Source organism: Pseudophryne corroboree, chromosome 5 (genome assembly GCF_028390025.1).
Source record: "Pseudophryne corroboree isolate aPseCor3 chromosome 5, aPseCor3.hap2, whole genome shotgun sequence".
Lineage (NCBI taxonomy): Eukaryota > Metazoa > Chordata > Amphibia > Anura > Myobatrachidae > Pseudophryne > Pseudophryne corroboree.
The window spans coordinates 133,041,268-133,113,356 of NC_086448.1; positions in this window are offsets into that span (position 1 = coordinate 133,041,268).

Below are 72,089 nucleotides of genomic sequence, written 5' to 3' on the forward strand. Positions count from 1 at the left end.
AAATGCACCACAGGTATGGATGGATAGTATACTTGACGACACAGAGGTAGGTACAGCAGTGGCCTACTGTACCGTACTGCTATATTATATACTGGTGGTCAGCAAACTGTGCAAAACTGAAATGCACCACAGGTATGGATGGATAGTATACTTGACGACACAGAGGTAGGTACAGCAGTGGCCTACTGTACCGTACTGCTATATATATTATATACTGGTGTCAGCAAACTGTGCAAAACTGAAATGCACCACAGGTATGGATGGATAGTATACTTGAAGACACAGAGGTAGGTACAGCAGTGGCCTTCTGTACCGTACTCCTATATATTATATACTGGTGGTCAGCAAAATTATGCACTGTACTCCTACTATATACTACAATGCTGCACAGATATGGAGTGTTTTTCAGGCAGACAACTTATACTGGTGGTCACTGGTCAGCAAATCTCTGTACTGTACTCCTCCTATATTATATACTGGTGGTCCCCAGTGCCCACAGTAAAGCAGTGTGAGCACAGATATATGCTGCACACTGAGCACAGATATGGAGTGTTTTTCAGGCAGACAAAGTATACTGGTGGTCACTGTCAACAAAACTCTGCACTGTACTCCTCCTATATAATACAGCTGCTCCCCAGTCCCCACAATTAAGCAGTGTGAGCACAGATATATGCAGCACACTGAGCACAGATAAGGAGCGTTTTTTTCAGGCAGACAACGTATACTGGTGGTCACTGTCAGCAAAACTCTGCGCTGTACTCCTCCTATATAATACAGCTGCTCCCCAGTCCCCACAATTAAGCAGTGTGAGCACAGATATATGCAGCACACTGAGCACAGATAAGGAGCGTTTTTTTCAGGCAGACAACGTATACTGGTGGTCACTGTCAGCAAAACTCTGCGCTGTACTCCTCCTATATAATACAGCTGCTCCCCAGTCCCCACAATTAAGCAGTGTGAGCACAGATATATGCAGCACACTGAGCACAGATAAGGAGCGTTTTTTTCAGGCAGAGAACGGATAAAACTGGTGGTCACTGATCAGCAAAACTCTGCACTGTACTCCTATATTATACAGCTGCTCCCCAGTCCTCCCCACAATTAAGCAATAAAGCACAATCAAGTTCAATAATAAACGGAGAGGACGCCAGCCACGTCCTCTCCCTAACATTTCCAATGCACGAGTGAAAATGGCGGCGACGCGCGGCTGCTTATATAGAATCCGAATCTCGCGAGAATCCGACAGCGGGATGATGACGTTCGGGCGCGCTCGGGTTAACCGAGCCATACGGGAGAATCCGAGTATGCCTCGTACCCGTGTAAAATGGGTGAAGTTCGGGGGGGTTCGGTTTCCGAGGAACCGAACCCGCTCATCACTAATATATATATATATATACACACATATAGGCCTGGTTGGGTGTGGCATTACAGTGTTAGTACAAATGCTAAAAGTACAGTACACAATTCAAATAGAATATAGCACTGTAATGAAGTACAGTATCAATACATTTAAATACAGATGCAACATTAAATAGGACAAGTGGAGGTATTACATACATAGCAACAATTCAGACTCCAGCTATCATTATCCTAGTACATTCTGTAAGGTCATAGATAGAATCTGATTGGGTGTAGTATGGTATTCCGGCGGCCTGGCTCTCGGCGACCAGCATACCGGCGCCGGGAGCCCGACCGCCGGCATACCGACAGTGTGGCGAGCGCAAAGGAGCCGCTTGCAGGCTCACTGCGGGCACGGTGGTGCGCGTATTTATTTTCCCTCCAGGGGGGTCGTGGACCCCATGAGGGAGAATAGCTGTCGGTATGCCGGGTGTCGGGATCCCGGCGCCGGTATACTGTGCGCCGGGATCCCGTCATTCGGCATACTGAAGACCACCCATCTGATTGGTTGCATTGAGCAACACCATCACTTGTCCTGTTTAGAAGCTCTGATTAATTCTCATCACCCTATATTACTTAACGTTTATCTCTTTCAAATCCCTCCATAGACTAACGGCATATATACTGTAAGAAAATAGCGCAAATAACTATCAGCAGCCACGCTAATAACAGCAATCATATCAGTGCAGCGGGAAGACGCAATCAGCCTATCAGCAGTACATATTTTGCACCAAAGGTCGAGCACCTGCAATTGATAAGCCTTATGATAGGTGCCTCTGCATCTCTGCTGTGATCTGTGGGGGGTGATTATAAATATTCTCAATGTGTACTCAGATAACAGTGCATGTCCTCCCCACTGTCCATTCTGACCCCTCTCTGTTGTCTGATCTGACTCTCTAAGGGGTCTATTCATTATCCCTAATGTGCCTGTTACATATGTGGAAATGCTAGTTTGTTTTTATAAAGGGCTCATTCATTATTCGGGACCAGATCAGGTCGCCTAGTATTCAGCAGTTTGCCTACAGGATCCTACATCATCTTCAAATGGTGTTGATTGCTAGAGCCCTGCTGCCTTCCAATGGAAAGGAGGTCCGGGACTGAAAAAATAAATCCAAGTGGATCCCTCATTCACCTCCTCAGTGAGTGACCAGCAGCCGTGCACATGTGTGAACTTACCTATACATGTGCACAAGGTTGGACTGGCACTGATACGTATCACTGATACATCTATAGCAGTACTCGCTGAATACCCGTGCTTCACTACGGGATAGGATGGTAAATTAGAATTATAGTTGTTTATTAATTTACGTTGGTTGGAGATCTAGTATATAGGCATATCTTGCTTCTCTGACCGACTTTGTGTAGTGGCCGGACCCCTTTTTGGTCCCCCAAGGGACCCTGCTCTTCCCAGTATACTTTTCTCAGTCTGTGGCTTCCTGCTGCCTCCATTCCCCTCCTCACATCATGTCAGTGCCCCTGTGAAATTATCAATTTATTTAGTTTCTTATATAGCGCAGCACATTATGCATCTCCTGATATTCTCTGTGCTGCTGGGGGACTCTGCTACTTCCACTATCTAACTCTCAGTGTGTGGGTTCGTGCTAACTCCATTCCCCTCCTGACATCATGTCACTGGACCTGTCACATGCAGCCCTGTCCTGCATGACATATCATACCAGTGCCGTAACTACGTGTGTGCCAGGTGTGCCTGGCACACAGTGCAGTCGCCCTGAGGGCGCAACAGCCCCCATTCCCTAAAATCAGTGGCTTGTAATGAGTCAAATTGACTCATTACAAGCCGCCTGTGCCGGAGGAGGAGAGGAGCAGCGGAGAAGGAAGAGGAGGGAGGGGGAGAAAGGAGCCACAGCAGCGCTATGTAATTGGTGGCGGTGCCGCTGCAGCAGTCCCTCTCTATCCACATAGGCTGGCCGCCGCTGCTGTGAATGCTGGGATGCGCTTCCCTCATCCCTGCATTCACAGCGGCGGCCAGCCAATGCGGAAGGAGAGGGACAGCTGCAGCGGCAGCGCCGGCAATTACAGTGTGCTGCTGCGACTCCCTCCTCCCCCTCCCTCTTCTTCCTTCTCCCCTGCCCCCGGAGCTGCCAGCACTGAGGAGCCTGACTGCCTGAGCTAGTGGAGAGATGGTATCATCTATTCTATCTATCTATCTATCTATCTATCTATCTATCTATCTATCTATCTATCTATCTATCTATCTATCTATCTACCTATCTATTTATCAGTCTAGGGGGCTATCTGCTGTAATGTGTAAAAAGGGGGACTATCTGCCATAATGTGTAAAAAGAGGACGCTGTCTGCCGTTGTGGCTGGAGAGACCCCCAGCCCACGTGGACAATGGCGGCGCGGCACTGAAGGGGTTAACCCTCAGTGACCGGCGCCATATTCAAGGACAATGGGCGCTTGGGGCCACTTTTAAACTGTGCACTGGTACATCTTTAAATGTAGTGTGGGTGCTAGGCACCGGGTATTTAAAAATATATTTAATACTGTGTTTTCACCAATGTTACATTTGATGCAATAGGCACAGTTGTAGGATTGCACATTTACATTGCATGCAAATGCCAGCACTTAGAAGGAATGTGTAAGCTGTGTTGGTTTTAAAATGCATTTACGTTTGTGGCCAAATGGCTTGGAAGCTTCTCACCTAGGAATTGAGATGCTGATGACCCTGGCACCTGGAAAGGGGTGTATGGACAAGCCATTTCTTTGAGATTGAGATGTGTCTCTGTGTAACTTTATAGACACATGCAGGTGAAAGGATTTGTTTGCTGTCTTCTCTGAATATTGTCCCTCATTCCGAGGCGTTCGCTCGGTAATTTTCTTCGCATCGCAGCGTTTTTCTACTTAGTACGCATGCGCAATGTTCGCACTGCGACTGCGCCAAGTAATTTTGCTATGAAGATAGTTTTTTTACTCACGGCTTTTTCTTCGCTCCGGCGATCGTAGTGTGATTGACAGGAAATGGGTGTTACTGGGCGGAAACACGGCGTTTTATGGGCGTGTGGATAAAAACGCTACCGTTTCCGGAAAAAACGCGGAAGTGGCTGGAGAAACGGAGGAGTGTCTGGGCGAACGCTGGGTGTGTTTATGACGTCAAACCAGGAACGACAAGCAGTGAACTGATCGCAGATGCCGAGTAAGTCTGAAGCTACTCTGAAACTGCTAAGTAGTTTGTAATCGCAATATTGCGAATACATCGTTCGCAATTTTAAGAAGCTAAGATTCACTCCCAGTAGGCGGCGGCTTAGCGTGTGTAACTCTGCTAAAATCGCCTTGCGAGCGAACAACTCGGAATGAGGGCCATTGTGTGAACTGGGTTTGCATGGAGATGTTAGAGAAGACAGGAACATGTTAATCAGATTGTGTTTTACATTTGCAAACTAGTGGGTTTCATTCAACAACAGTTTGATGTAACATTTCTTAGGCTGCATTATGTGTGATGCAGATTATGTTTAATTTACAGTATGTGAACTAGTGATGAGCGGGTTCGGTTCCTCGGAATCCGAACCCACCCGAACTTCACCTTTTTTTTACACGGGTCCGAGCGACTCGGATCCTCCCGCCTTGCTCGGTTAACCCGAGCGCGCCCGAACGTCATAATCCCGCTGTCGGATTCTCGCGAGACTCGGATTCTATATAAGGAGCCGCGCGTCGCCGCCATTTTCACACGTGCATTGAGATTGATAGGGAGAGGACGTGGCTGGCGTCCTCTCCGTAATAGAAAAGACTAAGAGTGACATTGTTATAATTGTGGGGAGGATTGGGGACGGGGAGCAGCTGTTAGGGAGTACAGTGCAGGGTTTTGATTATATCACCAGTGAGTTTAATCCTTTGTTTCTCTGCCTGAAAAAAACGCTCCGACCACCATATCTGTGCTCACTCAGTGTGCTGCACTGCTGCATGATATATCTGTGCTGAGTGCACTGCTCACACTGCCTAATTGTGGGGACTGGGGAGCAGTTATAGCAGGAGTACAGTGCACAGTTTTGCTGACAGTGACCACCAGTCCAGTATACGTTTGTCTGCCTGAAAAACACTCCTGTGTATTTTTTTTTTCTTCATACTAGTTTGTTTAGCAGTCTGCTGACAGTGTCCACCAGGTCCGTTATACAGTATATTATATAACCAGCAGTACGGTAGGCCACGGCTGTACCTACCTCTGTGTCGTCAGTGCACTCGTCGTCCATAAGTAATATAATACTATACTATCCATCCATCTACATTGTATACCTGTGGTGTTTTTTTTTTCTTTCTTCATACTAGTTTAGCAGTCTGCTGACAGTGTCCACCAGGTCCGTTATACAGTATATTATATATATATAAGCAGCAATACGGTAGGCCACGGCTGTACCTACCTCTGTGTCGTCAGTGCACTCGTCGTCCATAAGTAATATAATACTATACTATCCATCCATCTACATTGTATACCTGTGGTGTTTTTTTTTTCTTCTTCATACTAGTTTAGCAGTCTGCTGACAGTGTCCACCAGGTCCGTTATACAGTATATTATATATATATAAGCAGCAGTACGGTAGGCCACGGCTGTACCTACCTCTGTGTCGTCACTCGTCGTCCATAAGTATAAGTAATAATAGTATACTATCCACCCATCTACATTGTATACCTGTGGTGTTTTTTTTTTCTTTCTTCATACTAGTTTAGCAGTCTGCTGACAGTGTCCACCAGGTCCGTTATACAGTATATTATATAAGCAGCAGTACGGTAGGCCACGGCTGTACCTACCTCTGTGTCGTCACTCGTCGTCCATAAGTATAAGTAATAATAGTATACTATCCACCCAGCTACATTGTATACCTGTGGTGTTTTTTTTTTCTTTCTTCATACTAGTTTAGCAGTCTGCTGACAGTGTCCACCAGGTCCGTTATACAGTATATTATATATATATAAGCAGCAGTACGGTAGGCCACGGCTGTACCTACCTCTGTGTCGTCAGTGCACTCATCGTCCATAAGTATAAGTAATACTATACTATCCATCCATCTACATTGTATACCTGTGGTGTTTTTTTTTCTTTCTTAATACTAGTTTAGCAGTCTGCTGACAGTGTCCACCAGGTCCGTTATACAGTATATTATATATATATAAGCAGCAGTACGGTAGGCCACGGCTGTACCTACCTCTGTGTCATCACTCGTCGTCCATAAGTATAAGTAATAATAGTATACTATCCACCCAGCTACATTGTATACCTGTGGTGTTTTTTTTTCTTTCTTCATACTAGTTTAGCAGTCTGCTGACAGTGTCCACCAGGTCCGTTATACAGTATATTATATAAGCAGCAGTACGGTAGGCCACGGCTGTACCTACCCCTGTGTCGTCACTCGTCGTCCATAAGTATAAGTAATACTATATTATCCATCCATCTACATTGTATACCTGTGGTGTTTTTTCTTTCTTCATACTAGTTTAGCAGTCTGCTGACAGTGTCCACCAGGTCCGTTATACAGTATATTATATATATATAAGCAGCAGTACGGTAGGCCACGGCTGTACCTACCTCTGTGTCGTCACTCGTCGTCCATAAGTATAAGTAATACTATACTATCCATCCATCTACATTGTATACCTGTGGTGTTTTTTCTTTCTTCATACTAGTTTTGCAGTCTGCTGACAGTGTCCACCAGGTCCGTTATACAGTATATTATATAAGCAGCAGTACGGTAGGCCATGGCTGTACCTACCTCTGTGTCGTGACTCGTCGTCCATAAGTATAAGTAATACTATACTATCCATCCATCTACATTGTATACCTGTGGTGTTTTTTCTTTCTTCATACTAGTTTAGCAGTCTGCTGACAGTGTCCACCAGGTCCGTTATACAGTATATTATATATATATAAGCAGCAGTACGGTAGGCCACGGCTGTACCTACCTCTGTGTCGTCACTCGTCGTCCATAAGTATAAGTAATACTATACTATCCATCCATCTACATTGTATACCTGTGGTGTTTTTTCTTTCTTCATACTAGTTTAGCAGTCTGCTGACAGTGTCCACCAGGTCCGTTACACAGTATATTATATATATATAAGCAGCAGTACGGTAGGCCACGGCTGTACCTACCTCTGTGTCGTCACTCGTCGTCCATAAGTATAAGTAATACTATACTATCCATCCATCTACATTGTATACCTGTGGTGTTTTTTTTTTCTTCATACTAGTTTAGCAGTCTGCTGACAGTGTCCACCAGGTCCGTTATACAGTATATTATATATATATAAGCAGCAGTACGGTAGGCCACGGCTGTACCTACCTCTGTGTCGTCACTCGCCGTCCATAAGTATAAGTAATAATAGTATACTATCCACCCATCTACATTGTATACCTGTGTTTTTTTTCTTTCTTCATACTAGTTTAGCAGTCTGCTGACAGTGTCCACCAGGTCCGTTATACAGTATATTATATATATATAAGCAGCAGTACGGTAGGCCACGGCTGTACCTACCTCTGTGTCATCACTTGTCGTCCATAAGTATAAGTAATAATAGTATACTATCCACCCATCTACATTGTATACCTGTGGTGGCTTTTAGTTGTGCGCAATATATGGAGAACAAAAATGTGGAGGTTAAAAAAATAAGGAAAGATCAAGATCCACTTCCACCTCGTGCTGAAGCTGCTGCCACTAGTCATGGCCGAGACGATGAAATGCCATCAACGTCGTCTGCCAAGGCCGATGCCCAATGTCATAGTACAGAGCATGTAAAATCCAAAACACAAAAGATCAGTAAAAAAATGACCCAAAAATCTAAATTAAAAGCGTCTGAGGAGAAGCGTAAACTTGCCAATATGCCATTTACGACACGGAGTGGCAAGGAACGGCTGAGGCCCTGTCCTATGTTCATGGCTAGTGGTTCAGCTTCACATGAGGATGGAAGCACTCATCCTCTCGCTAGAGAAAAGACTTGCGGCAAAAGCACAGCAAAGAACTGTGCGTTCTTCGAAATCACAAATCCCAAAGGAGAGTCCAATTGTGTCGGTTGCGATGCCTGACCTTCCCAACACTGGACGGGAAGAGCTTGCGCCTTCCACCATTTGCACGCCCCCTGCAAGTGTTGAAAGGAGCACCCGCAGTCCAGTTCCTGATAGTGAAATTGAAGATGTCAGTGTTGAAGTACACCAGGATGAGGATATGGGTGTTGCTTGGGCTGGGGAGGAAATTGACAAGGAGGATTCTGATGGTGAGGTGGTTTGTTTAAGTCAGGCACCCGGGAGACACCTGTTGTCCGTGGAAGGAATATGGCCATTGACATGCCTGGTGAAAATACCAAAAAAATCAGCTCTTCAGTGTGGAAGTATTTCAACAGAAATGCGGACAACAGGTGTCAAGCCGTGTGTTGCCTTTGTCAAGCTGTAATAAGTAGGGGTAAGGACGTTAACCACCTCAGAACATCCTCCCTTATACGTCACCTGCAGCGCATTCATAATAAGTCAGTGACAAGTTCAAAAACTTTGGGCGACAGCGGAAGCAGTCCACTGACCAGTAAATCCCTTCCTCTTGTAACCAAGCTCGCGCAAACCACACCACCAACTCCCTCAGTGTCAATTTCCTCCTTACCCAGGAAAGCCAATAGTCCTGCAGGCCATGTCACTGGCAAGTCTGACGAGTCCTCTCCTGCCTGGGATTCCTCTGATGCATCCTTGAGTGTAACGCCTACTGCTGCTGGCGCTGCTGTTGCTGCTGCTGGGAGTCGATCGTCATCCCAGAGGGGAAGTCGGAAGACCACTTGTACTACTTCCAGTAAGCAATTGACTGTCCAACAGTCCTTTGCGAGGAAGATGAAATATCACAGCAGTCATCCTGTTGCAAAGCGGATAACTGAGGCCTTGACAACTATGTTGGTGTTAGACGTGCGTCCGGTATCCGCCGTTAGTTCACAGGGAACTAGACAATTTCTTGAGGTAGTGTGCCCCCGTTACCAAATACCATCTAGGTTCCACTTCTCTAGGCAGGCGATACCGAGAATGTACACGGACGTCAGAAAAAGACTCACCAGTGTCCAAAAAAATGCAGTTGTACCCAATGTCCACTTAACCACGGACATGTGGACAAGTGGAGCAGGGCAGACTCAGGACTATATGACTGTGACAGCCCACTGGGTAGATGTATTGCCTCCCGCAGCAAGAACAGCAGCGGCGGCACCAGTAGCAGCATCTCGCAAATGCCAACTCGTTCCTAGGCAGGCTACGCTTTGTATCACCGCTTTCCAGAATACGCACACAGCTGACAACCTCTTACGGCAACTGAGGAAGATCATCGCAGAATGGCTAACTTCAATTGGACTCTCCTGAGGATTTGTGGCATCGGACAACGCCAGCAATATTATGCGTGCATTACATCTGGGCAAATTCCAGCACGTCCCATGTTTTGCACATACCTTGAATTTGGTGGTGCAGAATTATTTAAAAAACGACAGGGGCGTGCAAGAGATGCTGTCGGTGGCCAGAAGAATTGCGGGCCACTTTCGGCGTACAGGCACCGCGTACAGAAGACTGGAGCACCACCAAAAAAACCTGAACCTGCCCTGCCATCATCTGAAGCAAGAGGTGGTAACGAGGTGGAATTCAACCCTCTATATGATTCAGAGGATGGAGGAGCAGCAAAAGGCCATTCAAGCCTATACATCTGCCCACGATATAGGCAAAGGAGGTGGAATGCACCTGTCTCAAGCGCAGTGGAGAATGATTTCAACGTTGTGCAAGGTTCTGCTGCCCTTTGAACTTGCCACACGTGAAGTCAGTTCAGACACTGCCAGCCTGAGTCAGTTCATTCCCCTCATCAGGCTTTTGCAGAAGAAGCTGGAGGCATTGAAGGAGGAGCTAAAACAGAGCGATTCCGCTAGGCATGTGGGACTTGTGGATGGAGCCCTTAATTCGCTTAACCAGGATTCACGTGTGGTCAATCTGTTGAAATCAGAGCACTACATTTTGGCCACCGTGCTCGATCCTAGATTTAAAACCTACGTTGGATCTCTCTTTCCGGCAGACACAAGTCTGCAGGGGTTCAAAGAACTGCTGGTGAGAAAATTGTCAAGTCAAGCGGAACGCGACCTGTCAACATCTCCTCCTTCACATTCTCCCGCAACTGGGGGTGCGAGGAAAAGGCTACGAATTCCGAGCCCACCCGCTGGCGGTGATGCAGGGCAGTCTGGAGCGACTGCTGATGCTGACATCTGGTCCGGACTGAAGGACCTGCCAACGATTACTGACATGTCATCTACTGTCACTGCATATGATTCTCTCACCATTGAAAGAATGGTGGAGGATTATATGAGTGACCGCATCCAAGTAGGCACGTCAGACAGTCCGTACGTATACTGGCAGGAAAAAGAGGCAATTTGGAGGCCCTTGCACAAACTGGCTTTATTCTACCTAAGTTGCCCTCCCTCCAGTGTGTACTCCGAAAGAGTGTTTAGTGCCGCCGCTCACCTTGTCAGCAATCGGCGTACGAGGTTACTTCCAGAAAATGTGGAGAAGATGATGTTCATTAAAATGAATTATAATCAATTCCTCCATGGAGACATTCACCAGCAGCAATTGCCTCCAGAAAGTACACGGGGATCTGAGATGGTGGATTCCAGTGGGGACGAATTAATAATCTGTGAGGAGGGGGCTGTACACAGTGAAAGGGGTGATGAATCGGACGATGATGATGAGGTGGACATCTTGCCTCCGTAGAGCCAGTTTGTGTAAGGAGAGATTGATTGCTTCTTTTTTGGTGGGGGCCCAAACCAACCAGTCATTTCAGTCACAGTCGTGTGGCAGACCCTGTCACTGAAATGATGGGTTCGTTAAAGTGTGCATGTCCTGTTTATACAACATAAGGGTGGGTGGGAGGGCCAATTCCATCTTGCACCTCTTTTTTCTTTCATTTTTATTTGCGTCATGTGCTGTTTGGGGAGAATTTTTTTGAAGGGCCATCCTGCATGACACTGCAGTGCCACTCCTAGATGGGCCAGGTGTTTGTGTCGGCCACTAGGGTCGCTTATCTTACTCACACAGCTACCTCATTGCTCCTCTTTTTTTCTTTGCGTCATGTGCTGTTTGGGGAGGGGAGTATTTTTTGGAAGGGCCATCCTGCGTGACACTGCAGTGCCACTCCTAGATGGGCCAGGTGTTTGTGTCGGCCACTAGGGTCGCTTAGCTTACTCACACAGCTACCTCATTGTGCCTCTTTTTTTCTTTGCGTCATGTGCTGTTTGGGGAGTATTTTTTTGAAGGGCCATCCTGCGTGACACTGCAGTGCCACTCCTAGATGGGCCAGGTGTTTGTGTCGGCCACTAGGGTTGCTTAGCTTACTCACACAGCTACCTCATTGCGCCTCTTTTTTTCTTTGCGTCATGTGCTGTTTGGGGAGTATTTTTTGGAAGGGCCATCCTGCCTGACACTGCAGTGCCACTCCTAGATGGGCCAGGTGTTTGTGTCGGCCACTAGGGTCGCTTAGCTTACTCACACAGCTACCTCATTGCGCCTCTTTTTTTCTTTGCGTCATGTGCTGTTTGGGGAGGGGAGTATTTTTTGGAAGGGCCATCCTGCGTGACACTGCAGTGCCACTCCTAGATGGGCCAGGTGTTTGTGTCGGCCACTTGGGTCGCTTAGCTTAGCCATCCAGCGACCTCGGTGCAAATTTTAGGACTAAAAATAATATTGTGAGGTGTGAGGTGTTCAGAATAGACTGAAAATTAGTATAAATTATGGTTATTGAGGTTAATAATACTATGGGATCAAAATGACCCCCAAATTCAATGATTTAAGCTGTTTTTTAGGGTTTTTTGAAAAACACACCCGAATCCGACAAAAAAAATTCGGTGAGGTTTTGCCAAAACGCGTTCGAACCCAAAACACGGCGGCGGAACCGAACCCAAAACCAAAACACAAACCCGAAAAATGTCCGGTGCACATCACTAATAAGAACGTTGTCTATGTGTGAGAGGGTGAATGCAATTGAAATGCAAGTTACATTTACATTTTTGAAAGAGACAGGAACATGATAATCAGATTGTGTTTGGGAAAGCACACTGGTTTGGTTATATATGAAGAGGAGCAGGAATGTGCTTTATCTAATTCTTAACTTTTGAAATGTAACTTGTATTTATTTATATTTTCTGCGATAACCTGATTGGTTGGAGAAGACAGGGAGGGCTTACCCCCCTGTGGTACTGTGTGTAGAACTGAGATAAAAAGAGGATGCCTGTGAGCCTCCAGGTTGTAATTGTACCATCTTTATTCTGCTGGAACATCTTGCTGTATGCTGTTGCCCTTAGCAATAGGGATGAGTCTTTTTTAAGGCTATTATTGAGCAAATAAACATCTGCCTCAAGAAGATTGCTTCATCTTGTGACCTACAGGGTTATGCCAAACATAGCCCCGTCCTCCGGCTGTCCAAGGAAGCACCTAACGTCTCCAAGTTCCGCCTTCCGCCAGCTACCGGTAGAGGCCTAGCAAGTGGCTAGTGGGGATTCGTCAACACCCCACAGGTGTGGTAAGGCAGTGCGTCGGCACATACAGAGCAGAACCGTGGTTCCAAATGCCACGGCAGGTTAGGAGTTTGGTGGTGGCAGCATAAACCCGCCCACAGCGCAGTGGGTGGTCAGTAACAGGCGGTTACTGACGGTAAGCGGGAATCCCCTATGTGGTCAGGCCTCGTGTGACCTGACCCTCCATTCTGTGCGCAGGAGGCGGGACGCGAAAGCGGCGAGTGCTTTTGTACAGGACCGTCCTGTCACAGCCGTAATGTGTAAAAAGGGGGATTGTCTGCCGTAATGTGTAAAAGGTGGACTCTGTCTGCCGTAATGTGTAAAAAGGGGACGCTGTCTGCCGTAATGTGTAAAAAGGGGAATCTGTCCGCCGTAATGTGTAAAAGGGGCTCTACCTGATGTAGTGGCGCTACTGTGTGGCGTAATTTGAATAATGGAGACAACTATAATATGTAATATGAATTGGTATTATTTTTGTGGCCACACCCCTTCCCCATGAAGCCACGCCCCTATATTTTTTGTATGCACCTATGGCGCGCACTGCCCCTATTTTACATAAAGGGGGGGTGCCGATGCCCTCAGGGCCGTCTTTTCATATGGGCTCATTGGGCTCTTGCCCAAGGGCCCCAGGAGTAAAAGGGCCCTAGGCTGATAGCTGAGGATCCCCTCTTTCCAGGGGTACCAGACTTTTGAAAATCGGCCCTGGGGAACCGGAGATATCCGACTTCATAACATTGGTCCCCATCCAAGCCTGTTAATTGTCCTTCCCAGCCAGATATCTCGGGTTATGTCTGACTTAGAGTTTTTCTGAGGATATACTCAAAAATCTGGTACTCTCCCCTTTTGGTAAACACTGGCAGCTTGTCTCTACTATGCCCAGAACCAGAGATATCAGCCTTCAAGCAGCTTGCCCCTGCTCCAGCTCCACACGCCTGGTATGCAGTTTTATATTTTTGTTGATGGATTGCTCTGGCTCCTGAACTCTGATCCCCAAGTCCCCATTTCCTCCTGAAAGTTGGGACTCTCTAGTTTTTTGCATCCCATTAAAGTTAAGAAATCTATTTCCAGGAACTGGAGATATCTGCAGTCAAGCAAGCTGTCCTCCCACAAGAAAATTATGAATATTAAGCCCACTCCACTTTCGACCCCTTCCCTACATATTAAACATTCCCTACCAACCTGAAAGTCATGAACCAGGGCCCCTTCATTCAGCCCAATGTCCTCTTCTACAGTTTAGTGTTCTCCTTCCTGCCCCATATGTGCAGTAAAGGAGTAATTATCAGAAATTATTTCTCCAGGTCCTACATGCTGAGCGAAAGATAGAACACCCCCTACCGATCGTGGGACATCAAAGCTGCCACTGATAGCACCCCCACCCCTACTGCTGGAGGATGGGTAGGGGCCCCAGTGCATTGCTGTGCCCAGGGGCCTACACTGCTATTAAGACGGCTCTGGATGCCCTATCTTGTACACAGCGCTAAAATGTCTAGTTACGACACTGTATCATACATCTCCTAATATACTCTGTGCTGCTGGGGACCCTGTTCCTCCTGATATGACTATCAGCATGTGGCTTCCTGCTACCTCCATTCCCCTCCTCACATCATATCACTGCCACTGTCACATGAAGCCCTGTTGCCACTGACATATCGTGCATGTCCTGATATGCGTCTGATTCCCTTCGTGGAGAGGACCTTTGCTGTGCGGTGCGCGATGACGTCATCGCGCACCGCTCAGCAAAGTTACTCTCCACGAAGGGAAACTAGACGCATAGCGTCTAGTTCCCTTCACAGGAGGCGGACGGGGACGGCAGCGGAGGCGGACGGGGGCGCCCCGGGCAAAAGTCCTGCTTGCCCGTGGCAAGATCCGCTACTGGCCCCACTTTAGTAATGCCCATAATACACATATAATGCCACAGATACTGCCACACTTGCTGGTTATACAAAAAGATCAGTATCAAACTTGTAGAAACTGTCCATTCTCTTCACTATTCAGTGTGTTTGCTGGTGTCTGTTACTCCCGTTAACTGCATGCACTTTACTTTATACTGTGGGAGCTAAATGCTCTGCCCTCCAGTCTGATGTGTCCGAAAGTCACGCTGCACTGATGTTTCATATAGAAATAGCACAACGCAACTTACTGACCATGTTACAGTGCTAGATGGCAGGGGAATTTTACAGTATGGACTGACTAGGAAATAAAGTGTGGGGAGAACACTGCCCATGTTATGTCCCTGCAGACACCTGGGGTTTGCACAGGGATAAGGGACACACACAGGATGGCAGGGTCCCCCTCCCCCATGTGCACAAGCAGTATAGGTGATGTCAGGTTTCTGTGAAGCAGTCTTCCAAAATACACGTGTTATCATAAGAAGCCATCCAGTAATAACCTTATATAGTCAGTAAAAATGTCACAGGTCCAGGAATTGCATTTACTGGGCTTCTGCTGTCTGTATGAGGTCTCACAAGTCAGGGGCATTCAAGCATGTCAGAGGAAGTTTAAGGCACAGTGTGCATTTTTTTTGACAAATGTAAACAGCAGTGTATACAAGTACTGATTGAATACATTTGGAAAGTAACAGTTAGTTTGCGGACTGTCCCTCTCAGCATGAGATGCTGCAGGGACATGCTTGGATGCCCCTAGACATGCTTGAATGCCCTAGGCAAATGCCTAGCCTGCCTATAGCTAAGGCCGGCTCTGGGGACACCCACTGCTATTGGTATAATTTTCATCCAATGGCGTAGAATTGCTGATACATCGGTACCATTGTTCCAAATCGGATCATATCGCAGAGTCTGAGTGCGTCTGTAGAAGCGTAGGCTGAGATGCTGTCCAGGAACGCCTAGCGCTCTCCAGTAGCAAGTAAGATCGCAACTTCTAATTTATGCATGCCCAGAAAACGCTTTCTGAACCACCTGCAGTTTAGCCCGACCACTCCACGTTACCACCCCCAAACGCTGTCTACCTGTCACTCACTGTGCTACTAATTCTTTGGTGCAACTGCCATCGCTTTTCACACGCTGTGCATGCGCATTATGGCTCTGGCGCATGCACAGTAAGAAAACATATTCTAATTTGCGTACAATAGCTACTTTGCGGCCACATGTGAATCAGGCAGATTTTTATTCATAGGGATAGACAGCAATGTTGACTATTCTTCATTTTTTTTTTATTATTTTTTGTTTAAATACTGCTAATCATTTGCAACTACCCACAGAATATTTTAGGAGAGCCTGCAAATAATATAGCGCTGCACTGTACCCATCACCATAGTGCAAATGAAAATGATAAGTCTAAGCCTCCAAGACTTATATACAGAGTAATTATGATTCATCTGGGTATAGAAAAAGAAGTAAATGTTGGCCAAAATAAATAAAAAGTGAATTTAAATAGACTTTTAGAAGACAACTCTAGATTCTGGATGTAGTTACACTGCCGGCAGTCGGGAACCGGCGGTCAGGATACTGACGCCGGAATCCCAACCACTGACAATGACGCCAGCCGGAATCCCGACTAACAGGGGCTATTTCCACTCATGGGTGTTCACGACATTCATGGAGTGGGAATAGAACCTGTGGCGAGTGAGCGTAGCGAGCCACTGAACCAGCAATGGGCTTTGTTGCACTTGCCCCCCTGCCGGCAGGGATCCCGGCGTCAGCACGGCGTATTTATAAGTGCAGTGCACGGGCTCCTAGAGGTCCAGGAGGGCCCACACCGCACACCCTGCACCCATTAATAGAAATACTTACCCTCCAGAGTCCTGCGGTGCAGCAGCAGCAGCAGCGCCGAAATCATTGGGAAAACGATGTGGCGCCATTTTCCCAGTGTTTTGTGCATGTGCAGTAAGTAACTCACTGGGAAAATGGCCACCGCACCATTTTCCCGGAGATCTGCGCATGCGCTGTAGACTCTGGGACAGCGCTAGGGACCCTAGTGCTGCTGGCATCCCGTACCCCAAGCGTAAGAATGTATCGCATGTAGCAGCAGTGTGTAAATCAGAACATCAGAGCTTAGTTTAAATTCGTATTCAGATCTTGGAAATGATGTCACAGCTTCCCTACTAAAACCAAATTTGTTTGATTTGCAATCTTAGAGATTTGGCAGCTTTGGCTTAAAACAAAAAGACTCTCATCAAGCTTTTCAACTCCTCAAATTATCCATATACTATATACTAAGAATTATAAGATCTCCACAAAAGATTGTATAACACACCTACAATATAAAATCTAGAGTTGTCTTCTAAAAGTCTATTTAAATTCACTTTTTATTTATTTTGGCCAACATTTACTTCTTCTTCTATTCCCAGATGAATCATAATTACTATGTATGTAAGCCTTGGAGGCTTAGACTTATCTTTTTCATTCAGTAGTAAATTCTGCAGAATGGCAATAAAATACATATACAATTTATGCTTCTTGGGATTATGCCAATGATGTTTTATATATTTATTTTATGATATAACAATACACAAAAATTGAGCGAAACAGGACTGGTAAAATTAAAGTATTACAGCACTATAAAAATATTATTGAAATCTGCTTTTTCTGAACAATGTAACCAGCAACTGTTTTGGATATGGGAGACAATACGTGTTATTTACATTTAATAATCTGAGAATATATTTTAACCAGTGCTTATTGTGATATTATTTTTATTGATACAATTATATATTGTGGCAGTCCAGTCCGGATGCCACCCCTAGTGTTTGCTGGACAGGGCATAACAGTTCAGGTGCCCCGGAGCCAAAGCCACCTGGGTTTAGGACTGGACCAAGAGGAAGCCCAGGGAGGTGTTGGGACACAGCAAGTTGTCATTCGGCCGTAGCACAGATGCTTTTGGGTCCCTGGGGTTCGATGGGAGAGAGAGTGGGCGGGCTCCCATCCATGTAGGTCCGGTCCAGGTTTTGGAGCAAGTGCTCCCAGCAATCAGGCACACCTGTGCCACACTTTTATAAAGCTTGTTAGGGCAAGGGCTCAGGGCTCCTGATGCCAACAAGTGGCCAGGCGATAGAGGGCGGGTCAGTGGGTTAGAGAAACGGCGCCTGAGACTTGTATGCATGCTGTTTGTGAACCGGTGCCTGGTTAAGGTACCTTGCAAACTTGGCGTGTTAAAGACCTGTTTACTGTGCGGTGGAAGTAAACAGACGGATTTTTCCCTACAACCGTGTCAGCGTCTTATCTGGTGGAAGGTCGCTTTCTTACAACATATATAAGTAAAATGTATTTTCTGTTATTTTTGTGTCAATAAGACAAAAAGGGAAAAATGCACAATAATATAGATAATAATGTTTTAAGTGCTTCCTTTACATATGCACTTCGCTGACTGTTCAGGGAAATTTTGCATAACTGAAGTGATTTCCAATTGACTTTTATTATCTTATTCCATATACCGAAGTCCTGGGCTTTTTTGATAAAGAAAAATATAAAAAGAAACTGTCGCCAAAGCAAATCAGTTTATGAAGAAGGGTCTTTACCAAACATGTGATGGGTAAGCATGTGCTAGAGTTATAAATGATGATAATAATAATGATGATGATAATAATAATAATAATAATAATAATAATAATAATGATAAGAAACATTTGAATTAAGTACACATAATATTGTTCTTTACATATGTGTGTAATAGAGTAAAGGGTCTATACATAAAAGGCAAAAACCAATACTGTAAATCCTGTGAAACTATGATGTTTTACCAAAAATGTTTTTATTGCAAACTAGGATCGTGAATAGTGCATCGACCAAAGAGGACCCTCAATTTGGAAATAAGTGAGCAATATATTGGTAAAAGATAGATTGTGTAGAGGAGTATGTATTTCAATAAAGTATTTTTTCATGGTGTGTTTCTTTTTTCAACTGCATTTTTTTACAGGTGTCCTACAGATTTCCGTAGTTTTCAGTAGAGATGAGCGGGTTCGGTTTCTCTGAATCCGAACCCGCCAGAACTTCATGTTTTTTTTCACGGGTCCGAGCGACTCGGATCTTCCCGCCTTGCTCGGTTAACCCGAGCGCGCCCGAACGTCATCATGACGCTGTCGGATTCTCGCGAGGCTCGGATTCTATCGCGAGACTCGGATTCTATATAAGGAGCCGCGCGTCGCCGCCATTTTCACACGTGCATTGAGATTGATAGGGAGAGGACGTGGCTGGCGTCCTCTCCGTTTAGAATTAGAATAGATTAGAGAGACACTTGATTTACTAATTTTGGGGAGCATTAGGAGTACTCAGTAGTGTACAGTGCAGAGTTTTGCTGATAGTGACCAGTGACCACCACTTTTATTTATAATCCGTTCTCTGCCTGAAAAAAGCGATACACAGCACACAGTGACTCAGTCACATACCATATCTGTGTGCACTGCTCAGGCTCAGGCCAGTGTGCTGCATCATCTATTATCTATCTATATATAATATTATATATATCTGTCTGACTGCTCAGCTCACACAGCTTATAATTGTGGGGGAGACTGGGGAGCACTACTGCAGTGCCAGTTATAGGTTATAGCAGGAGCCAGGAGTACATAATATATTATATAGTGAGTGACCACCAGACACACAGTGCAGTTTATTTAATATATCCGTTCTCTGCCTGAAAAAAGCGATACACACAGTGACTCAGTCAGTCACATACCATATCTGTGTGCACTGCTCAGGCTCAGGCCAGTGTGCTGCATCATCTATATATATTATATATCTGTCTGACTGCTCAGCTCACACAGCTTATAATTGTGGGGGAGACTGGGGAGCACTACTGCAGTGCCAGTTATAGGTTATAGCAGGAGCCAGGAGTACATAATATTATATTAAAATTAAACAGTGCACACTTTTGCTGCAGGAGTGCCACTGCCAGTGTGACTAGTGACCAGTGACCTGACCACCAGTATATAATATTAGTAGTATACTATCTCTTTATCAACCAGTCTATATTAGCAGCAGACACAGTACAGTGCGGTAGTTCACGGCTGTGGCTACCTCTGTGTCGGCACTCGGCAGCCCGTCCATAATTGTATATACCACCTAACCGTGGTTTTTTTTTCTTTCTTTATACATACATACTAGTTACGAGTATACTATCTCTTTATCAACCAGTCTATATATTAGCAGCAGACACAGTACAGTGCGGTAGTTCACGGCTGTGGCTACCTCTGTGTCGGCACTCGGCAGCCCGTCCATAATTGTATATACCACCTAACCGTGGTTTTTTTTTCTTTCTTTATACATACATACTAGTTACGAGTATACTATCTCTTTATCAACCAGTCTATATATTAGCAGCAGACACAGTACAGTGCGGTAGTTCACGGCTGTGGCTACCTCTGTGTCGGCACTCGGCAGCCCGTCCATAATTGTATATACCACCTAACCGTGGTTTTTTTTTCTTTCTTTATACATACATACTAGTTACGAGTATACTATCTCTTTATCAACCAGTCTATATTAGCAGCAGACACAGTACAGTGCGGTAGTTCACGGCTGTGGCTACCTCTGTGTCGGCACTCGGCAGCCCGTCCATAATTGTATATACCACCTAACCGTGGTTTTTTTTTCTTTCTTTATACATACATACTAGTTACGAGTATACTATCTCTTTATCAACCAGTCTATATATTAGCAGCAGACACAGTACAGTGCGGTAGTTCACGGCTGTGGCTACCTCTGTGTCGGCACTCGGCAGCCCGTCCATAATTGTATATACCACCTAACCGTGGTTTTTTTTTCTTTCTTTATACATACATACTAGTTACGAGTATACTATCTCTTTATCAACCAGTCTATATATTAGCAGCAGACACAGTACAGTGCAGTAGTTCACGGCTGTGGCTACCTCTGTGTCGGCACTCGGCAGCCCGTCCATAATTGTATATACCACCTAACCGTGGTTTTTTTTTCTTTCTTTATACATACATACTAGTTACGAGTATACTATCTCTTTATCAACCAGTCTATATATTAGCAGCAGACACAGTACAGTGCGGTAGTTCACGGCTGTGGCTACCTCTGTGTCGGCACTCGGCAGCCCGTCCATAATTGTATATACCACCTAACCGTGGTTTTTTTTTCTTTCTTTATACATACATACTAGTTACGAGTATACTATCTCTTTATCAACCAGTCTATATATTAGCAGCAGACACAGTACAGTGCGGTAGTTCACGGCTGTGGCTACCTCTGTGTCGGCACTCGGCAGCCCGTCCATAATTGTATATACCACCTAACCGTGGTTTTTTTTTCTTTCTTTATACATACATACTAGTTACGAGTATACTATCTCTTTATCAACCAGTCTATATATTAGCAGCAGACACAGTACAGTGCGGTAGTTCACGGCTGTGGCTACCTCTGTGTCGGCACTCGGCAGCCCGTCCATAATTGTATATACCACCTAACCGTGGTTTTTTTTTCTTTCTTTATACATACATACTAGTTACGAGTATACTATCCCTTTATCAACCAGTCTATATATTAGCAGCAGACACAGTACAGTGCGGTAGTTCACGGCTGTGGCTACCTCTGTGTCGGCACTCGGCAGCCCGTCCATAATTGTATATACCACCTAACCGTGGTTTTTTTTTCTTTCTTTATACATACATACTAGTTACGAGTATACTATCTCTTTATCAACCAGTCTATATTAGCAGCAGACACAGTACAGTGCGGTAGTTCACGGCTGTGGCTACCTCTGTGTCGGCACTCGGCAGCCCGTCCATAATTGTATATACCACCTAACCGTGGTTTTTTTTTCTTTCTTTATACATACATACTAGTTACGAGTATACTATCTCTTTATCAACCAGTCTATATATTAGCAGCAGACACAGTACAGTGCGGTAGTTCACGGCTGTGGCTACCTCTGTGTCGGCACTCGGCAGCCCGTCCATAATTGTATATACCACCTAACCGTGGTTATTTTTTCTTTCTTTATACATACATACTAGTTACGAGTATACTATCTCTTTATCAACCAGTCTATATATTAGCAGCAGACACAGTACAGTGCGGTAGTTCACGGCTGTGGCTACCTCTGTGTCGGCACTCGGCAGCCCGTCCATAATTGTATACTAGTATCCAATCCATCCATCTCCATTGTTTACCTGAGGTGCCTTTTAGTTGTGCCTATTAAAATATGGAGAACAAAAATGTTGAGGTTCCAAAATTAGGGAAAGATCAAGATCCACTTCCACCTCGTGCTGAAGCTGCTGCCACTAGTCATGGCCGAGACGATGAAATGCCAGCAACGTCGTCTGCCAAGGCCGATGCCCAATGGCATAGTACAGAGCATGTCAAAACCAAAACACCAAATATCAGTAAAAAAAGGACTCCAAAACCTAAAATAAAATTGTCGGAGGAGAAGCGTAAACTTGCCAATATGCCATTTACCACACGGAGTGGCAAGGAACGGCTGAGGCCCTTGCCTATGTTCATGGCTAGTGGTTCAGCTTCACATGAGGATGGAAGCACTCAGCCTCTCGCTAGAAAACTGAAAAGACTCAAGCTGGCAAAAGCACCGCAAAGAACTGTGCGTTCTTTGAAATCCCAAATCCACAAGGAGAGTCCAATTGTGTCGGTTGCGATGCCTGACCTTCCCAACACTGGACGTGAAGAGCATGCGCCTTCCACCATTTGCACGCCCCCTGCAAGTGCTGGAAGGAGCACCCGCAGTCCAGTTCCTGATAGTCAGATTGAAGATGTCAGTGTTGAAGTACACCAGGATGAGGAGGATATGGGTGTTGCTGGCGCTGGGGAGGAAATTGACCAGGAGGATTCTGATGGTGAGGTGGTTTGTTTAAGTCAGGCACCCGGGGAGACACCTGTTGTCCGTGGGAGGAATATGGCCGTTGACATGCCAGGTGAAAATACCAAAAAAATCAGCTCTTCGGTGTGGAGGTATTTCACCAGAAATGCGGACAACAGGTGTCAAGCCGTGTGTTCCCTTTGTCAAGCTGTAATAAGTAGGGGTAAGGACGTTAACCACCTCGGAACATCCTCCCTTATACGTCACCTGCAGCGCATTCATAATAAGTCAGTGACAAGTTCAAAAACTTTGGGTGACAGCGGAAGCAGTCCACTGACCAGTAAATCCCTTCCTCTTGTAACCAAGCTCACGCAAACCACCCCACCAACTCCCTCAGTGTCAATTTCCTCCTTCCCCAGGAATGCCAATAGTCCTGCAGGCCATGTCACTGGCAAGTCTGACGAGTCCTCTCCTGCCTGGGATTCCTCCGATGCATCCTTGCGTGTAACGCCTACTGCTGCTGGCGCTGCTGTTGTTGCCGCTGGGAGTCGATGGTCATCCCAGAGGGGAAGTCGTAAGCCCACTTGTACTACTTCCAGTAAGCAATTGACTGTTCAACAGTCCTTTGCGAGGAAGATGAAATATCACAGCAGTCATCCTACTGCAAAGCGGATAACTGAGTCCTTGACAACTATGTTGGTGTTAGACGTGCGTCCGGTATCCGCCGTTAGTTCACAGGGAACTAGACAATTTATTGAGGCAGTGTGCCCCCGTTACCAAATACCATCTAGGTTCCACTTCTCTAGGCAGGCGATACCGAGAATGTACACGGACGTCAGAAAAAGACTCACCAGTCTCCTAAAAAATGCAGTTGTACCCAATGTCCACTTAACCACGGACATGTGGACAAGTGGAGCAGGGCAGGGTCAGGACTATATGACTGTGACAGCCCACTGGGTAGATGTATGGACTCCCGCCGCAAGAACAGCAGCGGCGGCACCAGTAGCAGCATCTCGCAAACGCCAACTCTTTCCTAGGCAGGCTACGCTTTGTATCACCGCTTTCCAGAATACGCACACAGCTGAAAACCTCTTACGGCAACTGAGGAAGATCATCGCGGAATGGCTTACCCCAATTGGACTCTCCTGTGGATTTGTGGCATCGGACAACGCCAGCAATATTGTGTGTGCATTAAATATGGGCAAATTCCAGCACGTCCCATGTTTTGCACATACCTTGAATTTGGTGGTGCAGAATTTTTTAAAAAACGACAGGGGCGTGCAAGAGATGCTGTCGGTGGCCAGAAAAATTGCGGGACACTTTCGGCGTACAGGCACCACGTACAGAAGACTGGAGCACCACCAAAAACTACTGAACCTGCCCTGCCATCATCTGAAGCAAGAAGTGGTAACGAGGTGGAATTCAACCCTATATATGCTTCAGAGGTTGGAGGAGCAGCAAAAGGCCATTCAAGCCTATACAATTGAGCACGATATAGTAGGTGGAATGCACCTGTCTCAAGTGCAGTGGAGAATGATTTCAACGTTGTGCAAGGTTCTGATGCCCTTTGAACTTGCCACACGTGAAGTCAGTTCAGACACTGCCAGCCTGAGTCAGGTCATTCCCCTCATCAGGCTTTTGCAGAAGAAGCTGGAGGCATTGAAGAAGGAGCTAAAAGGGAGCGATTCCGCTAGGCATGTGGGACTTGTGGATGCAGCCCTTAATTCGCTTAACAAGGATTCACGGGTGGTCAATCTGTTGAAATCAGAGCACTACATTTTGGCCACCGTGCTCGATCCTAGATTTAAAGCCTACCTTGGATCTCTCTTTCCGGCAGACACAGGTCTGCTGGGGTTGAAAGACCTGCTGGTGACAAAATTGTCAAGTCAAGCGGAACGCGACCTGTCAACATCTCCTCCTTCACATTCTCCCGCAACTGGGGGTGCGAGGAAAAGGCTCAGAATTCCGAGCCCACCCGCTGGCGGTGATGCAGGGCAGTCTGGAGCGACTGCTGATGCTGACATCTGGTCCGGACTGAAGGACCTGACAACGATTACGGACATGTCGTCTACTGTCACTGCATATGATTCTCTCAACATTGATAGAATGGTGGAGGATTATATGAGTGACCGCATCCAAGTAGGCACGTCACACAGTCCGTACTTATACTGGCAGGAAAAAGAGGCAATTTGGAGGCCCTTGCACAAACTGGCTTTATTCTACCTAAGTTGCCCTCCCACAAGTGTGTACTCCGAAAGAGTGTTTAGTGCCGCCGCTCACCTTGTCAGCAATCGGCGTACGAGGTTACATCCAGAAAATGTGGAGAAGATGATGTTCATTAAAATGAATTATAATCAATTCCTCCGCGGAGACATTGACCAGCAGCAATTGCCTCCACAAAGTACACAGGGAGCTGAGATGGTGGATTCCAGTGGGGACGAATTGATAATCTGTGAGGAGGGGGATGTACACGGTGATATATCGGAGGGTGAAGATGAGGTGGACATCTTGCCTCTGTAGAGCCAGTTTGTGCAAGGAGAGATTAATTGCTTCTTTTTTGGGGGGGGTCCAAACCAACCCGTCATATCAGTCACAGTCGTGTGGCAGACCCTGTCACTGAAATGATGGGTTGGTTAAAGTGTGCATGTCCTGTTTTGTTTATACAACATAAGGGTGGGTGGGAGGGCCCAAGGACAATTCCATCTTGCACCTCTTTTTTCTTTTCTTTTTCTTTGCATCATGTGCTGATTGGGGAGGGTTTTTTTGGAAGGGACATCCTGCGTGACACTGCAGTGCCACTCCTAGATGGGCCCGGTGTTTGTGTCGGCCACTAGGGTCGCTAATCTTACTCACACAGTCAGCTACCTCATTGCGCCTCTTTTTTTCTTTGCGTCATGTGCTGTTTGGGGAGGGTTTTTTGGAAGGGACATCCTGCGTGACACTGCAGTGCCACTCCTAGATGGGCCCGGTGTTTGTGTCGGCCACTAGGGTCGCTAATCTTACTCACACAGCTACCTCATTGCGCCTCTTTTTTTCTTTGCGTCATGTGCTGTTTGGGGAGGGTTTTTTGGAAGGGACATCCTGCGTGACACTGCAGTGCCACTCCTAGATGGGCCCGGTGTTTGTGTCGGCCACTAGGGTCGCTAATCTTACTCACACAGCTACCTCATTGCGCCTCTTTTTTTCTTTGCGTCGTGCTGTTTGGGGAGGGTTTTTTGGAAGGGACATCCTGCGTGACACTGCAGTGCCACTCCTAGATGGGCCCGGTGTTTGTGTCGGCCACTAGGGTCGCTTATCTTGCTCACACAGCGACCTCGGTGCAAATTTTAGGACTAAAAATAATATTGTGAGGTGTGAGGTATTCAGAATAGACTGAAAATGAGTGTAAATTATGGTTTTTGAGGTTAATAATACTTTGGGATCAAAATGACCCCCAAATTCTATGATTTAAGCTGTTTTTTAGTGTTTTTTGAAAAAAACACCCGAATCCGACAAAAAAAATTCGGTGAGGTTTTGCCAAAACGCGTTCGAACCCAAAACACGGCCGCGGAACCGAACCCAAAACCAAAACACAAAACCCGAAAAATTTCAGGCGCTCATCTCTAGTTTTCAGATGCCAGGACATGTCTGCATTTGTGGTTCTCCAATGATTAAAGAACTCTTATTGACTGTACACAAAGGCTGCTATGAAACCTCCCACCAGACCTTGTTCCTGTCAGTGCTCCTCAAGGATCAGTCATTAGCCCCTTGTCTTCTCTTTCTATACTATGATTGTCAGCTCCATCTACCCCCATTACTACCTGTATGGTGACACTCGTGTATTTCTCTTCCCATGTTCTCCCCATCTGATTTCTCCCATGTCACCAACTGTCGTGTATCCCTCATGGATTGTCCAGCACTTCCTCAAACTTTACAACTCTAATATACAGTAGATGTCATTGTTTTTCCTTAATGCCAATGTCCCCTCCCTCTTCATCACTTTCTGTTAGCAACATCTACCTCTCCTCTGTTCCTTGAATATTCTGTCTGGTATCATCCTCGACTTTGTCCTTTCTTTCTTCACCACATTCCTCTTAATTCTACTACCGCTACCTCCATCTTCAGACTCAACCTTTCTTTCTTCACCACATTCCTCTCAATTCTGCTACTGCTACCTCCATCTTCAGACTCAACCCTTTCTCATCTTCAAAGCCATTAAATTATCATTTGTGTCCTTATCATTTCTCACCTTGATTATTGTAACCTACTTCACTCTGGATTACTTAACACCTTCCTGACCCCTCTTCAGTCCACGGTCAACACTTCTGCTGGCCTCATTTCCTTCTTCGCTGCTCCATCTCTGCTCTGACAGTCACCACACTAACTTCATATCCATACTAACTGAATCAAGTTTAAACTCCTCTCACATACAAAGCCCTCAACCACTTCTCTCTTTCCCACATCGCCTACCTAATTTCTACACAATTGACCACAGCTTTAAAAATATAATAGATGCAAATTGAACAGGCTTTATACTGTATATCATGGCCCTGCTTCTGCTATTTTATCACAGGTGAACAAAGACCTGTTTTATTTGAATAAAAAAAAATAATAATTATAAAAACATATTAAAAGATAAATGATAAGAAAACTTAGGATGTCATAAAAGCATGTTGTGCATTTGTCTATTTTAGCCCTTGGTAATCTGTGCACATACGCTCTAATTGTCTGCACAGAGGTGGTAGTGTAGTTCCAGTCACACCAGAAATGATATGCAGCATAAACATTCTGTTTCCTCTTGTGATTGGACCCGGGTGCTTACAGAGGCTATTATGTGCGGGTAGAGTAGATAAGACCCTCAGTTCCTAAGGCTAAACTCAACGGAAGTAAATGACTCCAGTGTGACATTAGCTGTGGACAATGGTTCAAATTTGAAAGCATTTTATAGCTGTATAGTAAACTCTAATACCCTTGTTATATTCAATGACAGTGTTTGTTACACTAGTAATAGAGGAAGAAGAAAATCAGATGCTTCATCCCAGTAATCATTTAGGATATTACAGTCTGTCCTTAGATCAGCTGACCGTAAATGGATATGACAAAATGTTTTTAAAAATGTGGGTACAAATTCTATTTTAAGATGGGATTCCAAAACGTTAGTCAAGAACACTGAGCAATGACTGGTGTTGTGATTTAAGGAGTGCATCTAAAATATGCAAAAACATTAATTTCTAGAAATAAATAAAAAGTAGTGTTAATTATGGAAATGCAAATGGGATATATTCTTGAACAATAAGAGTCAGCCACATACAGAAGTTATGTAGGAGCACCTGTTGGCCATGGAAAGTATTTTGCTCACAGACTTGGGATCAGATGTAGGATAATTTCCGAATTAAAAGAATATGTAAATTTGGCTGAACCATAGAAATATCTCAGCTGTTGCCCAATGGCGGATCCAGGGAGGGGTGCATTCAGAATGAATGTCCTTTTTAATAGAGATGAGCGGGTTCGGTTTCTCTGAATCCGAACCCGCCAGAACTTCATGTTTTTTTTCACGGGTCCGAGCGACTCGGATCTTCCCGCCTTGCTCGGTTAACCCGAGCGCGCCCGAACGTCATCATGACGCTGTCGGATTCTCGCGAGGCTCGGATTCTATCGCGAGACTCGGATTCTATATAAGGAGCCGCGCGTCGCCGCCATTTTCACACGTGCATTGAGATTGATAGGGAGAGGACGTGGCTGGCGTCCTCTCCGTTTAGAATTAGAATAGATTAGAGAGACACTTGATTTACTAATTTTGGGGAGCATTAGGAGTACTCAGTAGTGTACAGTGCAGAGTTTTGCTGATAGTGACCAGTGACCACCACTTTTATTTATAATCCGTTCTCTGCCTGAAAAAAGCGATACACAGCACACAGTGACTCAGTCACATACCATATCTGTGTGCACTGCTCAGGCTCAGGCCAGTGTGCTGCATCATCTATATATATTATATATCTGTCTGACTGCTCAGCTCACACAGCTTATAATTGTGGGGGAGACTGGGGAGCACTACTGCAGTGCCAGTTATAGGTTATAGCAGGAGCCAGGAGTACATAATATTATATTAAAATTAAACAGTGCACACTTTTGCTGCAGGAGTGCCACTGCCAGTGTGACTAGTGACCAGTGACCTGACCACCAGTATATAATATTAGTAGTATACTATCTCTTTATCAACCAGTCTATATTAGCAGCAGACACAGTACAGTGCGGTAGTTCACGGCTGTGGCTACCTCTGTGTCGGCACTCGGCAGCCCGTCCATAATTGTATATACCAGTGACCTAACCGTGGTTTTTTTTTCTTTCTTTATACATACATACTAGTTACGAGTATACTATCTCTTTATCAACCAGTCTATATATTAGCAGCAGACACAGTACAGTGCGGTAGTTCACGGCTGTGGCTACCTCTGTGTCGGCACTCGGCAGCCCGTCCATAATTGTATATACCACCTAACCGTGGTTTTTTTTCTTTCTTTATACATACATACTAGTTACGAGTATACTATCTCTTTATCAACCAGTCTATATATTAGCAGCAGACACAGTACAGTGCGGTAGTTCACGGCTGTGGCTACCTCTGTGTCGGCACTCGGCAGCCCGTCCATAATTGTATATACCACCTAACCGTGGTTTTTTTTTCTTTCTTTATACATACATACTAGTTACGAGTATACTATCTCTTTATCAACCAGTCTATATATTAGCAGCAGACACAGTACAGTGCGGTAGTTCACGGCTGTGGCTACCTCTGTGTCGGCACTCGGCAGCCCGTCCATAATTGTATATACCACCTAACCGTGGTTTTTTTTTCTTTCTTTATACATACATACTAGTTACGAGTATACTATCTCTTTATCAACCAGTCTATATATTAGCAGCAGACACAGTACAGTGCGGTAGTTCACGGCTGTGGCTACCTCTGTGTCGGCACTCGGCAGCCCGTCCATAATTGTATATACCAGTGACCTAACCGTGTGTTTTTTTTCTTTCTTTATACATACATACTAGTTACGAGTATACTATCTCTTTATCAACCAGTCTATATATTAGCAGCAGACACAGTACAGTGCGGTAGTTCACGGCTGTGGCTACCTCTGTGTCGGCACTCGGCAGCCCGTCCATAATTGTATATACCACCTAACCGTGGTTTTTTTTTCTTTCTTTATACATACATACTAGTTACGAGTATACTATCTCTTTATCAACCAGTCTATATATTAGCAGCAGACACAGTACAGTGCGGTAGTTCACGGCTGTGGCTACCTCTGTGTCGGCACTCGGCAGCCCGTCCATAATTGTATATACCAGTGACCTAACCGTGGTTTTTTTTTCTTTCTTTATACATACATACTAGTTACGAGTATACTATCTCTTTATCAACCAGTCTATATATTAGCAGCAGACACAGTACAGTGCGGTAGTTCACGGCTGTGGCTACCTCTGTGTCGGCACTCGGCAGCCCGTCCATAATTGTATATACCAGTGACCTAACCGTGGTTTTTTTTTCTTTCTTTATACATACATACTAGTTACGAGTATACTATCTCTTTATCAACCAGTCTATATATTAGCAGCAGACACAGTACAGTGCGGTAGTTCACGGCTGTGGCTACCTCTGTGTCGGCACTCGGCAGCCCGTCCATAATTGTATATACCACCTAACCGTGGTTTTTTTTTCTTTCTTTATACATACATACTAGTTACGAGTATACTATCTCTTTATCAACCAGTCTATATATTAGCAGCAGACACAGTACAGTGCGGTAGTTCACGGCTGTGGCTACCTCTGTGTCGGCACTCGGCAGCCCGTCCATAATTGTATATACCACCTAACCGTGGTTTTTTTTTCTTTCTTTATACATACATACTAGTTACGAGTATACTATCTCTTTATCAACCAGTCTATATATTAGCAGCAGACACAGTACAGTGCGGTAGTTCACGGCTGTGGCTACCTCTGTGTCGGCACTCGGCAGCCCGTCCATAATTGTATATACCAGTGACCTAACCGTGGTTTTTTTTTCTTTCTTTATACATACATACTAGTTACGAGTATACTATCTCTTTATCAACCAGTCTATATATTAGCAGCAGACACAGTACAGTGCGGTAGTTCACGGCTGTGGCTACCTCTGTGTCGGCACTCGGCAGCCCGTCCATAATTGTATATACCACCTAACCGTGTTTTTTTTTTTCTTTCTTTATACATACATACTAGTTACGAGTATACTATCTCTTTATCAACCAGTCTATATATTAGCAGCAGACACAGTACAGTGCGGCAGTTCACGGCTGTGGCTACCTCTGTGTCGGCACTCGGCAGCCCGTCCATAATTGTATATACCAGTGACCTAACCGTGGTTTTTTTTTCTTTCTTTATACATACATACTAGTTACGAGTATACTATCTCTTTATCAACCAGTCTATATATTAGCAGCAGACACAGTACAGTGCGGTAGTTCACGGCTGTGGCTACCTCTGTGTCGGCACTCGGCAGCCCGTCCATAATTGTATATACCACCTAACCGTGGTTTTTTTTTCTTTCTTTATACATACATACTAGTTACGAGTATACTATCTCTTTATCAACCAGTCTATATATTAGCAGCAGACACAGTACAGTGCGGTAGTTCACGGCTGTGGCTACCTCTGTGTCGGCACTCGGCAGCCCGTCCATAATTGTATATACCACCTAACCGTGGTTTTTTTTTCTTTCTTTATACATACATACTAGTTACGAGTATACTATCTCTTTATCAACCAGTCTATATATTAGCAGCAGACACAGTACAGTGCGGTAGTTCACGGCTGTGGCTACCTCTGTGTCGGCACTCGGCAGCCCGTCCATAATTGTATACTAGTATCCAATCCATCCATCTCCATTGTTTACCTGAGGTGCCTTTTAGTTGTGCCTATTAAAATATGGAGAACAAAAATGTTGAGGTTCCAAAATTAGGGAAAGATCAAGATCCACTTCCACCTCGTGCTGAAGCTGCTGCCACTAGTCATGGCCGAGACGATGAAATGCCAGCAACGTCGTCTGCCAAGGCCGATGCCCAATGGCATAGTACAGAGCATGTCAAAACCAAAACACCAAATATCAGTAAAAAAAGGACTCCAAAACCTAAAATAAAATTGTCGGAGGAGAAGCGTAAACTTGCCAATATGCCATTTACCACACGGAGTGGCAAGGAACGGCTGAGGCCCTGGCCTATGTTCATGGCTAGTGGTTCAGCTTCACATGAGGATGGAAGCACTCAGCCTCTCGCTAGAAAACTGAAAAGACTCAAGCTGGCAAAAGCACCGCAAAGAACTGTGCGTTCTTTGAAATCCCAAATCCACAAGGAGAGTCCAATTGTGTCGGTTGCGATGCCTGACCTTCCCAACACTGGACGTGAAGAGCATGCGCCTTCCACCATTTGCACGCCCCCTGCAAGTGCTGGAAGGAGCACCCGCAGTCCAGTTCCTGATAGTCAGATTGAAGATGTCAGTGTTGAAGTACACCAGGATGAGGAGGATATGGGTGTTGCTGGCGCTGGGGAGGAAATTGACCAGGAGGATTCTGATGGTGAGGTGGTTTGTTTAAGTCAGGCACCCGGGGAGACACCTGTTGTCCGTGGGAGGAATATGGCCGTTGACATGCCAGGTGAAAATACCAAAAAAATCAGCTCTTCGGTGTGGAGGTATTTCACCAGAAATGCGGACAACAGGTGTCAAGCCGTGTGTTCCCTTTGTCAAGCTGTAATAAGTAGGGGTAAGGACGTTAACCACCTCGGAACATCCTCCCTTATACGTCACCTGCAGCGCATTCATAATAAGTCAGTGACAAGTTCAAAAACTTTGGGTGACAGCGGAAGCAGTCCACTGACCAGTAAATCCCTTCCTCTTGTAACCAAGCTCACGCAAACCACCCCACCAACTCCCTCAGTGTCAATTTCCTCCTTCCCCAGGAATGCCAATAGTCCTGCAGGCCATGTCACTGGCAAGTCTGACGAGTCCTCTCCTGCCTGGGATTCCTCCGATGCATCCTTGCGTGTAACGCCTACTGCTGCTGGCGCTGCTGTTGTTGCCGCTGGGAGTCGATGGTCATCCCAGAGGGGAAGTCGTAAGCCCACTTGTACTACTTCCAGTAAGCAATTGACTGTTCAACAGTCCTTTGCGAGGAAGATGAAATATCACAGCAGTCATCCTACTGCAAAGCGGATAACTGAGTCCTTGACAACTATGTTGGTGTTAGACGTGCGTCCGGTATCCGCCGTTAGTTCACAGGGAACTAGACAATTTATTGAGGCAGTGTGCCCCCGTTACCAAATACCATCTAGGTTCCACTTCTCTAGGCAGGCGATACCGAGAATGTACACGGACGTCAGAAAAAGACTCACCAGTCTCCTAAAAAATGCAGTTGTACCCAATGTCCACTTAACCATGGACATGTGGACAAGTGGAGCAGGGCAGGGTCAGGACTATATGACTGTGACAGCCCACTGGGTAGATGTATGGACTCCCGCCGCAAGAACAGCAGCGGCGGCACCAGTAGCAGCATCTCGCAAACGCCAACTCTTTCCTAGGCAGGCTACGCTTTGTATCACCGCTTTCCAGAATACGCACACAGCTGAAAACCTCTTACGGCAACTGAGGAAGATCATCGCGGAATGGCTTACCCCAATTGGACTCTCCTGTGGATTTGTGGCATCGGACAACGCCAGCAATATTGTGTGTGCATTAAATATGGGCAAATTCCAGCACGTCCCATGTTTTGCACATACCTTGAATTTGGTGGTGCAGAATTTTTAAAAAAACGACAGGGGCGTGCAAGAGATGCTGTCGGTGGCCAGAAAAATTGCGGGACACTTTCGGCGTACAGGCACCACGTACAGAAGACTGGAGCACCACCAAAAACTACTGAACCTGCCCTGCCATCATCTGAAGCAAGAAGTGGTAACGAGGTGGAATTCAACCCTCTATATGCTTCAGAGGTTGGAGGAGCAGCAAAAGGCCATTCAAGCCTATACAATTGAGCACGATATAGGAGATGGAATGCACCTGTCTCAAGTGCAGTGGAGAATGATTTCAACGTTGTGCAAGGTTCTGATGCCCTTTGAACTTGCCACACGTGAAGTCAGTTCAGACACTGCCAGCCTGAGTCAGGTCATTCCCCTCATCAGGCTTTTGCAGAAGAAGCTGGAGGCATTGAAGAAGGAGCTAAAAGGGAGCGATTCCGCTAGGCATGTGGGACTTGTGGATGCAGCCCTTAATTCGCTTAACAAGGATTCACGGGTGGTCAATCTGTTGAAATCAGAGCACTACATTTTGGCCACCGTGCTCGATCCTAGATTTAAAGCCTACCTTGGATCTCTCTTTCCGGCAGTCACAGGTCTGCTGGGGTTGAAAGACCTGCTGGTGACAAAATTGTCAAGTCAAGCGGAACGCGACCTGTCAACATCTCCTCCTTCACATTCTCCCGCAACTGGGGGTGCGAGGAAAAGGCTCAGAATTCCGAGCCCACCCGCTGGCGGTGATGCAGGGCAGTCTGGAGCGACTGCTGATGCTGACATCTGGTCCGGACTGAAGGACCTGACAACGATTACGGACATGTCGTCTACTGTCACTGCATATGATTCTCTCAACATTGATAGAATGGTGGAGGATTATATGAGTGACCGCATCCAAGTAGGCACGTCACACAGTCCGTACTTATACTGGCAGGAAAAAGAGGCAATTTGGAGGCCCTTGCACAAACTGGCTTTATTCTACCTAAGTTGCCCTCCCACAAGTGTGTACTCCGAAAGAGTGTTTAGTGCCGCCGCTCACCTTGTCAGCAATCGGCGTACGAGGTTACATCCAGAAAATGTGGAGAAGATGATGTTCATTAAAATGAATTATAATCAATTCCTCCGCGGAGACATTGACCAGCAGCAATTGCCTCCACAAAGTACACAGGGAGCTGAGATGGTGGATTCCAGTGGGGACGAATTGATAATCTGTGAGGAGGGGGATGTACACGGTGATATATCGGAGGGTGAAGATGAGGTGGACATCTTGCCTCTGTAGAGCCAGTTTGTGCAAGGAGAGATTAATTGCTTCTTTTTTGGGGGGGGTCCAAACCAACCCGTCATATCAGTCACAGTCGTGTGGCAGACCCTGTCACTGAAATGATGGGTTGGTTAAAGTGTGCATGTCCTGTTTTGTTTATACAACATAAGGGTGGGTGGGAGGGCCCAAGGACAATTCCATCTTGCACCTCTTTTTTCTTTTCTTTTTCTTTGCATCATGTGCTGATTGGGGAGGGTTTTTTTGGAAGGGACATCCTGCGTGACACTGCAGTGCCACTCCTAGATGGGCCCGGTGTTTGTGACGGCCACTAGGGTCGCTAATCTTACTCACACAGTCAGCTACCTCATTGCGCCTCTTTTTTTCTTTGCGTCATGTGCTGTTTGGGGAGGTTTTTTTGGAAGGGACATCCTGCGTGACACTGCAGTGCCACTCCTAGATGGGCCCGGTGTTTGTGTCGGCCACTAGGGTCGCTAATCTTACTCACACAGCTACCTCATTGCGCCTCTTTTTTTCTTTGCGTCATGTGCTGTTTGGGGAGGGTTTTTTGGAAGGGCCATCCTGCGTGACACTGCAGTGCCACTCCTAGATGGGCCCGGTGTTTGTGTCGGCCACTAGGGTCGCTAATCTTACTCACACAGCTACCTCATTGCGCCTCTTTTTTTCTTTGCGTCATGTGCTGTTTGGGGAGGGTTTTTTGGAAGGGACATCCTGCGTGACACTGCAGTGCCACTCCTAGATGGGCCCGGTGTTTGTGTCGGCCACTAGGGTCGCTTATCTTACTCACACAGCGACCTCGGTGCAAATTTTAGGACTAAAAATAATATTGTGAGGTGTGAGGTATTCAGAATAGACTGAAAATGAGTGTAAATTATGGTTTTTGAGGTTAATAATACTTTGGGATCAAAATGACCCCCAAATTCTATGATTTAAGCTGTTTTTTAGTGTTTTTGGAAAAAAACACCCGAATCCAAAACACACCCGAATCCGACAAAAAAAATTCGGTGAGGTTTTGCCAAAACGCGTTCGAACCCAAAACACGGCCGCGGAACCGAACCCAAAACCAAAACACAAAACCCGAAAAATTTCAGGCGCTCATCTCTACTTTTTAACGCACACACCTTTTTCTGGAGAATAGTGCAGCCCATGCAATGAACCCTGGAGGCCGCGCCAGGTCCCATAGGGCTGCATACAAAATTCTGCAGCTCCATAGCTGCACTTACTTATACCGCAAGGGAAGTTGCGGCTAATAGGATTGACCCTGTAGAGTAGTGTTTCTCAATCTTGGTCCCCAAGGCACACTAAGGCTGGGTACACACTAGGATGACGGATCGGTCCTGCTGATCTGCTGACCTAACTGACAATTGGTAAGTGCACACTTACCAATCATCGTTCTGATGTGTTGTGCCTGACGTACCAACTGGGAGGGCATTTAGATGTGCCCTTCCAGTCGTGATATCAGTTACTGGCATTCCCTGCAGTAAGTGTACATGCAGCACATTGCACCAATATATCTGCAGATATATCGACCAACTGCCAGCACGCCCCACAATATACTGTATCAGCAATTCAATTAAATGGCCGATACATTGGACAGTTTGTACCCAGCTTAACAGACCTGGTTTTAAGGATTGCCATATTTGAGCAAAGGTGACTTAATAATTAGTACCTCAGTTATCTTGATTTAACCATCTGGGTTCAAGCATGGATATTCTGGAATCCTGGACTGTTAGTGTGCCTTGAGGATCAAGGTTGGGAAACACTGCAGTATGAAAAGTAGCATACAGATAGCTATTCAAAGAAAGGTAACAATAAACAGCAATCAGACATTACTGTGAACATTACTGCATTTATGGCTTATAATGGTTTATTTCCAGTTACCCGTGTACAAGGTATCAGCAACATCCTACAACTTTTTCTGAAACTCTCTGTTTATTTTATTGTTATTAATATTGTCACCTCCGTTTTACACCCTGATGTATAAATCACAAATCAGTCTCCTATGTGGTTCTGTTGCCAAAAACTCGCCCTATAAGTTCATTATTTCGCAAATATTTTTTATATGGTTTGGGTTGGACAGTGAATGAAGCCTGTGGCTGGCACAGAACATGGTAACTGTGCTCACTATTCTGTGCCCGTGGCTGGACACAATGCAGAGATGACGCCAGAAAGCAGACTGTGAGAATAATGCTTTGGAAGATTAATAAAGTAAAGCCCAAATATTTCTATCCTGCTTCCAAATGTATTTGTGTTTTATTAAACCAATGTACCTAATTCTAGTAGAACATTGTCTGGATATAGATATGAGCATAACCCATATTTATTCCAAGCACATGATCAAAGTCATCCAAACATGTATAAAGCGCATTGCAAACTATCAAGCAGAAGAAACAGTAAGTGAAATATATTTGTTTCATACAGTGCTTAAAGTGGTCCTAGAGAGGTGGTGGAACTCACCCCTCTCCCGACAGCAACCAAGTAATAAAGGTATTGCGCACGCCTACGGCGCGTGCCGCAAAAAAGGAGCGTGGTCTCCAAAAGAATGGGGCGTGGTCACACAATAGTAATAATGCCCACAGTAGTAGCACCCCATAATACACATAATGCCCACCACAGTAGCGCCTCTTATACAGTGCCCACAGTAGTAGTGCTCATTATGCACTGTCCACTGTACTCGTAGTGCCCACAGTGGTAGTGCCCCTTATATAGACCCCATAGTATTGGTGCCCCTTATGCAATGTTCGCAATAGTAGTGCCCATTATGTCCCCAGGAGTGATGCCCCTTATGAAATGCCCCCTTTACAATGCCCTCATTAGTAGGGCCCCCAGTAGTGATGCCCTTAATGGTAATGCCCCTATGTAGTATTGCCCCCAGTAGTAATGCCCCCAGTCGTTTAGTGCCCTAGTAGTTATGCCCCCAGTGGTAATGCCCCTGCAGTTATGACCCCAGTAGTTTACCCTCCCTTTAGTTTAGCCTCCCAGTGGTAATGCCCCCAGTAGTTTGCCTGCTTGTAGTGTAGCCGCCAGTAGTAATGCCCCCCTGTAGTTTGCCCCATTGTAGTTTAGCCCCTGTATTTATGCCTCCAGTAGTTTAGCCCCCCTTGTAGTTTAGCCATCAGTAGTAATGCCCCCAGTAGTTTGGCCCCTTTAGGTATGCCACCAGTAGTTTAGCCCCCCTGTAGTTTGGCCCCCAAGTAGTAATGCCCCTGTAGTTACGCTGCCAGTAGTAATGCCCTCCTGTAGTTTGCCCCCAGTAGTTATCCCCTTTGTAGTTTGCCCCAGTAGCTTGCCCCTTGAAGCTTGCCCCCAGTAGCTTGCCCCATTGTAGCTTACCCCAGTAGTTTGCCCCCTTGTAGTTGGCCCCCAGTAATAATGTCCCCCAGTAGTTTGCCCCCGTAGATGCCCCCCCAGTAATAATGTCCCCCAGTAGTTTGCCCCCAGTAGCTGCCCCTAATAGATGACCCCCCAGTAGTAATGCCCCCTGTAGATGCCCACCCAGTAATAATGCCCCCAGTAGTTTGCCCCCAGTAGTAATTTTCCCCCCAGTAGTAATGTCCCTTGTTGATGCCCCCTAGTAGTAATGTCCCCCCGTAGTTTGCCCCCAGTAGATGCCCCCGCTGCACTAAGGAAGAAAAAATACACCATACTCACCGAGCCCCGTTCCCGCTTCCAGACCACTACAGTACTCCTCTCTGGGCGTCCGCTCCTCAGCACTATGAGAGAGACGTCATGACTGACGTCTCTTCCATAGCGCACTCCGCTCAGTGACAGCGCCGGAAGCCGGAGCTTAGTACTGAGCTCCTGCCTCCGGCTTTCGGTCCATGTTTTTTGTCGGGAACGCGGCCAAATATGACAGGTTTTGACCTTGGTTCAGACAACGTCAATCCGACTTTAACAAAAGTCAGATTTGGCCATTCATTGAATACTCAGATGTCGGATCCTTTCCGTCGGAAAGGATCCGACATCAATTGAATATACCCCATAGAGTAAATGAAAAATACAAAGAATATATTATAAATATCTTCTTTGTATTATTCTAAACATTTTTATAGTCAAAACTCTGAAAAGTCTATGACTGGTGAAACAGTGCCTCCCCTGCCTATCTTTTCTGCACATCAATACTCACCAAATTCTACCAGTATATACTGCTGCACCTGTGTATAATGCCCACATGAACCCTTGGGCTCCTAACTTGTGTGTAAATCTGGCTCTGGTACCTCCTGAGCCATTTACCTCACTGCACATCCCTGCCAGAGAATACAGACTATTGCAAACGAGTCTCTTTGGATGTATTATCATTGCTGACACTGAGCTAAGCTACAACTGCTGTCCGTTGGATAAGAATTAACCTTGCATTGCAGTGCTGTCTAACATTTAGTGCATTCCATAAAACTAATTGAAATAATAATCCCTGTGCAAGGGATACATTATAAATTATCTATTATGTTTTATGTTATGATGTAGCAATTTTATTACACCAGCTTATTTAATATAATTTAATGTCTGTGTATGTCTAATAAATGTTGCAAGTCTTCGCATTTCCTTTTTTGTTGATCTATTGGAGGGTTTCCAGGGTTCCCTCCATCGGAAGTAGCAGTTAATCACACTAATTCATTTAAATTGTGTTAAGATTAGTGACTCATTGTTCTCTGATTTTTTTTCTTTTATTTTGCCATGTCCAGGAACAATGTGCAAAAACAATATATTAAACCACGATTAAAAACCCATACAGAATAATAGGCCTATCTGATATATCAAGTTGCAGGGGAAAGATGGACAAACTGTACTGTTCTGCGCAGTCCCATGTCAGGATTGGAAGTGACATCAACTGTGGGCATGGTAGTGCTTTCACTTAAACAAGAAGGACATCTTGTGTCATGTATACAGTGTTTAATAAACACTGTATACATGGCCTCACAACATCTTTGTCCATGAACTCTGTCAGCCCTAATTTGACTCGTCTTTAAAACTTTTGAGGTGTATGTGGAGAATGAGTCTCACTCGCCCTTAGCACCAAATAGCTTAAATGACAAAGTCATTTAAAAGGCCAATCTATATACAGTATATAAATGCAAAAGACTCACTCAGTCACTCACTCACTCACTCACTCACTCACTCACTCACTCACTCACTCACTCACTAATTCTTTTACTTCCCAATATGTTAGGAAGCTGAAATGTAACATAGGTATTCTTCATGTGGTAAATAGGTAAACTATGTAATTCGAGTTTTAAAATAACCCCCCCTAAGGGGATGAAAAGGGGGTTGACATAATAACGTCATCACCGATACGCGTCTGGCGTTGCGTGAACGATAACACCCAAATGGACCATCAGATCAAAATCTGGATTGCACCTCCAGTGTGTAGAACTTAATAAACTACAAAAATGGTCCTGTCATTTTTTACCATATCTGCTACGGGTGCTCCTCGAGTAACGCCAAGAACCATATATTAATATTTACTTACATTAAGATGCTCAAATTTACATCTCTATAGATCTACCAAATTATTAACACTCATTTATATGTACATCCGTGAAAATCAGAAACTCCCGTGTGAAAAACGGGTAGAACAGCTAGTAATAGATAAATATGGAGCAAGTGTAAAGGGTTCTATTCTTGACATAGATACAAGGGTAAGACAACTGTAACCATGAAATGTAAATAATATATAATAAGAAAGTACTGTAGTACAGAAAAAAAATAATGCGTGAAAAACAGCTCAATGAAATTAGCATTCAATTATGACAAGTGGTGAAAACATGCAATTGAGCAAATCAGTAATAACATTGACGTTGCTGCAGGAGGGGTGGGTTAGGGGTAGTATTAGGTGAAAATACCAGAATGTATCAGGATTATGCCGTCGGGAAACCGCTATCACTCATCTGACTGTTAGGTTTGTGTACCCAACCCATTATAACTAGGTAAAGCTTTTCATAGTTAGGCTAATGGCAATATTATGTTAAACATCTCACTTGTTTATTGACAACAAGCTTTGGACTTCAAGTGAGCAGCACTCACAGGTGAGCCCACAGGCACATATCTGATTAGTGTCACTTATAGGAGACATGGATAACATGGAAAGACTAGACCAAATTAGAGTTGTGCGCGGACCCCCGTGTTTTGGTTTTGGATTTAATTAATCATCGTGTTTTGGTTGTGATTTGTTTTTTGGTTGATTATTGTTGATAAAAATCAATAAAAACAACAAAAAAACATGTAATTTTTGCAATCCAAAACCTGAAATTTGGATTTAAAATTTGGATTACGTAGATCCGAACCGGGTCTTGGTTAAGAACAGATCTCTTTGGGAGATTTGAATGGGGTTTTGGTTCAGATCCAAAAAATTGGGATTTCTGGAGAACCGAACCGCACATCTCTAATCAATATTACAGAGGCATTGAAGCCTGTAAGACTGTTAACTGTAAAGGATTCTATGCCTCTGTAATATTGACACCTCTTTGGACTACATTATATGTCACAGATTGAGGGACATTGGGACAGATGTATTAAACCTGGAGAAGTGATAAAGCAGTGATAAGTGCAAGGTGATAATGCAACAGCCTGTCAGCCCCTAACTGGCTTTTTTCAAATCCGCAATGACTGGCTGGTGCGCTTATCACTTCTTTATCATTTCTTTATCCCTTCTCCAGGTTAATACATCTGCCCCCATTGTTCCTAATTTCTGCGACGTACTCTACATACAGTATATTACATTAACTTATTTACCTGTTGTTTTAGTGGTAATGTAGCCAGGAGGATGCTGAGCATTAGCGTGCTTGGTATATAGTATTCTCTACCAGGGGTTGAAGTGAGCCGGAACAGTGTGGAACTGCGTTCAGTCAGTTCCACTTGGAGACGGAACTCAGTTCCGCCTCCTCCGGCTCTCCTCACCCGATGTGTGCCCGGCGCCGCAGAGAGATGCCAGGAGCCTGCTGAGAATGTATTACCAGCGGGCACCTGGCTCTCTCTCCACAGCGGAAGCTGGCGGCCAGAGCTCACTACTGAGCTCCAGCTTCCGGTTCCCGGCTCTGTCAGTGTGCGCTATGAGAGAGACGTCAGGACGTCTCTCCCATAGTGCAGAGGAAGGACTGCAGCGGTCGGACACGGTACCGGGGCTTAGTGAGTATAGTGGGTTTAAAAATAAAAAAAAACATGTGTGAGTGCTTCTACTGGGGGCAAGCTACTGGGGGCAAACTACAAGGGGGCAAGCTACCGGGGGCAAGTTACTGGTGGGAAAACTACAAGGTGGAAGAATGGGACAAGCTACTGGGGGCAAACTACAAGGGGGCAAACTAAACATAGAAACATAGAATTTGACGGCAGATAAGAACCACTTGGCCCATCTAGTCTGCCCCTTTTTTTTATCCTTTTGGCAATCTCAACCCTTTTTGAACCTTAATTCTTTGTAAGGATATTCGTATGCCTATCCCAAACATGTTTAAATTGCTCTACAGTCTTACCCTCTACCACCCCTGATGGGAGGCTATTCCACTTATCCACTACCCTTTCTGTGAAGTAATTTTTCCTTAAATTTCCCCTGAACCGCCCCCCCTTTGAAGAATGTTTCCCTCCTGAACTTTGTTAAGACCCTTGATATATTTGAAAGTTTCTATCATGTCCCCCCTTTCCCTTCTCTCCTCCAAACTATACATGTTAAGATCTTTTAGCCTTTCCAGGTAAGTTTTGTGATGTAGGCCATGCACCATTTTAGTTGCCCTTCTTTGTACACTCTCTAATGTATTTATATCCTTCTGGAGATATGGTCTCCAGAACTGGACACAGTATTCCAGATGGGGCCGCACCAATGACCTCTACAGTGGCATTATCACTTCTTTTTCCTGCTACTGATTCCTCTCCCTATGCAACCAAGCTTCTGACTTGACTTTCTCATTGCTTTGTTGCATTGCTTTCCTGCCTTCAAGTCACTTGAAATAGTGACTCCTAAATCCCTTTCCTCCTCAGTAGTTTCCATTATAGTACCCTTGATACTATATTTAGCCTTTGGGTTTTTGAGACCCAAGTACATGATTTTGCATTTTTTAGCATTAAACTGTAGTTGCCACGTTCTTGACCATTTCTCAAGCCTACCTAAGTCATCAATCATTTGTTTTACCCCTCCCAGTGTGTCTACCCTGTTACATATCTTTGTATCATCTGCAAAAAGGCATACCTTCCCTTCAATACCATCTGCAATGTCACCAACAAAGATATTAAAGAGAACTGGACCAAGTACAGATCCCTGGGGTACTCCACTGGTAACATTTCCCTCCATAGATTGCACTCCATTAACTACAACTGTCTGTTTCCTATCCTGGTCCCATTGATTTATCCACTTTTAATTTTGAAAGTTCTACAGGGGCACATTACTACTGGGGGCATAACTACAGGGGTGCATTACTACTGGTGGCATAACTACAGGGGCATTACTTCTGGGGGCATTACTACTTGGGGCAAACTACTGGGGGCATAACTACAGGGGCTAAACTACAAGGGGGGAAACTACAGGGGGGCATTACTACTGGGGGCTAAACTACTGGGTTCATAACTACAGTAGCCAAACTACTGGAGGCATTACTACTTGGGGCAAACCTACATGGGGATAACTACAAGGGGGCAAACTACATGGGGCTAAACTACAGGGGCTAACTACAAGGGGGCAAGCTACTAGGGGCAAACTACAGGGGTGCATTACTGGGGCATAACTGCAGGGGCGCATTACTTTTGGGGGCATAACTACAGGGTCTAAACTACTGGGGGCATTACTACTTGGGGGCTAAACTACAGGAGGGCTAAACTGCAAGGGGGCAAACTAGAGGGGGCATTACTACTGGGGTCATTACTACTGGGGGCATAACTACAGGGGCTAAACTACTGGGGACATTACTACTTGGGGCAAAATACATGGGGCTAAACTACTGGGGGCATTACTAGTGGGGGCTAAACTACTGGGGGCATAACTGCAGGGGCTAAACTGCAGGGGGCATTACCACTGGGGGCTAAACTAAAGTGGGGGTAAACTACTGGGGTCATAACCGCAGGGGCTTTACCATTGGGGGAAAAACTACTGGGGGCATAACTACTGAGGGGCTTAATGACTGGGGGCATTACTACTGGTGACATTACTACTGGGGGCATTACTGATAGGGGCACTACTAATGTGGGCATTGTAAAGGGGGCACTTCATAAGGGGCATCACTCCTGGGTACATAAGGGGCTCTACTACTAGGGGCATTGCATAAGGGGCACCACTACTATGGACTCTATATAAGGGGCACTACCACTGTGGACACTACCAGTATAGTGGACATTGCATAAGGAGCACTACTACTGTAGGCATTGTATAAGGGGCGCTACTGCTGTGGGCATTGTGTATTATGGGGTGCTACTACTGTGGGCATTATTACTATTGTGTGGCCACGCCCCTTTCTTTTTGAGACAATGCCCCTTTTTGGGGGGCAATTTCTTTATTGTATGGGTGCCGGGGAGAGGGGGGGGGTGAGTTCCACCACCTTTCTAGGACGACTTTTTGCACTGCTCTCTACAATCATTATTTGGAAAGAACCCTATATTAGAATATATGAGTCAGAGGTTACATCACAAATATCTATGGTTCACAGAATATGATTTAAATACTTACAGTAATTGCCTTTAAGTATATTTTAAATATGTTAAATGTTTCTATCCCATGTGAGCAACACAACTCTGGAAACCAGGGGCATAGCTAAGACATATGGGGCCCCATAGCAAATTTTTCTCCACCTCCCCTTCCCGCTCACAGCCCTGCTGCATCAGGCTCCCCGCAAACCCACCCCACCACCACCGCCGGACACTGTGCGGGCGGGCACTAACCTCCTGTGATCCGCGGCTTCTCCTCTGTCAGCAGTGTGCTGCTGCAGGCACATCTGCTGTCAATGTCCCGGCATTCTGGCTCCCTGTCTCTCCATGCTCACTGATGCTGGGAGAAGCCAGACTAAGCAATGCCATGTTTCCTCCCCGCATCAGTGAGAACGGGAAGTCAGAGCCATTCGTAACACTGACAGCAGATGTGCCTGCAGCAGCACACTACTGATAGAGGAGAAGCAGCGGGGCACAGGTCTGTAGTAAGTGTGTGGCTAGTAGGTAGTATATTATGCAGGTGCAGGGGGAGTGGAGGGCCGGGCCCTGGATGTGGCCAGGGCCCCGTAGCAACCGCACTCCCTGCACCAACTATACCTACGCCTATGCTGGAAACATTTAGCAGCTTGGATATTTTATTTGGTTCACCCAGGGCAGGAATAACAGATGGACCTAAAGCTCTGGGCCTGCACGTAAAACACAGGCCCATTACTATGGCAACTTGATGATGACCAGCTGAATAACTGGCCCCATGGTCCCCCACAAGTTATAAGTATTAAAATTGAATTTAAAGTTTTCTCACAAATAATAAATGTTTTCTATTTTATGTATGTAGGGAGACAGTGGGGCATATAGTGTAAGGGGATGTACACGCCCACATGGCTCTGGCCACACCCACACAGCACTTGTCACACCTCCTCCCCTTCTCAGTATAGCCCTTAAACATTTCAGTCCCAGGCCCATGTGGCACTTAGGGGTCTATTTACTAAGCCTTGGATGGGGATAAAGTGGATGGAGATAAAGTACCAGCCAATCAGTTCCTAACTGTCATTTTTCAAATACATCCTGTGGCATGGCAGTTAGGAGCTGATTGGCTGGTACTTTATCTCCGTTGATTTTATCTCCATTCAAGGCTTAGTAAATACACCGGTGAAGCTGGCCCTAGGTTCACTTAATTACTCACACTGTGGAATAAGTGCCTGATTTGTTGGTGCCTTTGTGTGCATATACGGGTTGGGTATGCAATGCCAGGATCCAGACTTTTAAATGCCTGACAAGGGGGGTTCGGGCCCTCCCAGGAAGCCACGCTCCATTTTTCATAGGCCACACCCCCTTTTGGGCGGTGTCCCTCCTTCCACTACACAAAAGTTGGGCGGTATGGGACTGTAAGGGGGTGGGATACCAGCGTCGGTATTGTGACCGGCAGTCTCCTGGAGCACATACTGTACGTCCTTTTACAAGATGAGTAAAAGTTGGAAATATTACAGCAGAGACTACATTTAGCTCTACTAGCAAGAATCATAGCAGCCCATTTTATCATAAGAGACAATAGATTAAAGGGCAATTTTATCACAAACTGATTTTATGTCACACTCCCAAATTTGCACAAACTGAGAGTTTACTGAAATATTGCACTTGTCTCTCTGTCTCTCTGTCTCTCTCTCTCTCTCTATATATATATATATATATATATATATTAGAGATGAGCGCCTGAAATTTTTCGGGTTTTGTGTTTTGGTTTTGGGTTCGGTTCCGCGGCCGTGTTTTGGGTTCGAACGCGTTTTGGCAAAACCTCACCGAATTTTTTTTGTCGGATTCGGGTGTGTTTTGGATTCGGGTGTTTTTTTCAAAAAACACTAAAAAACAGCTTAAATCATAGAATTTGGGGGTCATTTTGATCCCAAAGTATTATTAACCTCAAAAACCATAATTTACACTCATTTTCAGTCTATTCTGAATACCTCACACCTCACAATATTATTTTTAGTCCTAAAATTTGCACCGAGGTCGCTGTGTGAGTAAGATAAGCGACCCTAGTGGCCGACACAAACACCGGGCCCATCTAGGAGTGGCACTGCAGTGTCACGCAGGATGTCCCTTCCAAAAAACCCTCCCCAAACAGCACATGACGCAAAGAAAAAAAGAGGCGCAATGAGGTAGCTGTGTGAGTAAGATTAGCGACCCTAGTGGCCGACACAAACACCGGGCCCATCTAGGAGTGGCACTGCAGTGTCACGCAGGATGGCCCTTCCAAAAAACCCTCCCCAAACAGCACATGACGCAAAGAAAAGAAGAGGCGCAATGAGGTAGCTGTGTGAGTAAGATTAGCGACCCTAGTGGCCGACACAAACACCGGGCCCATCTAGGAGTGGCACTGCAGTGTCACGCAGGATGTCCCTTCCAAAAAACCCTCCCCAAACAGCACATGACGCAAAGAAAAAAAGAGGCGCAATGAGGTAGCTGTGTGAGTAAGATTAGCGACCCTAGTGGCCGACACAAACACCGGGCCCATCTAGGAGTGGCACTGCAGTGTCACGCAGGATGTCCCTTCCAAAAAACCCTCCCCAAACAGCACATGACGCAAAGAAAAAAAGAGGCGCAATGAGGTAGCTGACTGTGTGAGTAAGATTAGCGACCCTAGTGGCCGACACAAACACCGGGCCCATTTAGGAGTGGCACTGCAGTGTCACGCAGGATGTCCCTTCCAAAAAACCCTCCCCAATCAGCACATAATGCAAAGAAAAAGAAAAGAAAAAAGAGGTGCAAGATGGAATTGTCCTTGGGCCCTCCCACCCACCCTTATGTTGTATAAACAAAACAGGACATGCACACTTTAACCAACCCATCATTTCAGTGACAGGGTCTGCCACACGACTGTGACTGATATGACGGGTTGGTTTGGACCCCCCCCAAAAAAGAAGCAATTAATCTCTCCTTGCACAAACTGGCTCTACAGAGGCAAGATGTCCACCTCATCATCACCCTCCGATATATCACCGTGTACATCCCCCTCCTCACAGATTATCAATTCGTCCCCACTGGAATCCACCATCTCAGCTCCCTGTGTACTTTGTGGAGGCAATTGCTGCTGGTCAATGTCTCCGCGGAGGAATTGATTATAATTCATTTTAATGAACATCATCTTCTCCACATTTTCTGGATGTAACCTCGTACGCCGATTGCTGACAAGGTGAGCGGCGGCACTAAACACTCTTTCGGAGTACACACTTGTGGGAGGGCAACTTAGGTAGAATAAAGCCAGTTTGTGCAAGGGCCTCCAAATTGCCTCTTTTTCCTGCCAGTATAAGTACGGACTGTGTGACGTGCCTACTTGGATGCGGTCACTCATATAATCCTCCACCATTCTATCAATGTTGAGAGAATCATATGCAGTGACAGTAGACGACATGTCCGTAATCGTTGTCAGGTCCTTCAGTCCGGACCAGATGTCAGCATCAGCAGTCGCTCCAGACTGCCCTGCATCACCGCCAGCGGGTGGGCTCGGAATTCTGAGCCTTTTCCTCGCACCCCCAGTTGCGGGAGAATGTGAAGGAGGAGATGTTGACAGGTCGCGTTCCGCTTGACTTGACAATTTTGTCACCAGCAGGTCTTTCAACCCCAGCAGACTTGTGTCTGCCGGAAAGAGAGATCCAAGGTAGGCTTTAAATCTAGGATCGAGCACGGTGGCCAAAATGTAGTGCTCTGATTTCAACAGATTGACCACCCGTGAATCCTTGTTAAGCGAATTAAGGGCTCCATCCACAAGTCCCACATGCCTAGCGGAATCGCTCCGTGTTAGCCCCTCCTTCAATGTCTCCAGCTTCTTCTGCAAAAGCCTGATGAGGGGAATGACCTGACTCAGGCTGGCAGTGTCTGAACTGACTTCACGTGTGGCAAGTTCAAAGGGCATCAGAACCTTGCACAACGTTGAAATCATTCTCCACTGCGCTTGAGACAGGTGCATTCCACCTACTATATCGTGCTCAATTGTATAGGCTTGAATGGCCTTTTGCTGCTCCTCCAACCTCTGAAGCATATAGAGGGTTGAATTCCACCTCGTTACCACTTCTTGCTTCAGATGATGGCAGGGCAGGTTCAGTAGTTTTTGGTGGTGCTCCAGTCTTCTGTACGTGGTGCCTGTACGCCGAAAGTGTCCCGCAATTCTTCTGGCCACCGACAGCATCTCTTGCACGCCCCTGTCGTTTTTTAAAAAATTCTGCACCACCAAATTCAAGGTATGTGCAAAACATGGGACGTGCTGGAATTTGCCCATATTTAATGCACACACAATATTGCTGGCGTTGTCCGATGCCACAAATCCACAGGAGAGTCCAATTGGGGTAAGCCATTCCGCGATGATCTTCCTCAGTTGCCGTAAGAGGTTTTCAGCTGTGTGCGTATTCTGGAAACCGGTGATACAAAGCGTAGCCTGCCTAGGAAAGAGTTGGCGTTTGCGAGATGCTGCTACTGGTGCCGCCGCTGCTGTTCTTGCGGCGGGAGTCCATACATCTACCCAGTGGGCTGTCACAGTCATATAGTCCTGACCCTGCCCTGCTCCACTTGTCCACATGTCCGTGGTTAAGTGGACATTGGGTACAGCTGCATTTTTTAGGACACTGGTGACTCTTTTTCTGAGGTCTGTGTACATTTTCGGTATCGCCTGCCTAGAGAAATGGAACCTAGATGGTATTTGGTACCGGGGACACAGTACCTCCAACAAGTCTCTAGTTGGCTCTGCAGTAATGATGGATACCGGAACCACGTTTCTCACCACCCAGGATGCCAAGGCCTCAGTTATCCGCTTTGCAGTAGGATGACTGCTGTGATATTTCATCTTCCTCGCAAAGGACTGTTGAACAGTCAATTGCTTACTGGAAGTAGTACAAGTGGGCTTACGACTTCCCCTCTGGGATGACCATCGACTCCCAGCGGCAACAACAGCAGCGCCAGCAGCAGTAGGCGTTACACGCAAGGATGCATCGGAGGAATCCCAGGCAGGAGAGGACTCGTCAGAATTGCCAGTGACATGGCCTGCAGGACTATTGGCATTCCTGGGGAAGGAGGAAATTGACACTGAGGGAGTTGGTGGGGTGGTTTGCGTGAGCTTGGTTACAAGAGGAAGGGATTTACTGGTCAGTGGACTGCTTCCGCTGTCACCCAAAGTTTTTGAACTTGTCACTGACTTATTATGAATGCGCTGCAGGTGACGTATAAGGGAGGATGTTCCGAGGTGGTTAACGTCCTTACCCCTACTTATTACAGCTTGACAAAGGGAACACACGGCTTGACACCTGTTGTCCGCATTTCTGGTGAAATACCTCCACACCGAAGAGCTGATTTTTTTGGTATTTTCACCTGGCATGTCAACGGCCATATTCCTCCCACGGACAACAGGTGTCTCCCCGGGTGCCTGACTTAAACAAACCACCTCACCATCAGAATCCTCCTGGTCAATTTCCTCCCCAGCGCCAGCAACACCCATATCCTCCTCATCCTGGTGTACTTCAACACTGACATCTTCAATCTGACTATCAGGAACTGGACTGCGGGTGCTCCTTCCAGCACTTGCAGGGGGCGTGCAAATGGTGGAAGGCGCATGCTCTTCACGTCCAGTGTTGGGAAGGTCAGGCATCGCAACCGACACAATTGGACTCTCCTTGTGGATTTGGGATTTCGAAGAATGCACAGTTCTTTGCTGTGCTGCTTTTGCCAGCTTGAGTCTTTTCATTTTTCTAGCGAGAGGCTGAGTGCTTCCATCCTCATGTGAAGCTGAACCACTAGCCATGAACATAGGCCAGGGCCTCAGCCGTTCCTTGCCACTCCGTGTCGTAAATGGCATATTGGCAAGTTTACGCTTCTCCTCCGACAATTTTATTTTAGGTTTTGGAGTCCTTTTTTTTCTGATATTTGGTGTTTTGGATTTGACATGCTCTGTACTATGACATTGGGCATCGGCCTTGGCAGACGACGTTGCTGGCATTTCATCGTCTCGGCCATGACTAGTGGCAGCAGCTTCAGCATGAGGTGGAAGTGGATCTTGATCTTTCCCTAATTTTGGAACCTCAACATTTTTGTTCTCCATATTTTAATAGGCACAACTAAAAGGCACCTCAGGTAAACAATGGAGATGGATACTAGTATACAATTATGGACTGCCTGCCGAGTGCAGACACAGAGGTAGCCACAGCCGTGAACTACCGTACTGTACTGTGTCTGCTGCTAATATAGACTGGTTGATAAAGAGATGTCTATGTAACTATGTATGTATAAAGAAGAAAGAAAAAAAAACCACGGTTAGGTGGTATACAATTATGGACGGACTGCCTGCCGAGTGCAGACACAGAGGTAGCCACAGCCGTGAACTACCGTACTGTACTGTGTCTGCTGCTAATAATATAGACTGGTTGATAAAGAGATGTCGTAGTAGTATGTATGTATAAAGAAGAAAGAAAAAAAAACCACGGTTAGGTGGTATACAATTATGGACGGACTGCCTGCCGAGTGCAGACACAGAGGTAGCCACAGCCGTGAACTACCGTACTGTACTGTGTCTGCTGCTAATATAGACTGGTTGATAAAGAGATGTCTATGTAACTATGTATGTATAAAGAAGAAAGAAAAAAAAACCACGGTTAGGTGGTATACAATTATGGACGGACTGCCTGCCGAGTGCAGACACAGAGGTAGCCACAGCCGTGAACTACCGTACTGTACTGTGTCTGCTGCTAATATAGACTGGTTGATAAAGAGATGTCTATGTAACTATGTATGTATAAAGAAGAAAGAAAAAAAAACCACGGTTAGGTGGTATACAATTATGGACGGACTGCCTGCCGAGTGCAGACACAGAGGTAGCCACAGCCGTGAACTACCGTACTGTACTGTGTCTGCTGCTAATATAGACTGGTTGATAAAGAGATGTCTATGTAACTATGTATGTATAAAGAAGAAAGAAAAAAAAACCACGGTTAGGTGGTATACAATTATGGACGGACTGCCTGCCGAGTGCAGACACAGAGGTAGCCACAGCCGTGAACTACCGTACTGTACTGTGTCTGCTGCTAATATAGACTGGTTGATAAAGAGATGTCTATGTAACTATGTATGTATAAAGAAGAAAGAAAAAAAAACCACGGTTAGGTGGTATACAATTATGGACGGACTGCCTGCCGAGTGCAGACACAGAGGTAGCCACAGCCGTGAACTACCGTACTGTACTGTGTCTGCTGCTAATATAGACTGGTTGATAAAGAGATGTCTATGTAACTATGTATGTATAAAGAAGAAAGAAAAAAAAACCACGGTTAGGTGGTATACAATTATGGACGGACTGCCTGCCGAGTGCAGACATAGAGGTAGCCACAGCCGTGAACTACCGTACTGTACTGTGTCTGCTGCTAATATAGACTGGTTGATAAAGAGATGTCTATGTAACTATGTATGTATAAAGAAGAAAGAAAAAAAAAACCACGGTTAGGTGGTATACAATTATGGACGGACTGCCTGCCGAGTGCAGACACAGAGGTAGCCACAGCCGTGAACTACCGTACTGTACTGTGTCTGCTGCTAATATAGACTGGTTGATAAAGAGATGTCGTAGTAGTATGTATGTATAAAGAAGAAAAAAAAACCACGGTTAGGTGGTATACAATTATGGACGGACTGCCTGCTGAGTGCAGACACAGAGGTAGCCACAGCCGTGAACTACCGTACTGTGTCTGCTGCGACTGGATGATAAATGATATAAAAAATATATATATATCACTACTGCAGCCGGACAGGTATATATTATATATTATATAATGACGGACCTGCTGGACACTGTCTGTCAGCAGAATGAGTTTTATTTTTATAGAATAAAAAAACAACACACAAGTGAAGTCACACGACGAGTGTTTAACTTTTTCAGGCAATCACAATATAAGTATACTACTAACTATACTGGTGGTCAGTGTGGTCAGGTCACTGGTCAGTCACACTGGCAGTGGCACTCCTGCAGCAAAAGTGTGCACTGTTTAATTTTAATATAATATTATGTACTCCTGGCTCCTGCTATAACCTATAACTGGCACTGCAGTGCTCCCCAGTCTCCCCCACAATTATAAGCTGTGTGAGCTGAGCAGTCAGACAGATATATAATATATATAGATGATGCAGCACACTGGGCTGAGCCTGAGCAGTGCACACAGATATGGTATGTGACTGAGTCACTGTGTGTATCGCTTTTTTCAGGCAGAGAACGGATATATTAAATAAACTGCACTGTCTGGTGGTCACTCACTATATAATATTATGTACTCCTGGCTCCTGCTATAACCTATAACTGGCACTGCAGTGCTCCCCAGTCTCCCCCACAATTATAAGCTGTGTGAGCTGAGCAGTCAGACAGATATATAATATATATAGATGATGCAGCACACTGGGCTGAGCCTGAGCAGTGCACACAGATATGGTATGTGACTGAGTCACTGTGTGTATCGCTTTTTTCAGGCAGAGAACGGATATATTAAATAAACTGCACTGTCTGGTGGTCACTCACTAGTAAACTCTCTGCACTCTCTACACTTCTACAGTACTCCTCCTAGTCCTAAGCTCCAGTAAATCTCTCTCTCTTATAATCTAAATGGAGAGGACGCCAGCCACGTCCTCTCCCTATCAATCTCAATGCACGTGTGAAAATGGCGGCGACGCGCGGCTCCTTATATAGAATCCGAGTCTCGCGATAGAATCCGAGCCTCGCGAGAATCCGACAGCGTCATGATGACGTTCGGGCGCGCTCGGGTTAACCGAGCAAGGCGGGAAGATCCGAGTCGCTCGGATCCGTGTAAAAAAAGCTGAAGTTCGGGCGGGTTCGGATTCCGAGGAACCGAACCCGCTCATCTCTAATATATATATTTTTTTTTTTATTATTAAATGGCAATTGAAAATTTTTTCCTCTCACAATTCCTTTTACATACAAAATAAATAATATGGATTCAATCACTTTGCCTGGCAGATTTAGACCTGTTATCTACAACGGCTAGAAGAGGTAACACATGTTAAATTACATTGCAGGGTGTTTTATTTCCGCTGTTTTCAATGAAGTGATGTTATAAATATACATTCCTTACGTTCCATCAGAAAAATGCCAAATCATGTATTTCTTGTACAGAAATTGAAGGAGAACAGTCATTTCACTTAGTCTGATGCCCCAGGCATGCTATTCCCTGCAATACTGTCCCAGTCCATTGTATGGCCAGATCGTCCCATGGTCGTTGTCTTCAGACTATAGCAGATGTGTTCCACACCTCAGGCAACCTTTCAAAGTGAGAGTGCATTTGTGTGAAACTGACTGATGTGAAAACTCAACAGCTTCCACTATTCTCCAGTCAATAGCGATCAAAAGTAGAAGTAATGTGGGGGTTTTGGTAAGATACATCCACAGGACATTCCATTTCACTTTATTTCTTCACTCTGTAATAACATGTCTAAAAGGAACACTTGACAGAAATGGTAGATGACAATACAATGTAAACCTCTGGCAATTTTACGCAAGATTCTCTGCCCTAGTGACCCAAATTTTCTTGTTTGCAAACAAGCTGTAGGAAAACTTTTTGACACTGAATTGTTCAATTATTGTAACAACTGTAGCATAAGTGCACGTTAGACGATTTTTAACTTACGTATGAGCTAGATGTTTTATTCTACTATTGACGTTAAGATTTCTCTTATCTTTTAGGCAAATTTCTAAATATTTTCAATGTTTCCTCGTTGTTCATTTTATAATGTATAGCTCAGACTCTCACACAGTGGGGCTGATCTGGAGTCAGGATATAGAGAGGAGACAGATCTCCAGTGGTATGCCAGTCCCACTCTCCCGGCGCTTATATATATATAAAAATAACTATTCTATATATAAATATAACCAGTGTAGGCAAACAGCAGCGTATGTTTTGAGACTTGGTTAGAGTCTCTAGCATAAACTAAACAGAAAAGATCTATAAAACATCGCGCTTTAAAGGTATAATGTAAATTATCAATGTGACAATAAAAATTAATTTTAAGAAAATGGCTGTGAAGTAGTCAGAAATGAGGTTGGGAGACTGTTTATGAATAATAAGAAAAGTACATTTTATTTATACCAAATCATCCACCATGTGGAGAATAAAATAAACATAAATATAGTTTTAAGAAAGCATCAATTTAGTTAATATATTCCAAAATGCATGGTTGGCTGTTATACCAACTCTATTTTGAAAGCTGTGTTATAATTAGATCAATACTAAAATGTCCTTTTAGGAAACAATATATGTCAGTAATTGCACTCCTTTGCACGTTCCACACAAATAGACTGATGGCTTTCAGTGCCGGCGTCCTGGCTAGGTTTATAATTCAGAGTGAACTGAAGACCGCTGCCTGTAATTCTCACAAATGTGTATAGGTCGTCCCTCCTTTCCCGGTGGTGAGGCTATCACCGCCCCGGGCGTGATGTGCGTGTGTCCGTATAACGGATGAAATCAAGGGACTCACCCGTCTCTCCGCTGTAATGCTCACTGCCTTCTCCCCTCTCCCGGTGGTGAGGCCGTCACCGCCCCGGGTGATGTATCGGAGGGTTCGTAGTTGTTACCCGCTGGGATTCCGCCGTCTGCACTTGCAGCGTGATGGTGTTAGCTGACAGGCTGACAGGCGGGTTATTACCAACGGTAATGCTGGAAGGAGCCCTTTGATGGTAATAGGCAGCGGGGCCTCTGCAAGCTATTTTCCAGAGCCAAATGAGTTCTAACATGGTGGACCGGTGCACTGCTGATTATTCAATGGTGTCAACGCGTTTCGTCCCACAATGCCTTAGGACTTCCTCAGGAATACCATTTAGTTAGAGTGGTCCTCTTTTATACCTAGCAGTGATCTCTAATTAATTACAGCTGTTCACAGCAGATTGGTTTTTTCTCTCACAAGTCTTTAGACTCCTATATAGTTGAATTTGAGATGCTTCTAAGATATTACCATTAATAAATATACATATATACATAAATAAACTAAAATAAAATCAACTATATAAAATAACATAAATTACTTTTAGCAAAAAGGTCTCCCAACCTTAGAATTCTTTTTTATATAGTGTTTAAAAGGATTACTTGTACCTTTGATATATATCTCAGCTGAACTTAATTCAATTAATCAGATGTAAGAGCCTGATAGAGGCATCCAAAGTTCTCTTTTATATAAAGAAAAATTATAAAGGAAAAATATCAGAGAGGGAAAGAGGAAAAATGGGGAAATATATATATATATATAAAAAATAAAAAATAACACACATGTATATATGTAAAAATAAAAGTAAAAATAAATGCACACACATGCACAAGTATGGAGTCAGCAATATGCCAGTTGGCGTAGTCGACAGTACATTGCTGGAATTTGCACTACACATGGGCGCGGAATAAATGTGTCCATGTAGATTTGGATGATTCTGCAACAGTGGTCAAATGTAGGCTATAACACTGACATAACTAGGGGTGTGTGAGCACTTCCCCTGCACATCGTTGCTACCCCACAACTCTTGATTGTGACTACTATTTCAGTGGCAGGTCCTCGTGGTGCGTCCAGGCACTCACAATGCTATGCAGAATGCTCCGTGGGGTGCCACACTGCCCCAGTACTGCCAGCCCTGTCCCATATAAGCAATGTCATGACCAGTGCCGTTTCTAGTGGCGGGCGAGCCGTGCAACCGCACGGGGCGCCCGCCGCGGCACTTTGTGACTCCTTATCTCCTCTCCTCCCTCTCCCCGAGTGCTCCTGCTCGGGGGGCGGAGTTTTGCGGAATGACGCGTTTGCATCGTGACGTCACTACGCAAACGCGTCATTCCGCGAAGCCCCGCCCCCCGAGCAGGAGCACTCGGGGAGAGGGAGGAGAGGAGATAAGCCTGGAAGGAGGAGGCGGCCAGCGCAAGGGACGTGAGTCGGCGGGACCCGAAGAGCGGGAAGATGTAAGTATTATATCTCTCTCTCTCTCTCTCCCCCTTCCCCCCCCCCACTTGACACCTGCCTGCCGCACTGTGTAAAATGGGGGCACCTGCCTGCGTACTGTGTAAAATGGGGATATCTGCCTGCCGCACTGTGTAAAATGGGGGCACCTGCCTGCCGCACTGTGTAAAATGGGGGCACCTGCCTGCGTACTGTGTAAAATGGGGATATCTGCCTGCCGTACTGTGTAAAATGGGGGCACCTGCCTGCCGCACTGTGTAAAATGGGGGCACCTACCTGCGTACTGTGTAAAATGGGGATATCTGCCTGCCGTACTGTGTAAAATGGGGATACCTGCCTGCCGCACTGTGTAAAATGGGGATACCTGCCTGCCGCACTGTGTAAAATGGGGGCACCTGCCTGCGTACTGTGTAAAATGGGGATATCTGCCTGCCGTACTGTGTAAAATGGGGATACCTGCCTGCCGCACTGTGTAAAATGGGGGCACCTGCCTGCGTACTGTGTAAAATGGGGATAACTGCCTGCCGTACTGTGTAAAATGGGGATACCTGCCTGCCGCACTGTGTAAAATGGAGGCACCTGCCTGCGTACTGTGTAAAATGGGGACACCTGCCTGCCGTACTGTGTAAAATGGGGATATCTGCCTGCCGTACTGTGTAAAATGGGGGCACGTGCCTGCCGCGCTGTGTAAAATGGGGATACCTGCCTGCCGCACTGTTTAAAATGGGGGCACCTGCCTGCGTACTGTGTAAAATGGGGATATCTGCCTGCCGCACTGTGTAAAATGGGGGCACCTCCCTGCCGCACTGTGTAAAATGGGCGCACCTGACTGCGTACTGTGTAAAATGGGGATATCTGCCTGCCGTACTGTGTAAAATGGGGGCACCTGCCTGCCGCACTGTGTAAAATGGGGGCACCTACCTGCGTACTGTGTAAAATGGGGATATCTGCCTGCCGTACTGTGTAAAATGGGGATACCTGCCTGCCGCACTATGTAAAATGGGGATACCTGCCTGCCGCACTGTGTAAAATGGGGGCACCTGCCTGCGTACTGTGTAAAATGGGGTTATCTGCCTGCCGCACTGTGTAAAATGGGGGCACCTGCCTGCGTACTGTGTAAAATGGGGATATCTGCCTGCCGTACTGTGTAAAATGGGGATACCTGCCTGCCGCACTGTGTAAAATGGGGATACCTGCCTGCCGCACTGTGTAAAATGGGGGCACCTGCCTGCGTACTGTGTAAAATGGGGATACCTGCCTGCCGCACTGTGTAAAATGGGGGCACCTGCCTGCGTACTGTGTAAAATGGGGATATCTGCCTGCCGTACTGTGTAAAATGGAGACACCTGCCTGCCGTACTGTGTAAAATGGGGATATCTGCCTGCCGTACTGTGTAAAATGGGGGCACGTGCCTGCCGCGCTGTGTAAAATGGGGATACCTGCCTGCCGCACTGTGTAAAATGGGGGCACCTGCCTGCGTACTGTGTAAAATGGGGATATCTGCCTGCCGTACTGTGTAAAATGGGGATACCTTCCTGCCGCACTGTGTAAAATGGGGGCACATGCCTGCCGCGCTGTGTAAAATGGGGATACCTGCCTGCCGTACTGTGTAAAATGGGGATACCTGCCTGCCACACTGTGTAAAATGGGGACACCTGCCTGCGTACTGTGTAAAATGGGGATATCTGCCTACCGTACTGTGTAAAATGGGGACACCTGCCTGCCGCACTTTGTAAAATGGGGACACCTGCCTGTCGCGCTGTGTAATATGGGGACACTTGCCTGCTGTAATGTGTAAAAAGGGGACTTTTTTTTATTTTTATTCCCTGTGGTGGGTGTGATGATATCAGACGAGGCCGCGCCCACTTTAATGAGACCACACCCATTTTAATCAGGCCACACACCCTTGTCGGGAGCGCGCGCATGCTTTTTCTTTTTATGGCTATATGGGGGGGCACTCAATTTTTTTTCATAGCAATGGGGGGGGCACATTTTGAAATCTCGCACTGGGAGCCAAATTGTCTAGAAACGGCCCTGGTCATGACATCATGCACTAAGGGAACGGGGGTGGCACGGGGTGCTCCAGAGTCCAGTCATGGAATATTCATGCAGCTAAGCACACAAGCAGATCGGAATAACAAAGCATATTGCCATTGTATATGCCTGGGAAAACCATTTATTTGTGAGTAGGCAGGTGCAATAGCTAATGATGATGATGATGATAGTGGAGTGCTTATTATTGGCTGTGTGAATGCACAATTGATGCTGGTGTTTACGTCATCACTCAGAATTGCTTATCCTTTTAAGAACATGTTTACTCTATTTTGATTTCCTGCGTACTTGAGACAGGTAGTTGTTTCTCCTGTATTACAGTAAAAAAAACTTATTGTAGTTTAATTAATGTCTAAAATTGAATATATATGTTGCATATAAAAGGAATGGTTTACAACACAGCATACAAAAAGTGAGACATAAATGTCTATGACGAGTGTGATTTACACCAATGGAATGCTACAAATGAGCAGAAATATGCTATTTTTGAAGGTTGTTTTTTTTAAGGATTATCTTACATCCATTGTGGGACCAACTAAGAACAAGTCACTGATGTAGGGTTGATGTAGAGTGATGTATCCATTGCGGGACCAATTAAGAACAAGTCACTGATGTATGCGACTGATGTAGAGTTGAACATAAGATAGTCCTGCTATTCACCCATTTGCAGTGTTGTACACAAACGCACATCATCAATCCATATGTTTGATTTCATAGCAGTCAGGGGTGTAACTACGGGGGTGCAGGCAGCACCGGGTGACACGATCGACAGTGACGTGTGGTGAGGTCAATGGCTGGGGAAACACTGGCTAGTATCAGAGCCAGTTTTACACACACACACATATATGAACCCGATGGTTCATGTGGGCATTATACAAAGGTTCAGCAGTATACCACCAACTAATAACATGAAAACAGTGTATTAGAAAAAGTTGTAGGTAAAAAATAAGACTGCCACAAAAGGTTGGTAGAGAGCACTATAAAGTTTTTAAAACCCACTACACTGCACTAACCCTTTGACCTCTAGGTTCTTACTCATGGTCCAAACATTGAAATCTCACACTTGCCCTACAAAGCAAATTCTATTTTTAAGCATGCCAGCCCTGTGCTCAATAGCACATACCCCCAAATTTTTATCCATCTTGATCATCAGTTTCTCCTTCATGTTGGCTGCTCCTGGCTGGGTTCTGGGGAACTTCGTGGATAGGTCACCTGACACTGCAGCACGCCACACACCTCCTCAGTGAGGCAGATCTGATAGCTCCTCCCCTTGTGTTGGGTTTTGCAGAATTATTGGCCAGAGTGCAGCCCCACCCCCAGCTCCAGGCAGTGTCTGACTATCACACAGCAGTGTGCTTTTAATTTTTAACAATTGCACCCCTGAATTTTTATAGCATACATGGCCAGGGTAATGCTATTTGAACAGCAGCACCCCAATATTTTACAGCATACAGGAGCAGTGTGCTTTTAATTTTTTACAACTGCACCCCTGAATTTTTATAACATACAGGACCAGCAGCACCCCTATATTTTACAGCATACAGGAGGACAGTGCCCCTGCACCCTGTACAACACAGTGACAGCCAGGACAGTAACACCCATGTACAGCTGCAGCACCCGGCCGTAACAGCACATGAAACACCAGTGACATCCAGGACAGCCAGGACAGCACCCCTAACACAGCACAGGTACACCACAGTGACTGCAACAGCGCCCCTACAGAGCACACACTAACCCCACCGGACGACACCACCCACAGAGAGAGACAGAGGTCTGTCTCCCTAGCTCTCCAAGGCCAGTATTTACTAAAAATCCGAGTTTGGCCGATTTGTGTTTTTTATTCTAAGTCCCAATCCGGGAATTCACTAAGCACCAATCTCGGCAGTGTCTGGTCTATTCGTAATGGTTTGAATGACAACGTTTCGAAATATGAATGAATAGACCATCGGTCAAACGCGGCTGTTATTTCATAGAATACGGGAATTCACTATTCATTCGTATTTGGGTGTTAGTTTCTGAGTGCTCAAGTGCGGGTCTGTTTTTTTTCGATTCGTTTAAAAAAGCAGCAAAAAAATAGACCAGCTTTTTCCAGTCGAGTTTGGATAACCATGCATGGATCAGTGAGATCTGTGCATGGTTATCTATGGGAAAGGGTCTGTTTAGTGTAAAATCTGGAAAAAAAATTGCGTGGGGTCCCCCCTCCTAAGCATAACCAGCCTCGGGCTCTTTGAGCCGGTCCTGGTTGAAAAAATATGGGGGGAAAAATGACAGGGGTTCCCCCATATTTAATCAACCAGCACCGGGCTCTGCGCCTGGTCCTGGTTCCAAAAATACGGGGGACAGAAAGTGTAGGGGTCCCCCGTATTTTTTAAACCAGCACCGGGCTCCACTAGCTGGGAAGATAATGCCACAGCCGGGGGACACTTTGATATCGGTCCCTGTGGCCGTGCCATTAAAACCCCAACTAGTCACCCCTGGCCGGGGTACCCTGGAGGAGTGGGGACCCCTTCAATCAAGGGGTCCCCCCCTCCAGCCACCCAAGGGCCAGGGGTGAAGCCCGAGGCTGTCCCCCCCATCCAAGGGCGGCGGATGGAGGGCTGATAGCCTTGTTTACAAAATGTGAATATTGTTTTTAGTAGCAGTACTACAAGTCCCAGCAAGCCTCCCCGCAAGCTGGTACTTGGAGAACCACAAGTACCAGCATGCGGTGGAAAACCGGGCCCGCTGGTACCTGTAGTACTACTACTAAAAAAATACCCCAATAAAAACAGGACACACACACCGTGAAAGTACAACTTTATTACATACATGCACACCAACATACACACATACTTACCTATGTTCCCACGAAGCTCGGTCCTCTTCTCCATGTAGAATCCTAGAGGTACCTGTGTAAAAAATTATACTCACATAATCCAGGGTACTTTCTGTTCTTTGTATAATCCACGTACTTGGCAAAATAATAAAACGGAAACCCGACCACGCACTGAAAGGGGCCCCATGTTTACACAAGGGACCCCTTTCCCCCGACTGCCAGGACCCCCCCTGACTCGTGTCAAAGGGGGTCCCTTCAGCCAATCAGGGAGCGCCACGTCGTGGCACTCTCCTGATTGGCTGTGTGCTCCTGTAGTGTCTGTCAGGCAGCACACAGCACAGAAACAATGTAGCGCCTATGCGCTCCATTGTAGCCAATGGTGGGAACTTTGTGGTCAGCGGTTGACCGAAAGTAACCTCACCGCTGACCGCAAAGTTCCCACGCATAGGCGCTACATTGTATCTGTGCCGTGTGCTGCCTGACAGGCACTACAGGAGCACACAGCCAATCAGGAGAGTGCCACGACGTGTAAACATGGGGCCCCTTTCAGTGCGTGGTCGGGTTTCCATTTTATTATTTTGCCAAGTACGTGGATTATACAAAGAACAGAAGGTACCCTGGATTATGTGAGTATAATTTTTTACACAGGTACCCCTAGGATTCTACATGGAGAAGAGAACCAAGCCTCGTGGGAACATAGGTAAGTATGTGTGTATGTTGGTGTGCATGTATGTAATAAAGTTGTACTTTCACGGTGTGTGTGTGTGTCCTGTTTTTATTGGGGTATTTTTTTAGTAGTAGTACTACAGGTACCAGTGGGCCCGGTTTTCCACCGCATGCTGGTACTTGTGGTTCTCCAAGTACCAGCTTGCGGGGGAGGCTTGTTGGGACTTGTAGTACTGCTACTAAAAACAATATTCACATTTTGTAGACAAGGCTATCAGCCCCCCATCTGCCGCCCTTGGATGGGGGGGACAGCCTCGGGCTTCACCCCTGGCCCTTGGGTGGCTGGAGGGGGGGACCCCTTGATTGAAGGGGTCCCCACTCCTCCAGGGTACCCCGGCCAGGGGTGACTAGTTGGGGTTTTAATGGCAGGGACCGATATCAAAGTGTCCCCCGGCTGTGGCATTATCTCCCCAGCTAGTGGAGCCCGGTGCTGGTTTAAAAAATACGGGGGACCCCTACGCTTTTTGTCCCCCGTATTTTTGGAACCAGGACCATGCGCAGAGCCCGGTGCTGGTTGATTAAATATGGGGGAACCCCTGTCATTTCCCCCCCATATTTTTTCAACCAGGACCGGCTCAAAGAGCCCGAGGCTGGTTATGCTTAGAAGGGGGGACCCCACGCAATTTTTTCTGACTTTTTTAAGACTTTAATGAACTTTTTAAGGTACACAATGAAGCCCTGCACGGATCTCACAGATCCGGCCGGGATTCCTTGTGTTTTGTCAGGCAGTGTTTTACTCATCACTCCCGTAAAACACTGCCTGATATTACAAATCACATCGACATCGGAAAAAACGAATGTGCAAAACTCAGCAGCTTAGTGAATGACCGTATCAGGATTCAAAAAGTTGCAGTAAAATGCACCCGATACCATTCGAGATCAAACACCCTTCAAAACGGCAAAAACACGAATATTAGTAAATAAACCCCCAAGTCCGGAGTGAAAATGGTGGCGATGCGCGGCTGTTTATATGGGATCCAAAACCCGCGAGAATCCGACAGCGGGTTTCCGAGTCTGCTGGAATGTCCCGAGCTGGACTCGGATCTGGGCTCGGAACGGGATGTTCAGGGGGGGGTTCGGTTCTCAGTGAACCGAACCCGCTCACCTCTACTTTTTCTCTACTTGTCCTATTTAGAAGGTTTGATACATCATCCCCATAGAACAGTGGCTCCCAAACTGTGTGCCGTGGCACCCTGGGGTGCCCTTGGGTACTTGCAGGCGTGCTCTGGGTTGGTAATCAAGTACCAATTCAAATTATTTATGGTCAATTTAATAGGCAAAACTAGAGCTGGTGGCTGTCATTTATAAAAAATGTGGACAAACAGAAGTGAATCCTTTCCCTCACAACATAACACAATTTACTAACTTTAATATTTTTTTTCCAAACTTTTGGCCTAGGGTTGCCATGAAAAAAATCCTGATACTCTAGGGTAGGGCCAAATAGCAAAACTGTAGCAGGGCATGCTGGTATGTGTAGTTCAAAAACAGCTGGGCGGCCGCAGGTTCCGCATCCCTGCTCTAGGGTGCCATGACTCAAAAAAGTTTGGGAAACACTGCAACAGAAGGATGTCATCATACATGGGATTGTCAAAGAATTCTACTAATTTTTATATTAGAGATTAGATAAGGGGAAATAGAATGAAAAAAAAATACTATTAGTTCCAGATGATTGGAAAACAATAGATAAATGACAGCTGGTGCGAGACCTGAGAAGCTGAAATCAGTAGGGGGGATTAATGAAAACACATTTAAAAAGAAAAAAAAAATTGGACATCAAAGTTGAATAAATTATAAGCAGCAAGCTAGCATAGTTTTATACCAGAAAGGTCTTGCCAAACAAATGTAGTTTTGTTTACAGTGAAAGTAACTATGGAATCTATTTACTAAGCCCTGGATGGAGATAAAGTGTATGGAGACAAAGTACCAGCCAATCAGCTCCTAACTGCCATGTCACAGGCTGGGTTTGAAAAATGACAGTTAGGAGCCGATTGGCTGGTACTTTATCTCCGTCCACTTTATCTCCATCCAAAGCTTATACCCCTTTTTCACTAGCTCTTAGAAACATGGGTAAATGTGCGGGGGCGCGCATTTGCCCGTGTTTTGCCCTAGTGGAAAAGGGTTCCCCGGCAAATTCCCGGATCAAGTGATCCGGGAATCCTACCCGGGTAGCCAGCCGGGTTGAACACGTGTTCAACCCAGCTAGCTGTCTAGTGTTAACGGGTGCCGTGTCAAGGTGACACGGCTCCCGTTCACAGTGTATGGGAGGGAGGCGCTGGGAGATCATGTGATCTCCCAGCGCCACCCCTGCCGCGTCAGTAGCAGCGTCACCAACCCGGCAATATGCCTTGTTGGTGAGCGCTGTTCAAAAGGGGCTGTAGCACGGGTCGCAGCCGTGTCAGGCGACACGGCTGCGACCCATGCTTTAGTGGAAAAGGGGTATTAGTAAATAGACCCCTATATAGTTTGTTTCACTGTAGGCTAGGCAAGTATATAAGGTATTGGATGGATTATCAGAGTTGTATCTAGACTTTTTGGTGCCCTGTGCCAGAGACAGAATTGGCTCTCTGCCCCCCATTTTTCCAATAGGTGCATAAGACACATGCCTCGTGGGGAAGGGGCATGACAAGATTGATCCCAGAGAAAGGCCATGCTATGATGATAGATAGATAGATAGATAGATAGATAGATAGATAGATAGATAGATAGATAGATAGATAGATATAGATATATATAGACAGATATATATATAGATATAGATAGATAGATAGATAGATAGATAGATAGATAGATAGATAGATATAGATATATATAGACAGATATATATAGATATATATACACATAGATAAATAGATAGATAGATAGATAGATAGATAGATAGATAGATAGATAGATAGATAGATAGATAGATAGATATAGATATATATATAGACAGATAGATATAGATATATATACACATAGATAGATAGATAGATAGATAGATAGATAGATAGATAGATAGATAGATAGATAGATAGATCTATATAATCTATCAATCTATATATAAATATATATATATAGAGAAAAGATGTGTGTAGACTGGTGCGCTTCTTCTGGAGTCGACCGCACGGTTAAAACTTTTTCCGTGTATATAAAGTCGGTGGTATAATAGCCTCAAAAATGGATAGTAGCAAAGTTTCATAGGTTTATGTAAGTCCTAGCAAAGTCTCGTGAGCTTCAAATCAGTTATATTAGGCACCTTCCGCTCTTCAGGGCGGCAGCTCAGTTCCTCAGTATACCAGAGGTATATGGCATGGATTCTGTAGCAAAAAAGAGGAGAAGAACAAGCGCCTATGGTGCAGTAAGTTTTGTATGTGTTGGACAACACTGTAGCGATATATATAAATGCGTACCAGATAATTTCTTTAAACCACGTCAAAATAGATAGATGTCAATCAGGATATTTCTTGCAAGCAACACCATCTAGAAGTCAAAGAAGACGAAATCGCCACATGGCGCAGTATTGCAGGGTAAAAGATAATTTTCCCCAAAATAATTAATCTGCGTACCAGATAATTTCTTTAAACCACGTCAAAATAGATAGATGTCAGTCAGGATATTTCTTACTAGCAACACCATCAGATTTAGATGTATAATCAGCATGAACATCTATTAATTGTGTGTCCAGAGATATCCCATTCAGTCCAGTACACGGGGAAGTTGTAAAATCAGTCGAAGGACTGGAAAATTTATTTAAATTAAATGGCTATAAAACATCAATCAAATATAAATAAGTTTTAAAAGTGAAATAAAGTAATGCTTAGCTTAGTGGCAGTTTGATAATCTGCTCAGGTCTCAACGCGTTTCGCCAAACAAGGCTTCATCAGGAGATAGGAGTACAGTGCAAAATGATGCTTTTTTTATAGCTAGCTGAGCTAATTTGATCATCAACTTCCGGTTTGCGGCATTTCCGGAACCGGAAGTGACGTCAATTCCGTCGAAAGTGAAAGTAAAAACAATTACAAATCATTACTAATACAATATAATCAAGATCTAGCCATCTTGCATACAAGACAAATGGTAGGTAGGGACATCGACATTGTTTACATGCAGTAATTTTGGTGAAACTACATATACGTGTTTATTCTTGGACCCGGAAGTGACGTCACTTCCTGTTGGCGATAGTTTAATTGTAGTGAGGACACCTTGATGAAATAGTGGATGCCCGGATACTGGTGATATAATTACACATAGACAGCCTGTGCTGGGCATATATATATCTATGGTACACCAGGACCGGAATTAGGGTGGACGGCTGGTGCTTTGCGCCGTTCGTGTATGTGATTACATGCGGTTCACAGGGCCGGAACCGGAAGTCGCGTCACTTCCTGTTCTCGGAGGAGATGATTATTATCTTTTAGCTCTTAGAAGATGATAAATATTAGAGGACACTACTTGATGTAGGTCTTACAACGGAAACTGGTTTATGGCATACACTTATTTGATTAGAGCGAATTAACATTAGAAAACCGGAAATCACGGCATACATGCCGTGAACGTCATTTCCGGTCCATAAAAACAGCAGCCAGAGATTCCAATACTGTTTAGTAACATTGATAAATACAAACTAATACTATAGAATGGCGAATGGGACAGCAATCAATAAATATACAAAACATATATAAATATTTATAACCAAATAAAAATACATGAGTAAACAATAAAAAATATAAAAAATATAAAAAATAAAAAGACAAACAATAATAATAAATACATATGTCACACTAGGTTAATAACATAAAACTGGATATATATGGAAGTATTATTAATATATCTAAGCACCTGATTAGGCACTGATTTAACAGTGATTCACATTATCTTTCTGATGCATAATCGAGTTGTATGATTAAAAAATATATGTATATTGGTGCCGTCTTGATATATGTGATGCATATAAATGAGAAAATAGGAAGATAAAAAATATATTTTTATAAAAAAGGTGCAATTTCGTATCCTTCATTGTGGCCATGTGGGGACATGGTGTTCAGGGTAAAGATCCAGTACATTTCTCGTTGGGATAGTTTCCTTAGTAGATCTCCGCCTCTAGTGCCCAACTTGACATGCTCAATCGCCTTGAAGGTAAATGAATCAAGTTTCGAGTTGTGGACTTCCGTGAAGTGTCTGGAAAGGGGGTGGCTTTCAACCTTGTTTTTTATATTGCGGACATGTTCTTGCATGCGGAGTTTGAGTGCTCTCTTAGTCTTCCCTACGTATTTCCGCTGGCAACCACATTCGATAACATAAATTACTGATGTAGTGTTGCAATTTATGAAATCCTTTATTTTGAATTCCTTCTTGTTGTTTGTGTCTGTAAATGTTCTCCTGCTTGGGTGTACATATTTGCACATAATGCAATGACCACATTTATACATTCCTTTGCATTTGGGGAACCCTGTCGTTATACCTCGTGATTCCTTAAGTAAACTTGGTGCTAATATTTCCTTCAAATTATTAGATTTCCTGAATAAGACCACTGGTTTTTCTGGTAGTATTTCGTTCAATATCGGATCCATCTTGAGGATGTGCCAATGTTTAGAGAAGATTCTTTTAATTTTACGCTCTTCGCAATTGATTTTGGTGATGAATGGTGCTATTAACTTTTTATTAGGTTCTTTAGTTTTTGGTTGTAGGAGGGATTCTCTGTCAAGTTTTTCACCGCGATCCATCGCTTCCTTTACAATATGTTCGGGATAGCCTCTTTCCCTGAATCTGTCCGCATAAATGTTAGATTGTTCATGGAAAGTTTCGATGTTGGAACAATTTCTTCTAATTCTGTACATTTGGGAATAAGGAATATTGTTTTTCCACTGTAAAGTATGTCCACTGTTGTAGTGCAAGTAGCTGTTGGTGTCTACTGTTTTAACAAAATTTTTTGTAATGATTGTTTCATTGTTATTTGTAAGTATTAGATCTAGGAATTCTGCTTTTTCTTTGCTCGATGTGCTGGTGAAGGAGAGATTGAAATCGTTCTTTTGGATTCCTTCCATAAATAGATTGAAGCTTTCTTGAGTACCTTCCCAAATTAGAATGATGTCATCTATGTATCTTTTATAAAACCGTATATTGCTGACAAACCAAGGATTATCATAGATGTTGATCTGTTCCCACATTCCCATCAGGATATTTGCGTAACTGGGCGCGAAAACTGTACCCATTGCGGTACCGCGCACCTGTAGGTAAAATGTATCTCTGAATTTAAAGTAGTTGTGTGTTAGAATGAATTCAATCAACATACATAAGAAGTCACAATGTTGCTGCGAATTGTTCGGGTCCGAAACTAATTTCGCACGACAGGCTTCTATTCCCTTCTCGTGAATAATGCTTGTATATAGGGACTGCACGTCGATGGTTGTCCACAAATATGTGTCTTTCCATTTAAAGTCTTTTAATAGACTCAGGACACTGGTCGTATCCTTGAGATAGGAGGGTAGAGTTTGTACATATGGTTTTAGGAACAGATCTACGTACTCGGAAATGTGTGCCGTTATGGAGTCTATACCTGCAATGATAGGTCTTCCTGGTGGAGTATCTAATCTTTTATGTATTTTTGGTAAGTGGTACATGATGGGTATCACCGGATTACTGTTCATGAGATATTGATACTCGTCCTTGGTAATTAAATTCTTGTGTAAGGCTGGTACTAGTGTCAATCTTAGTTCATTGATGAATCCCTCTGTTGGATCTTTAGGTTGTGGTTTATATGATGCCGTGTCTCCAAGCAATCTTAATGCTTCCTTGATATAGTCCTCTTTGTTTTGGATCACTAGACCTCCACCTTTATCTGCTGGTCTTAGGATAATTGTGTCAATACTTTTCAATTCCTTGAGTGCATGCTTTTCTGAGTTATTTAAATTGCATTTCTTCACTTTAAAATCACCAGTCTCAATTAAATCCTTTTTTACCAGGTCATAGAAGATATTAATATGAGGTCCCTTTGATTCTAATGGATAAAATTTTGAAGGAGGTTTTAGCCCTGATTTAGATGTATTAAAGTTGGTCAAAATTGCTGTGTCTTTCCTTGCAAAATGTCTTTTCAAAGTCAGATTTCTTATATACTTATTCAAATCTATAAACATTGAAAATTTATCCGGTTTCTGTGTCGGTGCAAATGTTATCCCCTTGCTAAGTAGCGAAATTTGGGGTTGTGTCAATTTATGATTTGATAAGTTGAAAATGCCTCTGTCTTGTGGATTCACTAGTGGTAATATCTTTTTCTGGGATTTTCTTCTTCGCCCTCCTCGTTTTCCCCTTCTCGTAGTCTTCTTTTTAATGGTGATGCTGTTTGGGTAACTTCTTTTATTCTTGTGTGGAGATCCTTGTCCCTGTATGGTCTTTGTGGTCTTTGTTCTAAAAAACGTTCTCCTACGTCCGCTTGTATGCTTGTAGAGGGTTGTTCCAGTGTAGAGTATCGATTTTCCGTTCTTATTGTGTCATCCCTTTGCCTAGGTGGTTGTTTGTGGATTGATGGTGAGTCGGTTCTATGTTTTAGCCGACTTCGTGAGCTGTCTCTTCCATGGGAGGGTATTCGTCCTCTACTCCTGTCCTGGGGTCGGAGTCGGGCCCAATTCTTGATGTTATTTGTTTCATAGTCTTTCTTGTCTCTCAGGAATTTATGTTCTTTGTTTTTGATCACATCTTCTTCCACTTTTTCCAGTTTTTTGTTCAGGACTTTTTCGTTTATTTTGAACTCCTCACTATCTTTAAATTTAGTGAGTGCCAAATCTTTGATTTTGAGGTTATCTTCTATAGTTGAAAGTTCTTTCTTCTTCTCTTTTACAATTAATTTCATAAGATTAATAGAACAATCATGCAGGATTTTATCCCATTCGCCCATAAATTCTGTCCTATCTGAACCAAATGTAGGATTCTTCATCAATCTAAGACCTCTCGGTACTCTGTTCACTTTGAGATAATGCTCTAAGCCTTTTATGTCCCACCATGTTCTAATTTCTTTAATCAGTGATTTTTCAATGTCCCAAAAAAGGGAGTCAATATTCTCATTTATTATTATGTTACCCCGTGATTTTTCCTCATTGAAGACATGTTGGCATAGCTCTGATCTTTTTTTGCTCAGGCCACACAGACGTAACATTTTAATAACACAGAAGAAAGATAGTTTACTGTAATATTCAAGGTCGAGAATTAGAGAGCAGCTCCAGTCTACGTTACCAAATAATAGACAGAGAAAAGATGTGTGTAGACTGGTGCGCTTCTTCTGGAGTCGACCGCACGGTTAAAACTTTTTCCGTGTATATAAAGTCGGTGGTATAATAGCCTCAAAAATGGATAGTAGCAAAGTTTCATAGGTTTATGTAAGTCCTAGCAAAGTCTCGTGAGCTTCAAATCAGTTATATTAGGCACCTTCCGCTCTTCAGGGCGGCAGCTCAGTTCCTCAGTATACCAGAGGTATATGGCATGGATTCTGTAGCAAAAAAGAGGAGAAGAACAAGCGCCTATGGTGCAGTAAGTTTTGTATGTGTTGGACAACACTGTAGCGATATATATAAATGCGTACCAGATAATTTCTTTAAACCACGTCAAAATAGATAGATGTCAATCAGGATATTTCTTGCAAGCAACACCATCTAGAAGTCAAAGAAGACGAAATCGCCACATGGCGCAGTATTGCAGGGTAAAAGATAATTTTCCCCAAAATAATTAATCTGCGTACCAGATAATTTCTTTAAACCACGTCAAAATAGATAGATGTCAGTCAGGATATTTCTTACTAGCAACACCATCAGATTTAGATGTATAATCAGCATGAACATCTATTAATTGTGTGTCCAGAGATATCCCATTCAGTCCAGTACACGGGGAAGTTGTAAAATCAGTCGAAGGACTGGAAAATTTATTTAAATTAAATGGCTATAAAACATCAATCAAATATAAATAAGTTTTAAAAGTGAAATAAAGTAATGCTTAGCTTAGTGGCAGTTTGATAATCTGCTCAGGTCTCAACGCGTTTCGCCAAACAAGGCTTCATCAGGAGATAGGAGTACAGTGCAAAATGATGCTTTTTTATAGCTAGCTGAGCTAATTTGATCATCAACTTCCGGTTTGCGGCATTTCCGGAACCGGAAGTGACGTCAATTCCGTCGAAAGTGAAAGTAAAAACAATTACAAATCATTACTAATACAATATAATCAAGATCTAGCCATCTTGCATACAAGACAAATGGTAGGTAGGGACATCGACATTGTTTACATGCAGTAATTTTGGTGAAACTACATATACGTGTTTATTCTTGGACCCGGAAGTGACGTCACTTCCTGTTGGCGATAGTTTAATTGTAGTGAGGACACCTTGATGAAATAGTGGATGCCCGGATACTGGTGATATAATTACACATAGACAGCCTGTGCTGGGCATATATATATCTATGGTACACCAGGACCGGAATTAGGGTGGACGGCTGGTGCTTTGCGCCGTTCGTGTATGTGATTACATGCGGTTCACAGGGCCGGAACCGGAAGTCGCGTCACTTCCTGTTCTCGGAGGAGATGATTATTATCTTTTAGCTCTTAGAAGATGATAAATATTAGAGGACACTACTTGATGTAGGTCTTACAACGGAAACTGGTTTATGGCATACACTTATTTGATTAGAGCGAATTAACATTAGAAAACCGGAAATCACGGCATACATGCCGTGAACGTCATTTCCGGTCCATAAAAACAGCAGCCAGAGATTCCAATACTGTTTAGTAACATTGATAAATACAAACTAATACTATAGAATGGCGAATGGGACAGCAATCAATAAATATACAAAACATATATAAATATTTATAACCAAATAAAAATACATGAGTAAACAATAAAAAATATAAAAAATATAAAAAATAAAAAGACAAACAATAATAATAAATACATATGTCACACTAGGTTAATAACATAAAACTGGATATATATGGAAGTATTATTAATATATCTAAGCACCTGATTAGGCACTGATTTAACAGTGATTCACATTATCTTTCTGATGCATAATCGAGTTGTATGATTAAAAAATATATGTATATTGGTGCCGTCTTGATATATGTGATGCATATAAATGAGAAAATAGGAAGATAAAAAATATATTTTTATAAAAAAGGTGCAATTTCGTATCCTTCATTGTGGCCATGTGGGGACATGGTGTTCAGGGTAAAGAT